Source organism: Sorex fumeus, unplaced genomic scaffold, assembly GCF_029834395.1.
Source record: "Sorex fumeus unplaced genomic scaffold, SorFum_2.1 ptg000083l, whole genome shotgun sequence".
NCBI lineage: Eukaryota > Metazoa > Chordata > Mammalia > Eulipotyphla > Soricidae > Sorex > Sorex fumeus.
This window is the reverse complement of record NW_026606140.1, coordinates 10,865,218-10,937,306: the sequence shown is the minus strand read 5'-3', so window position 1 is coordinate 10,937,306 and position 72,089 is coordinate 10,865,218. Positions and strand designations below refer to the sequence as shown.

The window sequence follows — 72,089 nt, the reverse complement described above, 5'->3', positions numbered from 1 at the left end:
GGTCTAAGCAATTAATGTCTGGCTAAGGGGTATAGGCTTAGACAAACACCATGCTACAATACAACCAGCCTAACTCCAAACAACTGCTGTACGTGACCGGAAGGAGAGAGAAAATGGAACCTGTGCTTAGTACAAGGCTGTCAGCTGTCAAGGCTGGCTTGCTATGTGGACAAGGCCACTCTATCTGTCTCGTTTTCTGTATGACCAGCCCGGCCAGACATATTCAAAGGTACCGATTCAACTGGTTTCATTGTGAGGACCACACACACACACACACACACACACACACACACACACACACACACACACACCTCAAAAAATGAAGCATGTATGCAAGGCCCTGGTTTAGGTTCCTCACAGCTCTCCCTGCAATAAAAACCTACTGAATAAATAAAAAACATGGTTTGGGAATGCCCAAGATGACTTAAGCAAAAGGTAGTTTTACTGGCTTATATAAAAATTATCAAAAATAATCCAAAGGCAGATATTTTAGGCATCCCAGGATAGTATCCAAGCGTTCAAATAATACCATCAGGAACTGGTCTTTCTCAGAAGCTTTGTTTTCCCCCCAAGTTGTGGGAGATGGCATTCAGCAATATCAGTTTCTATCTATATTGAATTGTAAGTGAAAGCCACATTAAAATCCTCTCAAGCTCACCTCACCCTCTCAGAGTTTCCAACCCATTAAGCACAGTTTCAATGGACAGAGCTCACCTCAGTGATGCCACATTCCTCTTACTCCCTTCTTAACCTCAGAGCCCACGGCATGAAGTGCTGGAGGTCTCAGGTTGAGTTCCTCCAACCTCCTGTTGGTCCTTTACATGTTTCTGAGACGTTTTACCTGCTGAATGGGAAAGGAATTGTACTATGGGTCCACATTTTCTGACCATCATTTGGACAATTGGCTGCTGGGCATCACTGCTCTTAGGGTCCTGGAGTTGGCACTTCCCAGGGTGTTAACCCCTAGAATGGTCAGCCCGTCTAATGTGTAAACTGGCTCTGGTCCCCGGTGAGATGGGAAGACAGCAGTGGTTGGGAGCAAGTGGAGAGAGTGGAGGAAGGGGGCGATGCTAATTACTATGTGAAGGAGTTTTTCGGAAAGCTTTTCAGGGGCTGGAGCAATAGCATAGCAAGCAGGGCATTTGTCTTGCACATGACTGACCCGGGTTTCATCGTCATCATCCCATATGGTCTCCTGAGCCCTGCCAGGAGTAATTCCTGAGTAGAAAATCAGTAGTTGTCCCTGAGCTTCACTTTTTGGGTGTGACCCAAAAATCTTGGGGCCCAAGAGATAGTCATTTTTTAAAGCAAAGGGGTGGCACACAACTTGCCATTAAAACTAAGAGCCGGCAAACGGGAAAATGAGAGATTGGAACGTACAGCAGGGAGGGCACAAACCTGGGTTTGATTCCCAAAAAGCCAAAGGAAAAAATTCAGAATGTTTTTCAGAGGCTGATACAGATGCTGGCAGCTGCCCAGATCCATTTTTTCTCTATGCTCATTTAAAAATTAAAAGGCCAGAGAGATGATACGGTGGTTAGGGTACTTTCTTTGCATGTACCAAGTCCAGGTTTGATCCCTGGCACCATGGATGTACTCTAAGCACCACCAAAAATATCTCAGAGCAGTCAGAAGTAAGCTCTGAGCACCACTGAGTGTGACTCTCAAATAATAAAATGTATTATTTTTTATATTTTTATTATATAAAAGACATTAATGAATCACTTAATCACTTAACTTCCCGTTAGTCATCGATTTGCTCAAGCGGGCGCCAGTAACGTCTCCATTTGTCCCTGTCGCGTGCTAGTGTAGCCCAATTGCATCTGTTCGCTCTGAGTACATGAAGAGCCTCAAACTGATCGTTCATGATCTTGATGAAGAAGTCTAACCATCTGGTAGGTGGGCGGCCACACGGTCTTTTGACATCCCATGGAATCCAGTCGGTAACAGCTCTAGTCCAGCGGTCGTCTTTAAATCTCATTACGTGACCAGCCCATCTGATTTTTGACACCTTGGCAAATGAGACAGCGTCCCTGATTCTTGATCGTCGATGGATGTCGGAACTCCGGATTCTTTCTCTCATTTGAATGAAACGTGATATTCCAAGCATAGCTCTTTCTATTCTTCTTTGGGAGACCTGAATAGCATTCTCATCTTGTTTGCGTAGGGCCCAAGTCTCTGAGGCATATGTTAATGCAGGAAGAACGGTGGAATCAAAGAGATGTGCCTGGAGCCAGAGGTTCTTCGTCCTCTTAGCTATATCTTCGACGCTCTTGAAGGCGTTCCAAGTCACTCTCTTCCTCCTGCGCAGCTCGGGTGCCAGGTCATTTGTCATGTTGACTTCTCGAGCTAGGTACACATAGGTACACATATAAAAGACAGTATATATATATATATATATTTATATATTTGAATCACCATGAGAACAGTCACAAAGCCTTTCAGTTCAAGTCTCGGTGGGTCATACAATGATCAAACACCCGTCCCTTCACCAGTGCACATTTTCCACCACCAAGAACCCCAGTATAACCCCCCACCCCCTGCCTGTGTGGCAAATTTTCACTCTCTCTCTCTCTCTCTCTCTCTCTCTCTCTCTCTCTCTCCGTTGATCACATTCAGTATTACAACAAAAGACCCAACGTTGTTATTTGGGATTTTCCCCAACATTCAGACCTGCCACAAAGACGTAATTAGAAAATTTGTTTTCTATTGCTGATTATGAAGAGCATATGATGTCGTGTGGCCAAAACAGCGGCCACGCAAATTTGGATTTCTGACATTTTAGTAATAAACATAGAGGGATTACTGTCAGAAACCCCTGGGTTCCAAGATTGGTATGTGTGCCTTTGGGATCATGGTCGGTCAGAAGCCGGATGAGGCGTTTGAGGGTGGCAACACGGTGCATTGTCATGGCCGAGAGCAGGGCCGATTCCACCCCCATCCCATGAAGCACAACATGCCTCATCAATGCAGTCTCATTAGGCTCTAAAAGATGCAGGCCACCATGCTGCCACCGCAAAAGAGGACAGGCGAGGGACAGACACCCTTTCCCTCCCAGGGTGGCATAGCATCATAGTTAAATACAAAGTCTAGATGTGTTTCGGTTGGGCATTCTCTTTTACTCAGATTTTCCTATCATCATTCAAGCCTGATTTTCAGGGGGAAATGCTATAACATTTGCTATTCATTGATCACTTTGCATATCAGGAAATGTCGCCGTTCAGGAAAAAGTCCTGGTACCCGCATGCCAAAGCCATGCTTGTAGAAGCTCATGGTCACTGGGATTTCATCTGGAGAAGGCGGGAAGACAACACCTACCCCATCTGGGACCTCCTGGCGATATCGGCTGTGGCCAGGGCCCGGAGTATTCTCCGGGAGCTGTGGGGCCCTCCAGTCGGTTTTTTTTCTTTGTGGCTGTGTGCTGTAAGATGGCGCTGGGGGTGGGCTGTGGGCATGACTTCCGGAATCAGAGGTTGCCTGGGAGCCGGGGAGGCCCCGTTACTGTTCGGGAAAAAGTCCTGGTAGTATATTATATTTTTAATAATAAAAATTAAAATTCTCAAATGTCAACAAAAATTAAGGGAAAATAGAATAATCTGCTTTACATTTACAATTTAAATTTTGTAAATTTACAATTTACAAAATGCCCTCCCTGCTGTGCTATTGCTCTGGTCCCCCCAAAATTGACATTTTAAAACCAGCTGTATTCAAATTAGAGGTATGAAGTAGTCAAATTGGATCATACTTATTCCAGAAATTAGGTGGCTTTTACTTTCATTGGTACTTATTTAATATTTGTTTAGAAGGGCAATTATTTTAGATCTTTACAGATAAATCTGCTGGAGCAATAGCACAGAGGGTAGGGCATTTGCCTTGCACGCGGCCAACCCAAGTTCGATTCCTCTGTCCCTCTATGAGAGCCCAGCAATCTACCAAGAGTATCCCGCCTGCAAGGCAGAGCCTGGCAAGCTCCCCGTGGCGTATTCAATATGCCAAAAACAATAATAACAAGTCTCACAATGGGGACGTTACTGGTGCCCACTCAAGCAAATCGATGAACAACAGGAGGACAGTGCTACAGTGCAGTGCTACATTTACAATCAGAAAGGTGTGTAGAATAATAAAATACATCTACTAGAATTTTCTTTATCTGGTTATTTAAATTCCCTAAAATGGGCTAAAAAAAAAGCAATTTAGTTTTAGTTAAATAGAAAATTGATAGACTCAGAAATTCAAAAGAAATTACCCAGAGCCATGTAGATTTATGGAGAGAGGTATGTATTTTTTGTTTTTGTTTGTTCTGGGCCCTCATCAAGTGGTGCTCAGGGCTTACTCCTCGCTCCTGACAGGGATCACTCCTGACAGGGATTGAACCTCCATCTGCTATGTGCAAAGCAAGCATCTCACCTGGTACACTAGTTCATGAAAAAAATATATGAAAGAATTATTAAGTGACATGGAATATAAAGAGGACCTGGCAGATATTTAATCCAAGTCAAAGTTAACAGAGATAAGAGGAAAACAGGTAATAAATGAAGTTATACTGACTGTAGCGTTCTAAAATTAATTTTTAAAAATGGACATGCCTCTATAGGTCTGGAAGTCCAAGAAATTCCAATCAGAATAAAGATGTACATCCTAGTATAATTACAACTAGCAAAATAAACATATGAATGGAAGCCAGAAATTTTAAAGATAGCCTTTAAAAAAAGAGATAGCCTTTTGTTTTTGTTTTGGGGCCACGCCTGGCAATGCTCAGGGGTCCTGGCTCTGCACTCAGGAATCACTCCTGGTGGTACTCAGGTTACCATATGGGATGCCGGGGATCCAACCCTGGTCAGACGTGTGCAAGGCAAATGCCTTACCTGCTGTACTATCTCTCTGGCCCAAAAGATAGTCATTTTTTTTATTTTTTATTTTTTATTAATTCATGGATCTATTTTTATTTTACAAGTAGGCAGTTTTGATTGCTGTCACTTTGTTTCTATATTTATTTATTTATTTATTTATTGAGCTTGTTTGGAGGTTCTAGCAGGGGAGCGCAGCTACTCGTATACCCTCCACCGAAGACCGGTCCGTCTCTATCAGGGAAGGCCGTCCTCTTGGACCGAGCGCGCAGCTTCAGGAGGGACGCACATGGAGCGGTGAGGGAGGAAGGGGACACCCGCCTAGCCAGCCAGATCAGCCGAATCAACCCTGGCGATCAATGGGGTGACAGATGTCGCAGCCAGATCGCCCTCACATCCTCTATCGCTGGAGCGATAGCACAGCGGGTAGGGCGTTCACCTTACAAGCGGCCAACATGGCCGACCCGAGTTCGATTCCTCCGCCCCTCTCGGAGAGCCCGGCAAGCTACCGAGGGTATTCGATATGCCAGACACAGTAACAACAAAGTCTCCAATGGAGACGTTACTGGGCCCGCTCGAGCAAATCGATGATCAACGGGAGGGCCTTTACCTTTACCTTTTTATTTATTGAATCACTGTGGGAAAAGTCACAAAGCTTTCAGGTTTAAGTCTCAGTCATGCAATGATCAAACACCTTTTCCTTCACTGGTACTCATTTTTCACCACCAAGAACCCCAATATACCCCCCTCCCACCCTTCCCAATGCCTGTGAGGCAGATGAATTCCACTTAACTCTCTATCTACTTTGATTACATTCATTATTTAGACAAACGATGCATCATTATTGTTTAGAGTTTACACCCAACAATCAGAACTGCTGAAAATGCATTGTGAAATAATTTGTTTTCTACAGTTAGTCATGAGAACCATATGATGTCGCACAGCCTCAATAGCGGCCGCGCACTTTTGGATTTACTGATATTTTACTTATTAAGCCTGGAGGTATTTCTGCCAAGAGCCAGATAATTACAAGATTGGTTTCTGTGGCTCTGGAGCCATGGCCATGCCGGAGAGCAACTCGTGGGGGGCAAACTCATGACCTCGGTAGGGCGTGAAGGACGAGCTGGGAACACCCCCCTTCCCATGCGGCCTCAGTTGCCCCATCTCTGCCGGCTCATACCCGGCCCTCCAAAAAGCTCTGAGGAGACCGCCATCCCGCTGCCCGGGGGGGGGGGGGGGGGGGGGGGGGAGAGGGGGAGGAAGGTGAAGGGGAGTGACATCCCTTCCCTCCCAGGCAGGCATGGTACTGTGGATTAACCCATGGTCCATTCACTTTTCTGCAGCAAGCTGCCGGGCTCTGCATCAAGTTCCTGTGCTTCTGGAGCCCCATAGTCACACTGGAAAGTCGTTTGTGGGGGGCCGATAGTCATTTTTTAAAGCAAAGGGGTGTCACACAACTTGCCATTAAAACTAAGAGCCAGCAAACAGGAAAATGAGGGACTGGAGTGATAGTACCGGGGAGGGAAGAAACCCGGGTTTGATTCCCCCAACATCTCATATAGTCCCCTGAGCCCCTCCAGGAGTAATTTCTGAGTGCTAAGTGAGAAGTAACCCCTGAATATGCCTTTCTATTACACAGTTAGATAACCAGCAAGCAAATTATCTTGTATTCAGAATCACCATCCTTCAGGAATATGGACTGCAAGCTGACATTTTTCCAGATATTAAACTCTGAAATCATTTATTGCCAAAACTCCTATGTTGATTTAAACATTGTCCACAATGACCAAACAATGGAGGCAACCTAAATGTTTATCAATGGATGAATGAAGAAAACATGATATACTTATAACTACATTGGGTGAGATTCGTTGGGCTATAACAGAAGGTGTACAAAGAGATTCTCTATGATCTATAGACATATGTTTCCAATGTTTCACGACAATCACAATCACGATCACGACCATCCTGTTGTTCGTTGATTGCTTCGAGCAGGCCCCAGTAACGTCTCCTTCATCCTAGCCCTGAGATTTTTTAAAAAGTGCCATATTCAAGGCTCTTTCAGGGTTAGGAGAATGAGAGCCATCATTGTTACTGGTATTTGGCATATTGGGTACACCACAGGGAGTTTGCCACACTCTGCCGTGTGGGCATGTTACATTCAGTAGCCTGCCAGTTTGTCCAAAGTAAGAATGAGATAATAAGATGTCGCGCGGGGCCAAACGCTTCCGGGAGCTGGGTTTTATAGTCTCTGGGTCTTTGCCATTGATGGGATTACATGGCACCAAGGGGCCAGTTGGTGGGTGTGACCCCTGCCTACTGGAATATGGAGGATCTGGGTGGAGGATGCTCAACCCCAATCCTAGCAGGCTTGAAGATCTCAGCCCCGGGACCTGCATGCCTTTGTTCCTCTGCTGGTGCCTTCACGACAATGAAACCATTAATTATCACCAGAATCCTAATTTCAAATATTTCACCCAAATCCAATGTCTTAATTTCTATTCTTGCATTCAATAAGTCACACTTTTCATTAACTTAGGAAACAGTGGTTAAAATATGGTTACCGTGGGCCAGAGAGAAAGTACCATGGATAGGGTGTTTGCCTGACCTGTGGCGGACCAGGATTCAATCTCTGACACTGCAGATGGTCCCCAGAGCACAGTCAGGAGTGATCTCAGAGCACAGAGCCAGAAACAGCCCCTGAGCAAAGCAGGGTGTGGCCCAAGGCGCTCTCCACCCCGATGATGTGTTTAGATTTGCATCACAGCTATTGTCCAGCATCTTCCTTCTACCCTGAAGCATCTCAACCCCAGGTCCCCTTAACAACAGAGTAACTTTGTCTGTTTTGAGCTCTGGATAATGAACTGACTCACTGATCCTGAGCACTCATTCTGAGTCAGGGAGGATCATATTAGCAGTTTGTTTTCTTTCCCAGCCCTCCACTCCCCAAACCTATGAGGACTGGCACCACTGTCTCCATTTCACAGGCACAAAAACCAAAGCTCCAAGAAACTTGTCCAAGGTACATCAAGCAAGAAGTGTGGGCCGCAGGGTGGGTTCACCTCACCCAGGAGTGTGTTCCACCACACACTATCAGTCACCATCACCTCCATGACATCAAATATCAGGGGTTCCTCCTGGTTCTGCACTCAGGAATTACTCCTGGCGGTGCTCAGGAGACCTTATGGGATGCCGGGGATTGAACCCGGGTCGGCCACATGCAAGGCAAACGTCCTCCCCGCTGTACTATCACTTCGCCCCCCCACCCCACCCCTCACCCCCGGCCCTTCAGTTCTGATGATTTACTGTTTCCAAATGTTATTTGGGGTGAGAGCCAAATTGGTTCCATCTGAGACACAGGAAAAAAATTTTTTTTCTTTTTAAGAGAGATACATCAGAATTTGAACCCATGGCCAAAAATGCATCCCACCTCTTTTGGAAAGAATTCCCAGGTGATTCTGAGGAGCCTGACTCCCTCCTGACATCCTTTGCCTCTGCTGGGAAACTTTTCAAAGGGGAGTGCTTCTATTGAAATGCCAGTTTAATTAGCTCCTTTTTTTTTTTTTTTTTTTTTTTTTGCTTTGTCACAACACCTAGTGATGCTCAGGGGTTACTCCTGGCTCTGCACTCAGGAATTACTCTCAGGTTACTCTTAGCGGTATTTATGGGACCATATAGGAGATGCTGGGGGTCGAACCCAGGTCAGCCACATGCAAAGCAAACACCCTCTCCACTGTAAACCCTGCTCTTCTCAAACTGTGTTTCCTGGGAGGATTGGAGAGATCCTGCCAATCAACACCACTGAGCACTTTAACAAGGTCATCCCCTCTCCTTCAACATGCCTCTTTGTTCTGGCTTTTGTAGGGTTTTGGGGGGAGGGACAGAAAGGAAAGCAAACAAGCAGTATCTCAGAATACACATCATCCAACAAGAGAAAATCATGCGGGGCTTATTATATTCACTTTGTAAAAAAAAATATCAAAGGGACAGAAAGAAGAGAAAGGGATGACCAGAGAGAGAGAGGAGATGAAGGAGGTGGTAGTTGATGGAGGTCGAGAAGAAAGAGAAAGAGAAAGGGGTCAGAGGGCTGTAACGGGCTCTGTCGATGGTGGTTCTGAATTTTAAATTCCCCTCCCAACGCCCAAAAAGACTTGGAGAAACAACGGAGAGATTCTTCTCTTACCACCAGCCTGTTGTACCTTCGTTGGCCCAAAGAACTGAGGAAAGTTTTTGCCTTTAATGCACATGAATTCCCTAGGTGCCCAAGAAGAGCGTTTTTGCTGGGTTATGATAGAAAGCCCACTCCTTCATGTATAATTGAAAACACGCAGGACAGCATTACAACTCTTCCTGCTTCTACACAAAACTCCCGTCAACTCCTTGCTAATGTGCCACCCTCCCAGGAAGCTCTCTTAAGCAATTAAAAATGGTAATTCTGCTGCCTCACAAGTGTCTGAGCTCATCCTGGCCTCCGCGTAGACTGCAGCAACACACTTAGTTCTCTGTTCCAAGGGCACTCCGAGAAACTTTTCCCGAGCCTCACTGGCTAAATAGGAAGGTGTGGCTCATTGGTTCTTTCCATTTTTTTTCCTCTGCAGAATAACACAAATAATGAAATGACTGCTCTAGCCCAGTCTCATCTTTGCCATTTTTCTAACGGGTCTCAAGTTTGCCAAAGTGCACGGGACCAAAAATGATCTGATGTGTGGTCCCCACCCCACCGAAACTATTTGCTTCTGAAACTTTCATGCTGGGATCTCTGTCATCTATGAACTACAGATAATACAGTGAATGCATTGGAGTTTTTCTTGGTTTTTGTTTGTTTGTTTGTTTGCATTATAATTATAACCTACATGATCTCTAAAACCAGAAGAAGGGAAAACCGTTATCTAGTAGGCTGTTGTAGGCTAGAGTAGTGTGACTCGAGGTGCGGTTCATAGCCCAGCAGTATCTGAGCTAGTACAAATAGAAATACACTGAGAATGATGATGCCCAACTGCAGTGATCCAGTTTCCAAGGAGGCATTGGACAATGTCCGGACACAGTCTGGGTAGTCATTAACTAAGGAGAGACTCTAGGTACGCTGTCAGATCCTACAAAGCACAGTCTCCCGGTCCCCAGGAATACAATGCTAATTAATGATAAACCGACAGTATTTCCAACTTGGCACACTAATGAAAACTTTAGAATACAACCTAATTTAAAAGTAGCTAACCAAAACACGGAAGCAACTGATTAGAAAACATCATTCTGTGCTATCACCGTTAGTTGATATTTATTCTAGTCAAATGTAGATGATATACATGCACAGTTATACTTTGAAGTAATAAGAAGATATCATTTTTATTAAAAGAAACTGAACTATCTTTTTCTTATAAAAAATCAAGCACAACTAAGGGGGCAGGTTGAGAATGAGGGGCGGGGGGTGGGGAAATGGGAACATTGGTAGACAGAAGGTCACACTGGTGGTGTTGGAACACTAAATGCCTGAAACGACTGTATAATGAACAACTTTGTAAATCACAGTGTTTTAATAAAAATAAATATAAATTATTTAGGCCACCCTAAAAGTCTCTATCACTCTCGGAGAGCCTGACAAGCTACCAAGAATATCCCACCCACACAGCAGAGCCTGGCATGCTATCCATGGCGTATAAGATATGCCAAAACCAGTAAATACAATGGGTCTCATTCCCCTGACCCTGAAAGAGCCACCAATACGGCAGTGTTAAGAAGGACGAGGAAGGAGAGTCTGATAAAATCTCAAGACCAAACTAGTTGCCAAAATGAAGAAGGACAAAAATGACTGTCTGTACTTCCAATGCATGTACGCTGGCATCGGATCCACAGATGTATCCATCGAGGACCTGATGGTACAAGCACAAAAAATCAGGTACGACATTACTGGTCTGATGGAGACAAGAAGGCATCAATCACATCATGCCATTTTCGACACCAGAGAAAACTGTTCCTCGGAACATGCAACAAAAGAGGTGTCGGTGGTGTTGGTGTCCTTGTCAACACAAACTTGGCCATGAGCATCGATTCATTCGAATGCCTAACAACCCAAATCGGATGATTACACTTTAATAGATGTGGCTTACTGCCGGCAGTTTCTGTCTTCGTCGTCTACACACCAACATCCAGTTATGATGAAGGAGAAATTGAGAAGTTCTACATGGAGCTGGAGAAGTTCTATAAAGAAGACCACACCTTCTACAAGATCATTGTGAGTGATTTTAATGCCAAGATAAGACCGAGAAGATCAGCCGAAGAACTCCACATCAGGACCCATGGCCTAGAATGGAACGAACAGGGTGACAGACTGTACTCACAATTCCAGAAGGCCGAATTTAAACGTTGGACATGGGAGTCTCCCGGTGGACGGTTCCACAAGAAAACTGACCACATCATATTCAATCAATGGTTTTGCCTGACCGATGTCACTGTTGTCCCAAAATTCCTAACGGGATTGGACCACCATCTCCTTCGTGCAAAATTCTACTTCACAGAGTGGAGAGAAAGGGCTGCAAAGTTTAAGAACGACCACCAACTGGGAACTCTTTGGCACTATTGCGGCAACATGGGAAGATGCTGTCATTGACAACATTGACGAGGAATATGATCAAATGGTTCAGCACCTCCATAATTGTACAAGGAACGCCAAGATAGAGAGATAACCACAAAAAGACGCCTGTCTTCGAAAACTCTCAAGCTCATTCGCCAACGTGGCTTGGTGCAAGCCCCAGGCAACCGCAAGCGAATGTCCGGGCTCACAAAGCAGTGCAGGGAAGTGATAAAGGAAGACCTCAAAGAGAGAAGAGTGGCAGTGCTGGCAGATGTTGCAGAAGCCGGGAAAAGCATTTGCAATGCCCTCCTGTCCTTCACCAACTACAAGACCAAGATGACTGCCCTCTGACATCCTGATGGATCTATCACATCTTCCAGAAGAACAATGCAGAAGATTATCCATGACTTCTACTCGGATCTCTTCGATAGCCACGTCCACCTGCCCACATACCAAGTTCTGCAGGATGGATATGTCGTTCCCAACGTTCTCCCTTCCGAAATCTGACACACCATTTTATTGGTAAAGGAATGAACAGCACCCGGCCCAGACAAGGTCAGACCCAAACACCTGAAGAACCTGCCGTCAGTACTCATCAATACACTGGCTCAGCTCTTCACACGCTACTTGTCTGAATGCAAGGTTCTGTCCCAGTGGAAAACCAGCAGGACTGTTCTACTGTACAAGAAGGGAGACATCCATGACATTGGCTACTATTGCCTGATCTGCCTGTTGTCTATCATCTACAAGATGTTCACTCAAGTCATCCTGAATAGGACTGGCAGAACACTAGATGAAGGACAACCATGCAAGCAAGCCGGGTCCGAAAAGGATTGATCAACCATATCCATGCAATAACCAAGCTCATTGATGTTTCTCGGGAGTTCAAGATGCTGCTCTGTTTAATGTTCAATGATTTAAAGAAGGCCTTTGATTCTCTTGAGATGGAAGCGGTCATCAAAGCCCTAACCAAACAGGGCATTCAAACTCAATACATCAGGATCCTCTGTGAGCTGTATTACAGATTCACTACCAGGATCTCACCATTCTACAAAGAAGTGATGATCAATGTCAAGAGACGGGTTCAGCAGGGTGATACTATTTCACCAAAACTCTTCAGTGCCACCCTCGAGAACGTCATGCGACGACTGGAATGGGAAGGAATGGGAGTGAAAATAGACGTTCAGCAACTACACCACCTCTGCTTTGCTGCTGACATCTTTCTCATAACACCAAACATCAGCCACACGGCACAAATGCTGGCCGACTTTGACCGTGAGTGTGGAAAGGTTGGACTACAGCTGTATCTCATGAAAACAATGTTTATGAGAAACAGTCTCGTTCCTGATGTTCCATTCACTCTCAATGGAACAAACATCTCCAAATGCAATAGTTATGTGTACCTAGATCGAGAAGTCAACATGATGAATGACCTGGCACCTGAATTGTGCAAGAGGAATAAAGCGACTTGGAATGCCTTCAAGAGCACCGAAGAAATAGCTAAGAGGACCAAGAACCTCTGACTCCAGGCACATCTCTTCAATTTCACTGTTCTTCCTGCATTAACATATGCCTCAGAGACCTGGGCCCTACGAAAACAGGATGAGAACGCTATTTGGGTCTCCCAAAGAGGAATCGAAAGAGCTGTGCTTGGAGTATCACGCTTCACTCAAATGAGAGAAAGAATCTGGAGTTCTAACCTACATTGATGATTGAGAATCAGAGACGCTGTCCATTTGCCAAGGCGTCGAAAATCAGATGGGCTGGACACGTAATGAGATGTGGAGACAACCGCTGGAGTAGAGCCGTTACCAACTGGATTCCAAGGGACGTCAAAAGATCGCGTGGCTGCCCACCTACAAGAAGGTCAGACTTCTTCATCAAGACCCTGAACGAATGGTTTGAGACTCTTCGTATTCCTAGAACGAGCAGACGCCATTGGGCTACACTAACACGTGACAGGGACGAATGGAGACATTACTGGCACCCGCTCGAGCAAATCAATGAGTAACGAGATGTCAAGTGATCAAGAGATCAAGTGAAATTCTTCAAATAATAATTAAGCACAGGGATTTCAGAGTGATAGTTACAGTGGGTAAGGTGTTTGCCTTGCACATGTCCAACCCAGGTTGGATCCCCGGCATCCCATATGGTCCCCCAAGCAATGCGAGGAGTAATTCCTGAGTGCAGAGCCAGGAATAACCCATTAGCATCATCAGGTGTGACCCCAAAAGACAAAAAAATCAAACACAGTTTCAGTGAGATAGTACAGTGGGTAGGGCACTTACCTTACACGTGGCTAACCTGGGTTCAGTCCCCGGCACCCCATGTAGTCATTTCAAGCCCCACCAGGAGTGATTCCTGAATGTATGGCCAGGAGTAGGCCCTGAGAACTATCATGAGTGGCCCAACACACCCACTCCCCACCAAAAAAATGGTGAGCAGTCTTTTTTTTTTTTTTTAAGGAGGGCAGGGTTGAGCCACCCTCAGGGTTCCTTAGAGGACATACCTGGTGGCTCGGAACCATTTGCAGTGACAGGATTTGAACAGGTGGCAGCTAGTAGGGGAGCACCCCAACCTTTATACACTCTGGCTCACTCAAGCACAGTTTTATGAGTGAAACCTAGGAGCATTATTATAATATCACTGTAGCACTATCCTAAGGTTGTTCATGGATTTGCTTGAGTGGGCCCAGAAACGTCTCCAATGTGAGACTTTGTTGTTACTGTGTTTGGCATATCGAATACATCACGGGGAGCTTGTCAGGCTTTGCCGTGCGGGCGAGATACTCTCGGTAGCTTGCTGGGCTCTCGGAGCAGCGGAGGAATCGAACCACAGTCGGGTTGGCTGAGCCCAAGGCAAACGCCCTACCACTGTGCTATCACTCCAGCCCTATTATCAGAAATAAAAAAATACTATTTGCTAGTAACAATTAAAATAGTACTTAAAACCAAATGCTCATTCATATGTAGAAACCCCCAATTCCACCCCTAGTACCTCAACAATTCCCTAAGCATCATCAAATATGCCCCCCAATTTTTTAAAACATAATAATTTGGGGGAGTCAGAGAGATAGGTCAGAGGATAAGATGCTTTGCTTTGCATGCAGCCTACCACTGTTTGATCCCCAGTACTGCACATGGTGCCCTTGAGCACTGCAGGGAGGAGTCCATCAGCACAGAGCCAGGACTAAGCCCTGAGCACTGCTGGGTGTGGCCCCCAAACCCAAAGGAACAAAATTAAAAATTGAAAAGAGGTAAAATGAGAGAGAGAGAGAGAGAGAGAGAGAGAGAGAGAGAGAAGTGCCTGTCATAAAGACAGACTGGAGGTGGAGGTGGAGGGTGGAAGGAGGGAAACCGGGGACATTGGTGATGGAAAATGTACACTGGTGAAGGGACAGGCATTGGAACACCGTATGATCAAACTCAATCATGAACAGCTTTGTTAACATGTATCTCACGATAGTGTTCTATTAAAAATAAATAATTTGGGCTGGAGTGATAGCACAGCGGGTAGGGCATTTGCCTTGCATGCAGCCAACCCAGGTTCGATTCCCAGCATCCCCTATGGTCCCCCAAGCACCGCCAGGGGGAATTCCTGAGTGCAGAGCCAGGAGTAACCCCTGAGCATCACCGGGTGTGACCCAAAAACCAAAAATAAATCACTGTCACTGTCCTCCCGTTGTTCTTCGATTTGCTCGAGCGGGCCCAGTAACGTCTCCATTGGAGACTTTTGTTGTTACTGTGTTTGGCATATTGAATACATCACAGGTGGCTTGCCAGGCTCTGCCGTATGGGCGAGATACTCTCGGTAGCTTGCCGGGCTCTCCGAGAGGGGCGGAGGAATCGAACTCGGGTCGGCCATGTTGGCTGCGTGCAAGGCAAACGCCCTACCGCTGTGCTATCGCTCCAGCCCCAAAAATAAATAAGTAAATAAAAATAATTTTTCAAGTGGTCACTGTCACTGTCACTGTCATTCCATTGTTCATCAATTTGCTTGAGCAGGCACCAGTAATGTCTCCATTCGTTCCCAGCCCTGAGATTATAGCAGCTTCTCCTTACTCGTCCTTCCCAATGGTGCCATGTTGGAGTCTCTTTCAGTTTTATAAAACAAAGTTTCCGAGAGCTTTGTTTTATAGTCTCTGGATCTTGGCCGTTGATGGGATTACATTGCGCCAGGGGCATTTTGTGGGTGTGACTGCCAAGCTACTGGAAAATGGGGGATCTGGGTAGAGGAGGCCCAGTCCCGATCCAAGTAGGCTTGGGGACCTCAGCCCCGGGTCCCACATACCTGGGTTCCTCTGCCGGTTCCTTCATGCGTGAGGCTTGTCCGAGCGTGTGAAAAGTGGCCTTGAGCATGGCGGTGGCTAGGTTCTGGAGGTTTTCAGGGGTTCTGTTTGGGGCAGGGAGGGAAACTCAACTCGCCCCCTCGAGGGGCCCCGGTGAAGACAGCCTGATGTGGGGGCAGGAGATTCTGCATTGCTCTCTTCCAGGAGCTTTGTTTTATAGTAGTTTTCAAGTGGTAGTTGATATTTTACCATTTTGCAAGGAAGGGGGAAAAAAAGAAAAGAAGTTTTATAAGTAGCTCAAAAATTTTGTGTTTTTAAACTTAAAAAATGACAGAGCTCTCAATAATTCAAAAAGAGAAAACCGCTAAATTATCATAAAAGTTGGAAGTCCCAAACGTTATTCAGAAGAGGCACACAATGTGGGAAATGTTTTGTAGGTGTCAAATTCTTACGACCAAGATACAAAATCCTGCATCCACGTTGATTCCCTGAGGAAGCAGCTCTGGATAGAGAAAGAATATGGAATACATCACGGCTCAAAGATGGGGCCCTCAGGAACTTCTTCTCATATGGACTGACACTACAAATTATTACGGGTAGTTTACCGATGAGTTTCAGAGTATAGTTCAAGTCAAAGGCTTAGCATGATACGTTATCATGCATCATCGCTCATATTATCCAATGAGAAGTGTGCTGGGATGGGTGATAGCCCTGTCTATACAATAGAGGACAAATGGAATAAGGTGTCATATGTCTTCTGTCCTGAAAATGATCTTGTTAAAAGGCCCAGGTTTGAAAACTGAACAGTATAGAATCTGCTTCCTTCTCACACCCTCTCCCTTGTTTTGCATTTTTGCCTTTTGTGAGAAGATCAAAGTTGTTGGAAGCTGTAAAGGTAAATGGTATTCTAATAATACTAGCCAAAAAGTCACTGTTCTTTTGAAGCAAACCCCTGAGACCACAGCAGTTACTTTATGACTGCTAAAGGCTGGTACTTGAGGCTAATGTGAAATTGGCAGCAAATACATTCGACCTCTTAGCATTCCTAAAACTCTGGAATCTTTCTCTTGCAGATCAGCAAAATTCTGTCTATCTGTCTCTTTCCCCTCTCTCCTTTCTCTTGTCTCCCTCTTCCTTCCTCTCTCCCTCTCCTCCTCCCCTCTCTCTCTCCCTCTCTCTCTGTATCTCTCTCTCCCTTGCTCTCTCTCCATCCCCCTCTTCCTACATCTCTCCCTCCCTCTCATTTTGGAGCCCTAGTCTAGACCTAGTTAAGAGGGAAAGTACAAAATCCCAGCACAAACTTAGAATCACGATCGCCATCACCCCCATGGAATATCACGTATTCAGTGATAAGATGAATCCATTTGACACTGAGAAGTAGTTCTAAATCTATGTCATTTCATCTTATTTAAGTAACCTCATTCCTGAAGAGACCAGTATGACAATAATAGCTGGAAATTATCATGCTGGACAAGAACCGAATGTTAAAAGTAGATGAAGGGATATGCCTTTCAGTATCTGTATTGCAGAACCATAAAAGGAGAGAGAGAGAGAGAGAGAGAGAGAGAGAGAGAGAGAGAGAGAGAGACAGAGACAGAGACAGAGAGAGAGAGACAGACAGACAGACAGACAGACAGAGAGACAGAGACAGAGACAGAAACAGAGAGAAGAAAAGTGCCTGCCATAGAGGCAGGCTGGGGGCGGGGGGGGGGGATGGTGATGAGAGAAAAACTGGGGACACTAGTGCTGGAAAATGTACACTGGCAGAGGGGTGTGTATTGGAATATTGCATGACTGAAACCTAATCATGAATAGCTGTGTAATATTCTATCTCACAGTGATTAAAAAAAATTACTTGTATCACTTGTCGTCCCGTTGTTCGTCAATTTGCTCGAGCGGGAGCCAGTGACATCTCCATTTGTCCCTGTCAAGTGCTAGTGTAGTCCAATGGCGTATTGGAGGCTCTTTCAGGGTCAGGGGAATGAGACCCATTATTGTTAATGTTTTTGGCATATCGAATATGTCACGGGTAGCTTGCCAGGCTCTGCTATGCAGGCAGAATACTCTCGGTATCTTGCCGTGCTCTCCTAGTGGGAGAAACTGCATCACTCTCTTCGGGAGCTTTGTTTTATAGTCTCTGGATCTTGGACATTGATGAGATTACATGGTGCTGGAGCAGTTTGTGGGTGTGACTGCCAAGCTGGTGGAAAATGGGGGATCTGGGTGGAAGAGGCCCAGTCCTGATCAGAGCAGGCTTGGAGATCTCAGCCACAGATCCCACATAACTCATGCATGAAGGAACTGGCAGAGAAACCCAGGTATGCAGATTAAAAAAAAGTTATAAAAAATAAAATAAATAAATAACCTAATTTCTGCACTTCACTGATTCTTTTTCTTTACCTAAATTTAAATGTTTCCTTTAACACGTATTTTATAATACAACTTTAAACCAGGCAATCTTAGTTTTCTCTGCTCTTTCAAAGGCAATTTAGTCTGCCTGTCACAAGCTACAAAGAAAGAATAAACAAATATTGACAACTGTGTGCAAAAGATGTTTACACAGGACTGGAAAGATGGTTCAGTGGGTAAGGCATATACCTCGCACATAGCCAACCCAGGATCAATCCCCAGCATCCCCGATGGTCCCTTGAGCAATGCCAGAAATGATTCCTGAGAGCCAGGAGTTACCTCTGAGCATCACTGGGTGTGGCCCAAAAACAAAACCAAAAAAATATGTTTTCATGGCATTTTCCATAAATGCAAAAAAATCCCACCAAAAGAACTTGAGCCTACTGCTCAAAGAGTAACTCAATAGTGATAATCTATTCAGTTGATGAAAAGTTATGCAAACTACAAAAATACTTGCAAAGAAAGTTAATTGTCAGGGCTAGAGCTATAGTACAGTGGGGAAGGTGTTTGCCTTGCACGTGGATGGCCCGGGTTTGATCCTCAGCATCCTATATGGTCCCCCAGTAACTCAGGAGTAATTCCTGAGTGCAGAGTCAGGAATAACTTCTGAGCATCGCTGGGTGTGATCCAATAACGCCAAAACAAACAAATAGAAATTTAGGGGGGAGGGGACAGAAAAAAAAGTTAATTGTCAAAAAACAGATTGAAAAAAAACAAAACTATGCAAACCTATTTTATTGGAGAATACTATAGACATTTAGAAATAGTACTGGGAGAAAATAACCCCTCACTTTTCCAGGAGTTGCTATTGAATGATTAGATATAAGTAACATATCATCTTATTTATGCTTTTCCTCATCTTCCAACTCCTCTAGGATGAACTGATAAGCCGTTTATCAGAAATAAAACATTTTTAAAGGTCAAAAAACAATAAGTTGTTACATCGAGATTCAGAAACCTACAGTAAGCCTTTCCCTGTCCTAGATTGGCTATTAGGAAGTCGCTTGCTTTTCTTATTCTAAACTGGGAAGGTATTGCCGTATTACCAAGCAATCAGCCACTAGGGTTCATTCTAGAGCAATAATCAGACCACTTAAGAGAAAATCAGTGATGCTCAGGAAATTAGGGCTAGAGACCTACACTGAGTGATCTAATGCATCCCTCAAGAATCCACATCATATACATTACACTTTCTGGTGTGGGCACTTTCTTTTCAATACTTGTAATATCAATCGTTTGTAAATATTTCAAATGATTGCAATTTCACTGCCTCATTTTTGACCAGTCCACGAGCTATTAATTCATTTACCCTGAGCAAGATAGAAAAACTCCAACAAATTTCAGAGATGGGCACCTGGTGGGCTTGCTTTTGATGAATAAGTTTTTTGATGAATAATTAAACCTGGTTTAAATCCCAGCACTCTGCTTAGTAGTATAACCTTACACAGGGCCTTTTTTCTAATACTGGTTTTCTAAAAACCATGAGAAGGAAACCTCTCCACCAACCTTGCATAAGGCATTGTAGGATTTAAATCAGATGATGTGTCATGGAATGCACTGAACATACTTAGCAAATGTTTGATGATTCCGGAATGCTGGACCAAAGTTGAACATTGATTTTCCTGGCAGAGATGATGCCCTATGTCAACTCAATAAACCCTTCTTTTGTAGTTCTCTGGAAGCCACCCGAGGGTTGTGAATATCACAGTTTGTGACCCTGAAATAGAAAAATCCCATTCGGCACTCAAATCTTGAACTGAGTCACCCTCCAAAAAATGAATCAGACTCACAGCACGAGTCAGACCCAGGTAACACCCACTGGGTCTTCACTGTTAATAAGAGATGTGATGAGGGGCTGGAGCAATAGTACAGTGGGTGAGGCGTTTGCCTTGCACGTGGCCAACCCGACTTCGATTTCCAGCATCCCATATGGTTCCCCAAACACTTCCAGGTGTAATTCCTGAGTGCAAAGCCAGGAATAACCCCTGAGAATGGCCAGGTGTGACCCCCACAAAAAAAACCAAAACAAAAAAAGAGAGATGTGATGAGAGCACTGGTCGTGAGAATGAGGTAAGGAGTGATGAGTCACATTGGAGATGAAACCAATAGGGATTAATGGTTAAAGGGAAGAGAAAAATAATCTTCCTGAGCTCCCAACTCAGAAACTTAAACGCAGGATAAAGTTAAACTCACAGTTTATTGATTGAACAAATATCTATTGAGAGTTGACTAAGAGTTAGAACTATTCTGGATACTGGGATCCCATAGTGAACCAGAGAAAAAATATATGTGTCTTTATAAACTTCCTTTCCAGTGGAGAATTAGACAATGAGAGAGGGGAGGGTTGTGAGGACAGAGTGAGTTGGTGACCAGGCAGGGCAAATGAGAACCCAAGGAGAAACCCTGGGGAAGCTGCTTCTTTCTTGGGGAAAACACTTTCGTCTTTGACAGAGAGTTCTTGAGGAGTCTGGAACAATTGCCAGTGATCGAAAACTATGTTCTAAATAAAAACTAGAGATACTCTTGGCATTTGAGGAAATGTTCAATTGCATCAAAGTCGCTGAAAAGTATTTTTTAATATAGGTTTATCAGGCATTAAAAATACCTATTTCTAGCCAGGGAGATAATACAGGGGGTGGTTCGGACAGAGTTTATGAGATGCTTGCCTTGCATGCAGCTAACACTAGTTTAATTCCCAGCACCACATTGTCCCCTGAACACCAATAAAAGCGACTCCCAAACAGGACCAAGAATAGCCTGAGTATTACTGGGTGTGGTCCAAATTCCATATCCTCCTCCCAAACATTTTCCTGCATTCAATCTCCAGCAACAGAGAGAGAGAGAGAGAGAGAGAGAGAGAGAGAGAGAGAGAGAAAGAAAGAAAGAGACACAGAGAGAGAGAGACAGAGAGAGACAGAGAGAGACAGAGATAGATTCTCAGGATATGCCAGACACAGTAACAACAAAGTCTCCAATGGAGACGTTACTGGGCCCGCTCGAGCAAATCTTTTTAAATATTTTTTAAAAATATTTCTGAGGCCAGAGAGATAGTACAGTAAGTAGGGAGCTTGTCTTACACATGGCTGACACAGGTTCAATCTCCAGCACCCCATACAGCGCCCCCCAAATCTTGAGCGTAGAACCAGAAGTCCTGAGCACTGGACCAAAAACAAACAAACAAACAAAAACATATTTTTGTGGGCTTCCTCTGGGCAATTTCCATTAAAATAGGTCTTGGTCAAGATATGGAACTATTTTTTTAATGTTTCCAAGAAATTCTTATCCCTTCATTTAAGAAATGTTGCTTATATTCCTAAATATTAGAGATACAACTCTGAACAAGTTATAGAGCTTACAGTCTAGAGAAAAAACAGACCATGGAAAAGTAAACATATTTACTCTTACTGCTGCACCCCTCAAAAAAACTGGTAGAATATATAATAGTTATGGGGACCTACACTAGATAAATCTAAAGAGAAGAACTCTGTGCAGAAGTGACATTTGAGTTGACAGTTGGGAATTAGGAGAAGCCAAGTCATTAGGATGGGTGGGGGATGGGGGTGAGGGAACCACATTTAAGGCAGGGGAAAAGAGCCATTGTAAAGGCTTAATTGTGAGCTCAGAAGATGAATCTAATCACGATGAATCTGATTCCTTGGTTTATTCCTACTTGATCTACTGACCTTAGGGTAAGTGAAGGCCTGGTGGAAAAGGTGCTGATCAATCCTTTTGTACCCGTCCAGCAAGTTACACTAAGTCCTGTGATATCAGGCACTTTGCTGACACAAAGGTGAGCAAGAAGTTTCCCTCTAGCTGCGATTTCGCGTACTTCAAGTGGCCTCCTGAGAACATCCCCATCTCATGTTCGAGAAAACTGAGTCGATGATTCATTCTTGGCGATGTGATGATGCGACCAACTGTTTTGGAGACCGTTCTTAATAAAATGAGTAACTGTTTTAGAGATGATGCTTACTAAAATGATTTGCATTTCTCTGGGGCTCAGACTGCTGAGGATTCTGGATTTGGGGTGAAGACTAATAAGTCTGAGATGCAGTCTCAAGGCTGCATGGGGGGAAACAGCTGCCATGCGTGTGTGCTCAGAGTCTGCAGGCTTTTTAGGCAATCCAGTCTTCACTAAGTTTCTATGAGGCAGGAACTCAGATGATCAGCAGAGTGAAGGGCGCCCTCTGGTCAGGTGTGACAATTTCCCTCCCCTGTCTGGGTTGGGGGTCCCACAGTTCAAGTCTGTAGGGTTTTGTGCGGATTGCTTGGATACTGATCAAGAGCTTGTTGGTCTCTGTCCCAAGTGTCCATCTGGATTGTCTATGCCACTCTATCTACCTGCATCTCTCTGGATTGTCTATGCCACTCTATCTACCTGCATCTCTCTGGATTGTCTATGCCACCCTATCTACCTCTATCTGTCTCCCAACCCACCCTATCTACCTCCATCTGTCTCCCAGCCCTGTAGGTGGAAATGTGGCAAGGCAAAGTTTCTGCTCCCATGCCTAGGAAACAGTGGGGGGCTCTGGGTTGCTCCTGTGTGGACCCCAGGATCTTCCTGCATATACTCCTTTGTGAAAGGTTTGTCCCCAGGCTGAACACTGTCCTACCAGCCCACCTGTGGGGGATAAAGAGGGAAGGGGGTTGCCCAGTGTTCGAGGTCTGAGTACCAGGGACTGTGGCTGGAGGAGCAATTTGTTCAACAGCTAGTAAACCTGAGGTCAGAGGATGGGGTAAGGCACCTTCTGGGTGTACAGAAATGCAGCTTCCGGGCGAGACGCGTGCTCTACATGCAGGAAGCCCAGAGTCTGATCTCCAATATGTAGTGGGCCTTCACACTCTTCACCAACCTCCCCAAAACACTGGGAGAGAGTTCCCAGGCCCTGAATGCCACCTAGATCCGCAAATTCAAATTTAGTGGAAAAGAAGAAGAAGAAGAAGAAGAAGAAGGAGGAGGAGGAGGAGGAGGAGGAGGAGGAGGAGGAGGAGGAGGAGGAGGAGGAGGAGGAGGAGGAGGAGGAGGAGGAGGAGGAGGAGGAGGAGGAGGAGGAGGAGGAGGAGGAGGAGGAGGAGAAGAAGATTGTCTTCAGCCAGGGGCCCCATTTGCGACTTAAAGGGCCTTGGGCTTCGATTTGCCCTCTGCGTGGGTGTCACTCTCTCTGTCCTGAGAGCCCCTCTCCCTCCTTCCCAGGCGGGCTGGCGCCCTCTCTCCTCCCCTCCCTCCCTCCCTCCCTCCAGTGCCCGGCTCCTGGCGGGGATCCGGAGCTCGCCCGGCCCGCGGAGGACGCGGAAGGGGTGAGGTCACGTCTCCCTGGAGCCCCGCGCCGCCGGCTTTTCCCAGGCTCGCCTCCCGCGGGCCGCCAGAGTTCCGCAGGCGCCGACCGCGCTCGCCCGCCGCGCCCCTGCGCCGCCAGCCTCGCCCATGTCTCAGTACGCCCCCGGCCCCGACTGCAAGAGCGCTTTGGACAGCAGCCTCGAGGCCAACATCGACGATGGCCAGGCCGAGGAGGACCTGCCCAGGCCCCAGAACTACCTGTGGCTCTCCATCCTCTCCTGCTTCTGCCCCTCGTACCCCGTCAACATCGTGGCCTTCGTCTTCTCCATCATGGTGAGTGGCCTCGGCTCGGAGAGGGGACAGCCCCCGCCGGCCACCCGCAGCGTGCGCCCCTCTCGGGACCGGGACCCCCCAAGCCTCGCGCCTGCTCCGCGCCCCGGCGGCGCTCGGCTTCAGCCGCCCCTCCCCGCCAGCCCTCCAGCCCGCGGGGCGCGCGCTCCCCAAACCCCGGGGAGTCCCGGGGCTGCTTCTCCCCTGCCTCCTCCGACGTTCCGAGGCCCCGTCCGGGCCTTCTCAGCCCGTTTCTCTAGCGCCCCCGAAGTCAGGTGCCCAGGCCTGGACCCTCGGGGCTCGCGCTTGGGCACGCACTCCGCCCGGGTAACGTTTCTTCTCTCGCTTCTTCGCACCCCAGCTGCCCGTCCCTGGCTTTCCCCGCTGCACCCTCTTGCTGGACCCCTCTTTGTAGCTACCCCCAGCCCACCCCCGGCGTCCTTCTCACCCGGGGTCTTTCTGGGACGCACCCCGTGCAAGGTGAGCCGCGCGCCCGCAGTTTCTCCAGGGTTTGCAGTGCTCAGACGCACTCCCTGCTTCTCTTGGAGCACACCACACACACACACACACACACACACACACACACACACACACACACACACACATCCCGGCCGCTCCCGCTCCTTCTGTCCCGCGCCTGGGGAGCTCTGGGGAATGTACCCCCGGGCTCCCCGCGCCTGGAGCTCCGGGGCGCGCGGGCGCACTTGGCACAGGGGTCTGGGAACTCTGCGCCCCTCTCCAGGAGAGGCTGCCTGAGGCTGCCAGTCTGTCCCTCTGGGAGGAGTTCGCCTCCCAGGCCGACCTGCTAGAAACTCCAGTGGTGAATCCCACCAGGAGGGCGAGAAGCGCCAAAAGGTCCTTCCTGATTGACTGGCACAGCTGGCGGGAAGGGGAGGTGGAGGCGGGCTCTGCCCCGCACCAGCCGGACCACCCCTGCAGTGAGCGCCCTTCTCCAAACGCCTCCTCCTCCTCGCAGCTTCGCAGCTTCGTGATGCGACTCCCCAGCACCGGCCCCCGTCTGGATTCATTGTCGTGGCATCCTAGTACGCCCCCCAACCTGCTGGCTCACAGCTGCCCTTGGATGGCACCAAATCCACCTGCGTGTTACCTGCAGAGATCTTACCCATGAGCGCATAGCATGGCGTCTCCTTTCCCCGAGCTTGAGGTTTTCCAGTTTGAAGTTTTCTGGCTCACCATTGGCCTTTCGCTTACCTGGGTTGGAGTCCTGGTTTCGCCATGTACCGGCAGTCTGATCTCTGGAAATCACTGCCTGTCTCAACCTCAGTGATGGGAATAATCTTAACCACCACATTCCTTAGAGGGGTTGTGTTGGGATAATAATTGCAAAACGCTTGGCCTCCTGATCAGCAAGATGTATTATTTTTATTTATTAGTAGTAGTAGTAGTAGTATTCCCAAGGTTTGTTATTACTATTCTCAAGGTCTATTATTATTATTATTAATTATTCCCAAAGCCTGAGGTCATCTCTACTCTTTATTTAAAGTCGCATACCCAATCGAGCAATTGTGGGGTGCCAGGTTAGACCCCCAGTTCCACACAGTCACCCCACGCAAGGCTCGGTTCCCCTTTCCCTGTTGCTTTTTCCCCACAGTACTTCTTTCATCTTACCGTTCTTTCACTTACTGATGTACTTTTTTGCAGCAGGGATGGTTGGGGGAGGGGGTGGGGTGTCTCCCAAAAGAGAATCTGGCAGAGGCAGCTGCTCAGAGTTGACCGAGGCCCATGTGAGTGAGTGATCACGGTGTTGGCGTTACTGCTGCTGTGCTGTGCCCATTGCAGTTCCCCGGAAGCTGAGCATCGAGTTCCTTAGTACCAATGGGACAGCTTCCACCCTCCCTCCCTTCCTCTCCGGAGATGCCCAGTCTTTGCTTTTTCGCAATGAGGCTGGAAAGGATGTAGCTGCCACACTCTCCTGGCAGCACCAGGGTATCTGGCTGGCTCTGGGCCCCGCTCGCCATCCTGTGATAATTCACCCCTTCCAAGAGCTGCTGAGAAACCTGCCTGCAAAGAAACTCCCATGGGTCCGAGATGAGCTAACGTGGAAGCTGGTATGACACTAGCGATGCCACTTAGAGTAGGCTGGAAGGTCAGATTCATGCCTGTTAGTGGGCTTGGAGCGAGGACATAGACTAGGCATGTGGCAGACCGAGGTTCTATTCCCAGCACCAAATGATCCTCGAGTAGACCCTACACTGTCTGGTGCAACCCAAGAAGACCCCCGCAGGGCCAGAGCCTTACAATGGGTAAGGTGCTTGCCTGGCACTCAGCCAATATGGATGAAATCCCCAGCATTCCATATTGTCCCCCAAGCACTGCCAGGAGTAATTCCTAAGTTCAGAGCCAGAAGTTACCCTTGAACATCACTGGGTGTGGGCCCCCCAAAATAAGAAGCTTCCCCACCCAAACTACTACTGTATGACAATGATATTGGAAAAAAACACTGAACAAAAACTGAGTTCTGAAAGGAGGTAAAGGGACCTGCATGAGACCCTTTCAGTAACAGTACTGCAGACCACAGAGTCTAAGAAGAAAATGAGAGAGGGAGGGAGAGAAGAAGGGAGAAGAAAATTGCCTGCATAGAGACAGGCTGCGAGGGTGGGATGGGGGGGCAGGCTGAAGAGAAACTGGAGACATTGGTGGTAGGAAATGTGCACTGGTGAAGGGATGGCTGTTGGACATTATATGATTGAAGCTCAATCATAAACAACTTTGTAACTGTATATCTCATGGTGATTAAATTTTAAAAAAAAGAAAAAGAAGAGAGAGAAGGCTTCCAACCCTGTATCACCTGAGGCATAGCCCTGGTCCCCAGCACCTCCTGAGATTCCCAGGGAGCTGCAGCATCGTAGAACCTGAGCAGCCTCCTAGTCCTGGGTCCCAGTTGGCTTAGAATTGCCAGTGGAGCCCCTGCGTCTTCTGGTGCCATCTGGGAGTCCCCGCCCCAACAACAAAAAAAGTCAATCTGTTTAGATTGGAGACCAATATCTTACCTCCTCTTCCTCATCTTCACCCACCCAAGCGTTTTTCTGATAGTTTTGTAGCAAGAGACCATTCTATTCCCCCTTACTGGGCTTAGGTTTCCTACATTATCTGGGGAGAGAGAGGGTTGGGTCACACCCATCAGTGCTCAGAGGTTGCTCTCAGCTCTGTGCTCAGGAGTTGTAATGCTCAGGGCGTCACGTAGGGATCAAACTGGGGTGAGCAACCTACAAGGCAAGTGCTGAAATCCCTGTGCTAATTGTCTCACCCCAAGTTGCATATCTTTAAAAGCCTTTTACAAAGTTTCTCCACCTATGAAATGGGAAACTGAAATGTTGGGCAAAGTTGTAGTGAGACAGAAACAGCGAATCATGCCAAGCCCCAGCCCTGTGCTCAACCCACGCAGCAATTATTCGATGAGTTGATAGAGGCTGAGCTGGGAAACATCCTATGCCACACAAAAATAAACAATATCGACAAAGTGAAATTCCAGATTCTAAAAAGAACCTCCCAGCCCTGCCCATGGCACTCCCTCTAAAGTACTGGAAGAGAGGCTAGAGCAATAGCACAGCGGGTAGGGCGTTTGCCTTGCACGCAGCTGACCTGGTCCGATTCTCAGCATCCCATATGGTTCCCCAAGCATCGCCAGGAGTAACCCCTACGCATTGCCAGGTGTGACCCAAAAAGAAAAAATATAATAATAAAGTACTGGACGTGTCTCCCATTGAAATGGTGCGGATCTTTCCTGCATGAAAACTTCAAACTCCAAAGAACATGGTCAGAGATATGACCAGAGGTGAAGGCACTTGCCTTGCACACAACTGACCCGAGTTCAGTCACCTGCACCATATATAGTTCCCCGAGCTGTGCCAGATGTGATCCCGAAGCACAGAGCTAGGTGTAAGTAAGCCCTGAGCACCTTCAACTGCGGGAAGCAAAGGAGAAAGGAAAATAGGAAGGAATGGAGGGAGGGAGGGAGGAAGGAAGGAAGGAAGGAAGGAAGGAAGGAAGGAAGGAAGGTTAAATGCAAACGTGCATTTAACCTAGATTCAGTTTCACAAACAGCTAAGAGTACCAGTGGCTCTCCTATGAAGGGGGGAGGGAAGGAAGGAGGAAGGAAGGAAGGAAGGAAGGAAGGAAGGAAGGAAGGAAGGAAGGGAGGGAGGGAGGGAGGGAGGGAGGGAGGGAGGGAGGGAGAAGAGAAGGAAGGGAAGAAGGGAAGGAGGAAGGAAGGAAGAAAGGGAGGGAAGAGAGAAGGAAGGGAGGAAGGAAGAAGAAGGAATAAGGGAAGGAAGGAAGGAAGGAAGGAAGGAAGGAAGGAAGGAAGGGAGGGAGGGAGGGAGGGAGGGAGGGAGGGAGGAAGGAAAGGAGGGAGGGAGAAAAAGAGAAAAAGACTGACCAAGTCTGCTTGGGTGTCTCATGATTTCCATCTTAGCTCCTTTCAAATTTCAGTCATTTGTGATTCGTTCAGCACATCATTTCTGGGCATGGAATGATGCCCAGAAATGATGCTCAAATAGAGACATTTGAAGTGTTGGGGAGCATTTATGGTATCTCTGTAACTTGGGGCCACTATAAGCAATTGTTAGAAACAGCTAAGATTACCAGTGGCTCTCCTATGAAGGCCTGACCTACCTCAAATATCAGGATGAGCCTGACAGAGAAACGCTATAAGAAAAGTGGAAGTTGGCATAAATGTGGACATTCGGAAAATATTGAAAGCACTCAAAATAACTCATTCCCAGACTATGAAAAAGAGCCAACAACTAATGTATTTATTTATTAAACTAAGCCTTAGAACCCTATGAAATTGCAAAGTTGGAGTAGGCACTGACGAATGATAAAACTACTTCAGAAAACATGGACATTTGTGGAAATAGTCTTCTGAGAAAAGCTTTGCTGGATCTTTCCACCAACCTCATTCCAAGCCGGAAGAACCCTGGGGCTAGTACCCACATATGAGCATCACTACAACTTCCAAGTCCCCTGTTCCTGAAAAGAGTTGACTCATCAGTGTTATCAGGAGCAGGGGGTTTAGAAGTTTTCACTTCTCCAGCTATCAAAAGTCCGTCTGCAAAAGTGCATTTAACCTAGATTCAGTTTCACAGACCCTTATCTGGAGAATTTCCCCCTGGCCCAGGTCATGATTAGTACATGATCAGTACTAATGATGAACTTGAAACTTAAAACTTGGAAATGACACCTCACCCCAATTCCCAACGCAGCATAGAAAATGAATCATGGATTTCCACCTATCCCTGGTCATTTCTGATTATTTTTTTGGAAAGGAGCCCCATCATTTCCTTATGACCTTTGGTCTTGAGAAAGAATATTTGTTCCTTCAACCAATAGTATTATTAACAATATTATCAACAGTGCTGAACCCACATCATGTTGCGGGTTCTATCCCAGGCCTTGATATGTGCCTTTAACACTATCAAGTAGTAATAAGATTGGCAAAGCATCTCACTTCCTGCATCCAAAAGAAGAAAGGTTCCAGGCACACTTAGGTTGAGTTCACTGACTATTAGGTTTGTTTGGTGGGGTGGGGGGGTGCTTTTACTGTTGTTGTTTGGCTTTTGAGCCACACCCATTGGTGCTCAGGGCTTACTCCTGGCTCTGGGCTCAGAGATCACTCCTAGAAGTCTTTGGGAACCATATGTGGTGCCCAGGATCTAACCAGAATTGGCAGCAACTGAGGGCTACACTCTGGGTGCTAGAGCAATAGTACAGCAGGTAGGGTGTTTGCCTTGCAAGCAGCCAACCTGGATTCGATTCCTAGCATCCCATAAGTCCCCCAAGCACCACTAGGAGTAATTTCTGAGTGCAGAGCCAGGAGTATGCCCTGAGCATTATTGGGTGTGGCCCGAAAAACCAAACAAAAAAAATGTTTTTGAAGAGCTACACTCTGAAACCTTGGCCCCTGATGCTGGTTTTGTAGCTGGCACTTGCTCCCTGGCTCAGGAGATAGTTCAGTTCATGAGGAGGCTCCATGCTAGTCCCACCACCAGAGGGACCTTCTCTCCACCAGTGTTCTCAGGCTCAGACCCAAGCCCCAGCCTGCCTCCTCCGCAAGCACATTTTTTTTAATTTCTTTTAGTTTTATAAAGTTGTTCACAATAATTCATTGCATTTGATATTCAAATGCCAATCCTACTACCATGTACCTTCCCACCACCATAAGAGCAAAGTGTGTGAAGATTGTTGTATTTCATCCTGAAGCCATTTGAGCCCTTGTATTACAAGATTACAAACATGTGTGTTAAACCCCCCCAAAAAATGTACTACTTTTGGTACATCAGTGGGCTAGAGTATGAATGGTTGTGTGGCCGCATTTGTGGCCACACACTCTAGGAGTTCTGAAATTTAGAATACAATTATAGAGCAGATTCACTCATAGGTAAGGCCTGTCTTACTCTCTTATGAGAGCTTTATTTCTGAATCTCTGGATTTTGGCCGCTGATGAGATTACATGGTGCCTGGAGCATTTTGTGGGTGTGACTGCCAAACTACTGGAAAACTAGGGAGCTGAGGGGAGGAGGCCAGTCCTTCTCTAAGCCTCAGAAAGATTGAGAAAATTGAGCTTGGAGATCTCAGTCATGGGTCCCATATACCTGTTGTTTTCTTCAGGTCCCCTCGTGGGTGAGGCTGGTCCAAGTCTGTGGACAGCACAGGCACATTGTTGAGTTGAGTTATTGAAGTTTGGGTCTTCTGCTTGCAGTGTTCTTGGCTCTGTGGTTTAGACTTATACATATACCTCTACAACACTGATGGTCTAGGAGCCCTTGACTTCTGCACCTGTTACCTCCCATCTACCTCTTCTTACTCCCCCATCTATTTTTTTCCTTCCCTGTTCTTCTCAGTTCTACAATATAAGGTCCGGGACCATCTTGGTATCCCCACTTGATACCCTGCATTCCCTTGTCCTGTTTTTCTATATACCACAGAGAGGTGAGATCATGCTGTATTTGTCCTTCTGACTCACTATTTCACTTACCATGATCTCTCCCAGGTCCATAAAAATTGCAGAGAATTGCATGATTTCATCGTTCCTTGTAGCTTCAAAGTATTCCATCATATACATATATATATATATAACCTTATATTATTATATAATTCACTCACCTGTTGTTGGACCCTAGTTGCTTCCATATCCTAGCTGGTTGGTTAGACACTTCCATATCCTTGCTATGAAGCTAAGTGCTACAATGAATAATGGTCCATATGTGTCCTTTTGTATGAATGTTTTTGTCTTGGGGGATTCAGCTTCCATTCTTTTTTTGTTTTGTTTTTATTTATTTATTTATTAAAAATTTTTATTAGTGAGACACCATGAGGTACAGTTGTAGACTTATAAATTTTTGTGCTTGGGTTTCAATTATACAATGATCAAATACCCATCCCTCCACCAGCCTCCATTCTTAATAATGTCATAAAACCATCATTTGTATAACTGAATCAACATTTTTATTCTAAATATGGATACAAAATAGTCAATGAATAGTTATTGGGTGATTGATACACCTTCTTCCATCAAAATGTCTCTCACGCCTACAGAGCCTGTCTAGATATCAGCCATTGAGATTCAAATCCTTTCAACCATTTTCAACTTTCGTGATTTCATGTAATTTCCTCAATTTTTCTGCTGCTTGATTTTTCAGTTGTGATAGTACTATCTTTGTGTGCTGTTACGAAAATTAAATGGCAAAAAGTCATTGTTTCTATCTCATTGGAATAAGGAGGAGAAAAAATACTACTGAAAAATGATGAAAATAGTCAATAAAATATAATACAATTTGAGAAACATAACCAGAACTTTACTATTTAATCAGAAAGTTCTGGGGGGGAGAAGAAAAAATGGGAAGAGGAAATGAGTAAATAAATGAGAAAAAAAATCACCAAAATTGTATGCATGAGTTTCCAGATGAAAAGGGTCTGCCAATAGTAGTACAAACAAAATAGGATGGCATATATAAAAATATGTATTCTATATACCAAAGCATGTATTGCTGTGAAATTTCATAGGTTGGAGGATAAATTTTACTATAACCCTACAAGCTCTCAGAGAGAAGACTCATCCCTGAGATTCACAGTTCCAGAGCCTCATCAGTGATGTTGGGAGCTCAGCAACAGTGAAACGAGGGTTGCAAAATCCTGAAGGAAGATTAGGACCAACCTCAAGTCAGAAACAATCCCAAAGAGCTTTCCAGAGAGAGAGAAAAATAGATATTTTTAGACATTCAAAAATCGTTTTAAATAATAATAATAGTAATTAGTTCCCTACCAGGATATGCTCCTAAAAACAGGAGTAAATTAAGCAAGAGAGGCCAGAGAAAGGGAACCAGCACAGAACAGAGGCAAAAAGAAACCATCTGAATGCCAGAGTGATAGTTCAGTGGGTAGGGCACTTGAATTGCACGTAGCCAACCAGGTTTGATCTCTGGCACTCCACCAGGAGTGATCCCTGAGCACAGAGCCTGGAGTAAGCCCTAAGCACCATCCAGTGTGCCCCCCCCCAAAAAAAAAGATAAAAGGGGGGGAGAAGCCCTCCAAACTAAGGCACAGGCTCACTGATCCACAGGAAATGCAAATGATAAGGGTGAACTGGTCGGAAGCCATTTACAAAAATCTATCCCCTTGGGGTGAGCAAGCACAGGAAACCTCAACCCTGGCCTCTCCAGCTCCAGAAGACAAGATCTGTGATCCCAAAGAAAGTCACTACCAATGCCCATGGGGGGAATGCAAGTGACACCTAAACAGGACGTTCTTCCCAGCTCACCCAGTCTCCTCGGCCATCAGGTCTTAAGTAAAACCTCAGGAAGAAAGGATGATGCTCAATATTGCAAAACACAGTGCCCAAAAGGAGAGAGAGAGAGAGAGAGAGAGAGAGAGAGAGAGAGAGAGAGAGAGAGAAGAAAAGCGCCTGCCATAGAGGCAGGCAGGGGGTGTGGGGTGAGGGGGGATGGGAGGGAACCTGGGGACACTGGTGCTGAAAAATGTACACTGGTGGAGGGATGGGTGTTGGAATACTGTATGACTGAAATCTGATCACGAACGGCTTTGTGAGGGTCTTTCTCACAGTAATTCAATAAAAAGGTTTTTTTTTAAAAAAAAAGATCATGCTTTGAAGCAGTAGATCGGTGTGACCACGTATGAGAATTTTGTTGCATTTCATAAACTTTATTGAAGGAAAGAAAACACAGTAAACCAGACTTTCCAAAACCGTATTTCTCAGACAGCTGATTCTGCTCGATATGAATAACTTTTGCCCCAAAGGGGGCAAAGAGTAGGAGGGGGGGATGAAGTTTAGAAGTCACATGCTAGGGTAAGCAGGACTGAACTGCTTCTTTCCCTAGAGTGTTTCTTAAAACCTTCAGCCAACTGTGATGTCTCATGGCTCATCAATGGGATAATATTATCTAACATGGGCATTTATTAAGTGGCCATGATCTTTGAATTCTTTTTTTTTTTATTAGTGAAACGCCATGAGGTACAGTTGTAGACTTACAAACTTTCGTGCTTGGGTTTCAGTTATACAATGATCGAGTACCCATCCCTCCGCCAGTGCCCATTCTCCACCACCAGTGATCCCAGAGCCCTCCCCACACCCCGCCTCACCTCTGTGGCAGGGCATTCCCTTTTGATCTTTGAATTCTTAGCACTCTATGCCATAAAAACAGGCTTTGGGAAATACTGAAAGACTAACCTTTTCATGCTTTAATACATGATTGAGCCACTTTGACCTTCTTTCAGACTGTTCCGTCCACATCTACTACATTCCTCTAAGTTCTTTGCTGTAAGTCTTTCTATCAGCCAGACTGTGTGACAGGTTTTCCATGAAAGACCGAGTAACTCATTGACGGTTAGTTTCAAAAGATGCTTACTCATCTAGAAAATAACCTATTAGGGGACAAAGGGCAGTTAGGACAGAGAAGGGACCAGTATGATGATAATAGAAATGATCACTCTGGACAAGAACTGAGTGGTGAAAGTAGGTAAAGGAGATACATGAGATGACCTTTCAGTATCTGTATTTTAAACTATAGTAGAGAGAGAGAGAGAGAGAGAGAGAAGGTGCTGGAAGGTGCTGGAAGGAAACTGGGGACATTAGTGATGGGGAATATACAATGCACACTGGTGAAGGGACAGGTGCTGGAACATTGTATGACTGAGGCTCAATCATGAACAACTTTGTAACTTTGTATCCTCTGTAATTCAATTTTAATTTTTTAATTTGAGTTTTAAAAATAAAGGAAATAACCTTCAGTGAAAAAGACATCTTTCTACCTATCAAAATCATAATACTCCCAAGCTATGAGAACTCTAAAAGAGGTGGCTGGTAATTTAAAATAGTAATTGTACATGAATTATCAGTCTTCAGTCCATTAGCTGATTTAGGTACACAGCTGATTCTCTGACCTTACCCAGTGATTCAAACTATAGAAGTGGGAGGCAAAGGAAGCCCCAAGCGCCTCCCATCTCCCCAGAAGAAACAGCTTTGTGGTCCCTGATAAGCAAACATTTCTTAAACAGAGTGGGAAGCAGGGGTCAGAGCGATAGCACAGCAGGGAGGGTGTTTGACTTGCACGCAGCTGACCCAGGATCGATTCCCATCATCCCATATGGTCCCCCGAGCACCACCAGGAATAATTTTTGGGTGCAGATCCAAGAGGAACCCCTGAGCATTGCTGAGTGTGACCCAAAAAGAAAAAAAAAAGATAGTGGGAATCTATACCATTTGATCATTGAGAATATGCTGTAGATAGAATTTCCAGTACTTGGAACAGACTCTGGCTTCAATGCTTTGGTGAAATGTTCAGGACTGCAAGTCTAATGGAGCATTTCAACATAGGCCAGATGTGTGTTAACAGTTACGGGCAATATAGAGTGGCAGGAAAATGCACTAGCGTCCCTCATCTGCTCATTTTAATTCCAGGGATAGCTGAAGAGACTTAAACAGCAGATATTTTTTTCTGTCATAAAGAGTTATGTCCAACATTACATCGTGAATTCTAAATGATTGCCTCTTATATTTATATAGTTTCATCTTCTTTTTTTTACAGCAAAATTGCCACATGGAAAATTGTTACGTGGCCAAAATGCAGCAAAGAATTTACTATCATGGCCGGAGCAATAGCACAATGGGTAGGGCATTTATTTGCCTTGCACGCGGCCGGCCTGGGTTCAATCCGCAGGGCCCCATATGGTCCCCCAAGCATCGCCAGGAGTAATTCCTGAGTGCAGAGCCAGGAGGAACCCCTGAGCATCGCTGGGTGGGACCCAAAAAGAAGGAAAAAAAATTTACTATGAATTCACCCAGAACGAGTCCATCCCTAAAATTCTTACCCTAAAGACCCACCCCTCCCATTTCTTCCATTATAGATTTTTTTCTTTTTCTATTGCAAGGGACGGGGCGGGTCAGGGGTTTTCCTTCCAAGCAGGTCTCCCGTGTCCCATGAAGTCCCCCCTGCGACGACACTTGACTGACCGGCCCTCAGGGGTGAGGTATTGCTCAGGCTCAACACTGCTTGGAGCCACCAAGGGCTTCACCTGGGGCTGGAGTGACAGTCCAGCAGAGGGCGTTTGCCTTGCGCATGGCAGACCCGGGTTCAATCCTTGGCATCCCGTATGGTCCCCCATGCACCACCAGGAGTAATTCCTGAGTGCAGAGCTAAGAGTAACCCCTGATCGTCATCAGGAATGACTCCCCCCCAAAAAGAATTCCCAGCAATCTATACAAGAAAACAGCTTTCCCCATTTACCCATGAGACAGGAAGCTCGGAAAGGGACAAATGGACACAATCAAACAGGACAGTCCTTCTCCCAGGGAGTTTCCTCAGCCCCTGGGAATATCCCAAAGCTCTGCCTTGCCTTTGGAGAAGGCACAGCCTGGTGCTTTCTCTTCTCCTAGACAACTTCCGTCCATATAATGAGCATGAAACCCTACTCTCAATCAAGCCTGGCAGAAACCCTTTATAATCTCTTTAGTTTTAATGATAGACAAAAGGACAGTCCTTCCTTGTCCTTGAAGGTATTTATGGAGAGAAAGAGCTCCAAAGCCCCAGAAGGAGATTGAGAAGCCTGGCTGAGTGGATGCCAGAGCAAGGAAATGTACCACGTGACCACATGTTCAGCCTGAAAATTCCCAGCACAGACTTCCAGCCAGAAACTCAGGAACAAACAAGAATCTAAACAAGGAAGCATCTCCAAGTCAACAGGAAAACTCAGACCTGCACCAAAATATTTTGTTGGAGCAGCTGTCTGGGAGTTTGGGATCTAAGATGGTCCTGACATGTTGAGATCTTTTACACTCAGACAAAGTACCTCAGACTGTGTTCAGGATTGATGAATGAGTGCAGAGGTAGGGGTGTGTGTGCGTGTGTGTGTGTGTGTGTGTGTAAAGAAGAGACAGCAGCAGCAAGAAAGAAGCAGAGGTTAGGAAGAAAGGGGTAAAGAAGATGAGGTTGGGGGCTGGAGCGACAGCACAGCGGATAGGGTATTTGCCTTGCACGCAGCAGACCCGGGTTCGATTCCCAGCATCCCATATGGTCCCCCAAGCACCACCAGGAGTAATTCCTGAGTGCAGGGCCAGGAGGAACCCCTGTGCATCACCGGGTGTGACCCAAAAAAGAAAAAAAAAGAGAGAGAGAAGAAGATGAGGTTGGCTTTCAAAGGAAGAAGAGTTATTTTGGAGAAAATGAAACATGTTCTAAAATAAGAATTTCGGTGTTAGCAATTGGAGAAATCAAGATACTGACATATTAACAGTAACCAATAGGCAAATTTAAATACCAGAAATCAGCTGGACAGATGGCACCAGCGTCAAGGCACTTGCTTTGCATGTAGCTGACGCTGATTCATTACCGGGAGTGACCCCTGATCACAGAGCCAGGAATAAGCCCTGAGCACAGCCAAGTATGACCCAAACCCCAAAATACATAAGTAAATACTCAGAAATAAACTTAGGAAACATGTGGGAACTATACAAAGAGAACTTTACTAGGAGATTTTTTTAAGTTGTAACTAACCAAACGTAAAAGATATTAAATTCCTTACTAGATAATCATTCCAGCATTAATTATGAATTCAACTATCAAATTAGTTAATAAATATTAAGCATGGTGCCTAACAGGGTAACTTTTGCTAATATTGGTCATTCTCTCTCTCTCTCTCTCTCTCTCTCTCTCTCTCTCTCTCTCTCTCTCTCTCCCCTTCCCATTCCTAAAAAACTCCAAATAAAAGGTTTTTAGTTTTTAAAAAAATTCTGTGTGCTCTGTGATCCCATATTGTTGATCCACTCAGGGCCCCTGCATGCTCACATGCACCCCCATGCTTGAGTATGAGCAGGGGGACTGGAAAATGTCCCCAATGATCGTAGTGACTTTTTTTCTAGTGACTTCTCCAGAGTTTGAAATCTAGTCCTACTATTTTCTGTCATACAACATTGATCAAGAAACTGAGCCTCAGTTTTCTCATCACTTAACTTCAAGGGATTGTGGTGATAATTAAGTATATATGCTACCTTCTTGATAAATCCTTTTGTTTGTTTTTTATTTGTTTGGGGCCATCCCCAGTAGTACTCAGGGCTTACTCCTGGCTCTGTTCTCAGGAATCACCCCTGGCAGGGGACCACATGGGATGCTGGTTTCAAACCTGGCTTGGCCGTGTGCGAGGCAAGTGCCCTGCCCATTGTCCTGTCTCTCTAGAGCCAGGTTCTTGACCAATAGTGATTACTATCATTTTAGACTGGCCTATGGTAGTTACCATCTTCCAAATCTTTATCATAAGTGTTTAAATCTCATTTCTAGTGAGAAATTAAGGGATTCTAACAATTATTTTCTTTAATTCAGAAAAATAAGGAAGATGGGATTGGTAAACTGGTGAATTCTTCATTTAGAAAGGTAGTTTTTGGGGCCAGAGTGATAGTACAGCAAGTAGGTCATTTGCCTTGCACTTGGCTGACCTGAGTTCTATCCCTGGCATTCCATATGATTCCTTCGAGCACCACCAGGAGTAATTCCTGAGTGCAGAGCCAGAGTAAGCTCTGAGCATTGCAAGGTATGACCCAAAAAGCAAAGAAAGAAAGAAAGAAAGAAAGAAAGAAAGAAAGAAAGAAAGGAAAGAAGGAAGGAAGAAAGAGAGAGAGAAAAAGAAAGGTGATTCTTGTTCTAAATCATATGTTTTTATAGATCTGAAGGTCAATTCTGCAGTTTATTCAAAACCAATGCATTTCATGCTAATGTTTTGTTCTAGTCTTGAAAATTTCTAAGATCAGCTTATCACAGTTCCTGCCACAAAGGAAATGCTAGTAAAACATCAGCATTTTGATGTTTGACTTCAATTTCAAGGATTTTTTTAACCTAAGAAAAAAGTTACATCCTCTATTATAAGTCCACATTTTAAAAAGTGATATAGAATCATCCCTAGTAGTGTAAAAATTTGAGGTGTCAAGTTTTGATTCGCTGTGTCCATACATTGCAACGGACAATGTTGGAGCATCAGCCAAGGCCAACACTTCAATCCAGTCATATAACCGTCACTTGGTGTTGATGGTGGGAGTCATTGAGATTTAGCAACTTAGCAGCTCTGAAGTTTAGAATATTCTATCATTGCCTCTAATCACTCTACTGTGCATTAGATCCTAGGATTTATTTATCTGGTAGTTGTATATTTGGTTTTCGGTGTTTTTATTCTTGGGAGTGGAGGGCAGGGGGAGGCGTTGCTGTTGCCATACCTGATAGTGCTCAGTGCTTATTTCTGACTCTCTGCTCAGGGGTCACTCATGGCAGGGCATAGGGGACCACATGGGGTGCCAGGGATTGAACCTGGGGCTGCCTTCTGCAAGGCAAATACACTATCTGCTAGACTATCTCTCCAGACCCTACTTGCAAATTTGTAAGTCAGAAGGAAAAGAGCAAATGCCAGATTAGCTCACTCGTAGGGGGCATATTATTTTTTTTTAAACAAGGGAAGAAACAGTGTACAGTGAAAACAAACCCTTAGACTCAGAGTTAGTGAAAGAGGGGAAAGGTTTATGGGAAGGACCGAGGGACAGTTTGGGGGTGGATTTTGGCATTAGGGTAGTGGGCATGACATGGAAACAATTTCCCCCTTCAACTTACCAACATTTATACTCTGGTAAAGTTGCTACCTCAATCAAAATAATCTTAGAATCTGAAGCAATAGTACAGTGGATAAGGTACTCACCTTTCTTGTTCAGGTTTGATCCCCGGCATCCCATATGGTCCCCCAAGCACTTCAGGAGTAACCCCTGAGCACTGCAAGGTGTGGCCTAAAAACAAATAAATAAAAATAGTTTTAAAGTTTCAAGATGTACTCATACACACACACACACACACACACACACACACACACACACACAAATGAGCTTCTGGTTTTTGGATGCATTTGTTTTTATTTTTTGTAGAAGCCGCCATACTGTATTCCATAGAGACCGGGGGAGTTTCCATTTGTACCAACAGTGTGAGATTCCTTTACCTTCATCCCCGCCCAACTAGTTTCTGACCTTCTGAATAGTGGTCATTCTTGCCATCCTGCTGTCATTTGGATTTGCATCTCTCTGATAATCAGGGATAAGAGGCAGTTTTTCATGTACCCTCAGCCCAGATGAGCTTTTTGGAAAGTATGATTTCAGATCCATAGCCAAAGGTATCCACTTCTGCTCTCAAATCAACCCTCCCTGGGCATCTCCAAGTCAGTCTTCTGCTCATTCTGAAATGAAACTCAGGTCACAGCCTTCCCCAGGTTTGCACAGAAAGACAAGATCTTTTCAGACAGGCACTTCAGAAGGAAGGAAGAGAGAAACATGAGGGGGAAAGGGTAAGTGGGAGAAGGTGGTAGGAATCGATTCTATTTCAGAAAGGATGGCAGGCAAAGGCCGAAGAATGAGACTAAGACAGCCAAATCTGGGCAGAGGCGGAAGTGCAAAGGCCCTAGGGTAGAACGAAACTGGTGTGCTCCAGGATATGTGCTATAATCTGTCTGTCTTCTGCTTAAAATGGACTTAACATCCCCAGGAAGGAATCCTAAAACAGGTAACAAGATGGAGAGTAAGAAATCTGGGATCCAGGCAGATAGCATGTAAGGCTCTGAGCACCCATCCCTGTGCCCCCATCTCAACCCAATCTGTTCTCACATTCAGTACCAATTCTTGGTTACTTCTTATTGTACCCCTCATTCAAACCTAAAATTATTCCGTTCAGCTATTCTGGTTACTGAAGAAGGATTTATTTTTATCTGGATCCCAGTTTTGGTAGGTATTAGTGTACATGACTTTAAATGAATCTTTAATTCATAAGCAATAGTCCAAATTCTTGGCCCTCCTGAGGGCTGGAGAGATAGTACAGTGGGTAAGGCCCTTGCCTTGTACAGTGGCTGACCTGGATTCGATCCCCAACACCCCACGTGGTCTTCTGACCACGCCAGGAGTGAACCCTGAGTGCAGAGTCAGGAGTGAGCCCTGCGTCCTGCTGGATGTGGACCCAAAACCAGGAAGAAAAAGAAAACCAAGCAAGCAAACAAATGTTTTTAAAATCTGAGCACATGGGGCTGGAGCGATAGCACAGCAGGTAAGGCATTTGCCTTGCATGCGGCCGACCCGGGTTCAATTCCCAGCATCCCATATGGTTCCCTGAGCACCGCCAGGAGTGGTTCCTGAGTGCAGAGCCAGGAGTAACCCCTGTGCACTGCCAGGTGTGACCCAGAAAGTAAAAAACAGAAAACAACAACAATAACAACAAAACTGAGCACAGGGGCTGAAGAGATAGCACAGCGGGTAGTGCCTTTACCTTGCACCTGGCCGACCCAGGTTTGATTCCCAGCATCCCACATGGTCCCCCAAGCACTGCTGGGAGTGATTCCTGAGTGCAGAGCCAGGAGTAACCCCTGTGCATTGCCAGGTGTGACCCAAAAAGCAAAAAAATAAAAATAAATAAATAAAAATAAAAGCTGAGCACATGTTTTGCATGTAGGAAATGCAGGTTTGATCCCCAGCACCTACATGGTCCCCAAGCACTGCCTGGAGTGATCTCCAAGCACAAGCCAGGAGTAACCCCTAAGCACTGCTACATGTGGCCCAAATCCAAGTTCTGAATCCACTAGACTCACTGGTGTTCAACTCAGCTGTCTTAATGAATGGGGTTATCCTGGGGGCTCTCATTGGAACTGTGGGTGCCAGGCATTACCTGGACCCTCTTCTAGGTAGACTAGGTAGACTCTTCTAGGTAGGTAGGTAGGTAGGTAGGTAGGTAGGTAGGTAGGTAGGTAGACTCTTCTAGGTAGGTAGATCCTGGCTGCATGGCGGCCTCACACGTGGCTGAGGAACTTCCTGGAGGTGTCCACTTAGTTCTGACTGGCAAACTACTTTCCTTCCCGGCAACTGAGTAGCTAGCTTGAAGCTACTAGAAGCTACTAGAAGCCAGGGGAGCAAGGTCCACAGAAGCCTGAAATAAGGGGATGCAGTGACTATGTCATTGTTAGCACTTAGTGCAGGAGAAGGGGACTCGCCTTGGGGTCTGTCCAAGTGTGAGCTTTGCAGGTGGCAGCTGACCGGGAGGCCCTGGCTAGGGTTTTGTAATGCTGATCCTATTGTGCCAAGGCAAGGCCAGGCTCAGAGAACAAGGGAAAGGCAGCTCGCCTCCTCCGAGACTCGAGAGCCTCGTCAAATGTGCAGTGAGGGCGCATCTGGTCTCCCCTCCCAGAGGCAGAGAGCCACGGCTCACCAGCCTCCTGGGGAAGAGCTGGAGAGAAGCAAGAGGTCCTTCTCTGGTGACCATCAAGAGTGAGCAGCACGCTCTTGTGTTTGAATGGAGAGGGTGGGGCTGGGCCAAGGACCACGACAGCACAGCAAGGAGGGCGTTTGCCTTGCACGGAGCTGACCCAGGTTCGATTCCCAGCATCCCATAGGGTCCCCCAAGCACCACCAGGAGTAATTCCTGAGTGCAGGGCCAGGATTAACCCCTGTGCATCGCCGGGTGTGACTCAAAAAGAAAAAAAATTAAAAATGTATAAAATGGTGAAATCCAAATAAGGCCATAGTCCAGAGTATCAGACCCAAGACAGTTTCCTGGTTTTGACAAAATGACCAGATTATTCTGGTTTTGGTTTTGGGGAGTGAGGGAGGGATTTTTTTGATCATGGACCATGGCCATTGGTGATCAGATGTCACTCTTAGTGATGCTCAGGGAACAGACGTGGTTCTGGGGATCAAATGAGAGAGGGCCGTGTTTGAGGGAAGCTCCCCCCTCTGCACTCTCTCTTCCATGAGATGCCATCATCAGGGGAAGCTTGGTGAGGGCATCATGGCAGCTTCCCGGACTGAAGCCATGTGTTACTTAACCTAAGAAATGTTGGGACTGGAGGGATAGTATAGCAGGTAGGGTGTTTGTCTTGCACACGGCCGACCCAGATTCGATTCCCAGCATCCCATATGGTCTCCTGAGCACCGCCAGGAGTAATTCCTGAGTGCATGAGCCAGGAGTAACCCCTGTGCATGCCCAAGTGTAACCCAAAAAGCACTTGATCACTTGATCACTTGATCCCCCGTTATTCATCGATTTATTCGAGCGGGTGCCAGTAACGTCTCCATTCATCCCTGTTGCATGCTAGCATAGCCCAATGGCATCTGTTTGTTCTAGGAACATGCAGAGCCTCAAACCGATCATTCAGGGTCTTGATGAAGAAGTCTGACCATCTTGTAGGTGGGCGTTCACGCAATCTTTTGATTTCCCGTGGAATCCAGTCAGTAATGGCTCTAGTCCAGCGATTGTCTGTAAACCTCGTTACGTGTCCAGCCCATCTGATTTTTGATGCCTTGGCAAATGAGACAGCATCCCTGATTCTTGAGCGTTGACGGAGATCAGAACTCCGGATTCTATCTCTCATTTGAGTGGAGCATGATATTCCAAGCATAGCTCTTTCGATTCCTCTTTGAGAGACCCGAATAGCGTTCTCATCCTGTTTTCGTAGAGCCCAGGTCTCTGAGGCATATGTTAATGCAGGAAGAACAGTGGAATCGAAGAGATGTGCCCGTAGCTGGAGGTTCTTTGTCCTCTTAGTTATTTCTTCAACGCTCTTGAAGGCATTCCAAGCCACTCTCTTCCTCCCGCGTAACTCAGGTGCCAGGTCATTCATCATGTTGATTTCTCGACCTAGATATATATAACTGTTGCATTCGGAGATGGTGGTTCCGTTGAGAGAGAATGGAGCGTCAGGAATGAGGCTGTTTCTCATAAACATTGTCTTCGTAAGATTCAGCTGTAGTCCAACCTTTCCACACTCACGGTCGAAATCAGTCAGCATTTGTGCCTTGACTGATGTTTGGTGTTATTAGAACGATGTCATCAGCAAAACAGAGGTGGTGTAGTTGCCGACCATCTATCTTCACTCCCATTTCTTCCCATTCTAGTCGTCGCATGATGTTCTCAAGAGTGCCAGTAACCCAAAAAGAAAAAAAAATGTGTATCCTTTGGTGATTCGGTGATCCTGTCATTGTGTAAATGTCATGGTGTAATTAATGACACAGGCCTCGAAGGTAGGGTGGTCAAGCCTTATTTATTCAGTGTAATCAGTCAGACCACCCCGACATTTGCAGGTCTTCACTGATGGAGACATCATGAAGCAATACGGGACTTGCCTTTGCAGCTTCTCATGAATCCTAAGCTAGCCCCAAAATAAAGGCTTTAATTTAGAAAATAAATAAATAAAAAGGAAAATAGAGCAGGAGAAACTGAGAGAAAGCTTTGATAACATGCTGTGTTAGTCCACAGTCACCCCCAAGCCACATGTGACTTTTTCTTGAGGGGGGGTACTGGGTTTTCAGGCCAAACCTGGTGATGTTCAGAATCTTCCTCAAAAAGTTCTCAGTCCAGGAACCATATAGGGTGCCAGGTTCAAACCCAGGTAGGTTGTGTGTATGGCTAACACCCTGCCTGCTGTACTATCCCGTCAGCCGCACATGTGACTATGAAAAACTTGAAACAGGCCAGTGCCAGAGGTTTTAATGAAAATGTTTGGATGTGATTGGTTAAATAAAGCATGTATAATTAAAATTGATTTCAACTACATAATTCGACCTTTTAAAAATATTTTAAATTTATTTTTATTTTATCTATATAATGTTTTAATTATAAAGTGTAGGTAATATAGACACAATAGTATTAAAATTTGTGGTGATGGTACAAATGTATTAGATAATTGTAGTAAGGAAAAGTGACAGAATCATAAAAATATTTTAAATTCATTCATTGAAAACTGCTTTATATATAATTTAAAAATTTATATATATACATATATATGATTGTTCATTTTTTGTTTGGGGGCCATGTGCTTGAGAGCTACTCCTGACTCAGTGTTTGGGGGACCACATGGTGCTGGGTACTCAAATTAATTTCAGCTACATATTTCGACCTGAACTCCTGCATGCACAACATGCAACAAGCCCATTAAGCTATCTCTCCAGCCCAAGTATCTGTGTCTGGAAAGAGAGCAACAAAGCTTAACGGCCTTGTTTACAGACAGTCTCAGTTCAGTCCCAGGACCTCTTAGTCCCACAAACATTGCTGGGAATAGCCCCTGAGCACCACAAAGTGTGTCCCAAATTCAAAAAAATAAAATATTTTATAAATAATGTTTTCTACGGGTTGGAGCGATAGCACAGTGGGTAGGGCATTTGCCTTGCACATGGCCGACCTGGTTGACCCAGGTTCAATTCCTCCACCCCTCTCAGAGAGCCCAGCAAGCTACCGAGAGTATCTCACCCACACGGCAAAACCTGGCAAGCTACCTGTGTTGTATTCGATATGCCAAACACAGTAACAAGTGTCACAATGGAGACGATACCGGGCCCGCTCCAGCAAATCGATGAACAATGGGAGGACAGTGACAGTTAAATAACTATATTTAATAAAGTGAAATACACATATTTATAGCTTTTTTTGTTTTGGGGCCACACTAGTGATATTCAGTGGTTACTTCTGGCTCTAAAGCCAGGAATTGCTCCTAGCAGTGCTTGGGAGACCATCTGGGATGCCAGGAATCAAACCCAGGTTGGCTGTGTGCAAGACAAATACTCTACCTGCTGCACTATCGCTCAGGCCCCTATAGCTCCTATTATAGCCCAGTTGAAAGTACTGATCTATTTGTGTCAAAAGTGCCCACAAATCAATAAGAAAAAGAAAAACCAATAGAAAAATTCACACAAGTATATGTACATTCACCCAGAAGAAATAAATTTGACCAATAAATATCCGCCCATAGGAAGGGGGGCGTTTCGGTCCGCCCTTCACGCCCTACCGAGGCCACCAGTTGCCCCCCACTAGCGGCTCTCCAGCACGGCCACGACTCCAGAGCACAGAAACCAATTTCTTAACTATCTGACTTTCAGTAGAAATACTTCCAGGGTCAATAAGTAAAATAGCAGAAATCCAAAACCAACATTTAATTCTTGAACCCAGCTGTAGAAAGCAAATCACTTCACAATGCTTTTTCAGCATGTCTGATTTGGGGGGGGGGGGGGTAAACTCTAAATAATAGTGGTGAATCTTTTATTGAAACAATGAATCTAATCAAAGCAGATAGAGTGTTAACTAGAATTCATCTGCCCCACAGGGATTGGGAGGGGTGGGGGGTGGGGTTTTATTGGGGTTCTTCATGGTAAAAAATAAGTATTGGTAAAGGGAAATGTGTTTGATATTTGCATGACTGAGACCTAAACCTGAAAGCTTTGTAACCTTTCCCACGGTGATTCAATAAATAAATAAATAATTATCCACCCATATATGAATGTATTGATTCAACAAGTATTTATTGATAGCCAGGCTCTGGGTCATCACAGGAAGAATTTTAAGTGATGTGATTTGACCTGGGTCTCTAAGGAGAGGAGAAAAGGGTAGAGTCAGAGATGACTCAACCTCACTATTATTCAAAGAAATGGAATTTTGAGATTGTTTTTCACCTGTCAGAATGGCAAAAAATAGAATGATACTATAGAATGCAGATAAGGCTGCACGGAGAAAACACTAAAGCACTATTAGTGAGTGTGCAAATTGATGTTCCTTTTTTGGCCGGGCCACCTGACTCTGTTCCCAAATGTGAATACAGCTACCCTTTGACTTAGTAATTACGTGTCTGGGACTTCATCCCACAGCAATGCCTAGCTGTACACCAAAAGTATGTGACTATGGATGTCCACTTCAACCCGTGGTAGAAACTTCCTATCACTGGACAAGCAAGCGACTGCTACAAAACCATTTTGTAGAGATAGAATGATGGCTTAAGGCACTTGCCTGTGCTTGAAGTGTACAACACACAACTCTGATTCAATTTCAGCATCTCCAGGAGTGATCCCTAAGCACAGAGACAAAGAAATCCCTGAGCACTACAGGGTGTGCCCCCTCTGAAAACAAAAACAAAAATAAAGAACAACCATGCTTGTGGCTTTTCTGTAAACTAGAAGCTATTGAAAATTAAAAGTTGCCCCCAAAGTGTGCCACGACAAATTAGGATTGCAAAGATGATGAAATATTAGGGATGTCTATCAACATTAGAATGCTATTCAGGTCTCCCAAAGAAGAATAGAAAGAGCTATGCTTGGAATATCATGTTTCACTCAAATGAGAGAACGAATCCGGAGTTCTGACATCCGTCGACGATCAAGGATCAGGGATGCTGTCTCATTTGCCAAGGTGTCGAAAATCAGATGGGCTGGTCACGTAATGAGATTTAAAGACGACCGTTGGACTAGAGCTGTTACTGATTGGATTCCACGGGATGTCAAAAGACCGCGTGGCCGCCCACCTACCAGATGGTCAGACTTCTTCGTCAAGATCATGAACGATCGGTTTGAGGCCCTTCATGTTCCTGGAGCGAACAGATGCCATTGGGCTACACTAGCACGCGACAGGGACAAATGGAGACGTTACTGGCGCCCGCTCGAGCAAATCGACGACTAACGGGAAGTTAAGTGATTAAGTGATTAAGGGATCAACATAATTTACCTCTTTGTTCCATTTTATGGTATTTTATTGTGGTGCCAGAGATCAAACCAAGGGCTTCAAGCCTGTGGGGCTTACCACTGAGCCACATCTCTGGCCCTTCACTCATTATATATCAGTCATGAATGAATGGGACTGGAGAGATAGTAAAGTGGTAGGGCACTTGCCTTGCATGCAGCAACCCATGTTCAAACATTCTTTTTGGTCCCCAGAGCAGCACCATAAATGATTCCTGAGTAAAGAGCCAGGAGTAACCCCTGAGCATTGCCAGGTGTGGCCCCAAGTCCCCCCAAAAAATACGTTAATAATGAATGAATGGAGAATGAAAGGAGGACTAAAGCTGATCTAGAAGCACTATCTTGGAAAGTTGCCCATGTAAAAAAAGCAAGTTGCAGAACAAGTGTAGTATGATGGTATTCATAGTTTTGAAATAGAGAGAAAGCAAACAGCAACCAAAAACATCTCTGCGTGTGAATTTATATTTAGCCACACAGTTATCCAGACTAAGTAGGTGATGTTGGACAAACCAATTCAAGATCTGAGCTTCAGTTTACCCAGGGAAACAATAAGGCATCTATCCTGTTAGGTTGGTAGGAGGATGAATATGATAAACATTCCAAAAAAAAAAAAAAAGAAAAATGCTACTTAAAAAAGAATGCATGTTGGCGCTAAGTGAAATGAGTCAGAAAGAGCGTGACAGACGTAGAATGACTGCACCCATTTGTGAACTATAAAGTAACAGAGTAGGAGAATAACACCTACGGATAGTCGAGATAAAGGCCAGGAAAGTGGTCCCACAGCTTGGAAGTCGATATCATGTGCTGGGGGAGAAGGCAGGTGGGAGGGGGAAGAGAGAGACCACTAAGCAAATGATGGTTGGAGGGATCACTCGGGATGGAAGATGCGTGCTGAAAGTAGACTATGGACCAAACATGGTGACTGTTTAGTGGCTATATTGCCAATATAGGGGTGGGAAGGAGGTGGGAAAGCGTAGGTGGAGAATGGGTACTGGTGGAGGGATGGGTACTCGAACATTGTTTGATTGAAACATAATCACGAAAATTTGTAAGTCTGTAACTGTATCTCAAGATGATTCATTTAAATAAATAAATAAAATATGCATGCTGGGGCCAAGTGATAGTACATCAGATAGGGAATTTGCCTTGCACACAGCCAATCTGGGTTCAATCCCCGGCATCCCTTATGGTCCCCCAAGAAATACCAGTCATTCCTGAGTGCAGAGGCAGGAGTAACCCCTGAGACTTGCTGGGTGTGAAAGAAGGAAGAGGAGGAGAGGGAGGAAGAAGAAGAAGAAGAGGAAGAGGAAGAGGAAGCAGAAGAAACAGAAGTGGCAGAAGCAGAAGCAGCAGAAGGAGAAGGAGAGAAGGAGAAGGAGAAGGAGAAGGAGACATACAATTCCATCTTCCAAAGGTTCCACAGGATAACCAAAAAAGCACAGCACTGATATTTAAGGGAAACAAGTGCAAAATAGCCAAGTTTACCACCACTGACATTAGCCTCTTCAAGCTTAAAAAAGAAAGCAAAAACATTATCTAACTCAAGAGATTGCAATGTTCACAAAGCCAAAGGAAGTGACCTCTCTTCAGAAATGACCATCACAGAAGACAGGAATGAAGTTGTCTTTGCTGTGATCTATGGGAATACTCCAGTCTTCATAGTGAAGGGTGTCAGGCTACATGGGCTCATCCTATTCATCTTGGTCAGCCTCAAGATGCTAATTGCTTCTTCTTTCTGACTTTGGTACATGAGGGGTGCTTTGGCACCATGGAAATAGGAGAAAGTGTTCGTTTTCTTTCATCTCTTCACGGAAGGTGTAAATGCACCAAACTATTAACAGTGGTTATCTCTGGGCAATCAGATTAGGAGAAAACTTACTATTTATCATATTTGCTTCTATAGCATTTGAATGCTTTACATATTCAAAAACTATATTTAAGGAGTCAGAGAGATAGTACAGGGATTACGGAGCACACAGCTGACCCAGATTCTGTCCTTGATACCCCATATGGTTGGTCCACAAAGACCACCAGGAGTGACCCCTGAGTACAGAACCAGGAGTAAGCTCTGAGTACCACTAGGCCCTCAACCCCCACTAAAATAATTTGTTATTTAAGTAAAAGAGTATTACTTGATCACTTGATATCCCGTTACTCATCGATTTGCTCAAGCGGGCACCGGTAACGTCTCCATTCATCCTATCACGTACTAGTGTAGCTCAATGGCATCTGCTCGTTCTAGGAACACGAAGAGCCTCAGACCGATCATTCAGGGTCTTGACGAAGAAGTCTGACCATCTCATAGGTGGGCGGCCATGCGATCTTTTGACGTCCCGTGGAATCCAGTCGGTAATGGCTCTAGTCCAGCGGTCATCTCTAAATCTCATTACGTGTCCAGCCCATCTGATTTTTGATGCCTTGGCAAACGAGACAGCGTCTCTGATTCTTGAGCATTGATGGGGGTCGAGACTCCGGATTCTTTCTCTCATTTGAGTGAAGCGTGATACTCCAAGCATAGCTCTTTCGATTCTTCTTTGAGAGACCCGAATAGCGTTCTCATCCTGTTTGCGTAGGGCCCAGGTCTCTGAGGCATATGTTAATGTAGGAAGAACAGTGGAATCTAAGAGATGTGCCCAGAGCTGGGGGTTCTTCATCTTCTTAGGTACTTCTTCAACACTCTTGAAGGCGTTCCAAGCCGCTCTCTTCCTCCTGCGCAACTCAGGTACCAGGTCATTCGTCATGTTGACTTCTCGACCTAGGTACACATAACTGTTGCATTCGGAGATGGTCATTCCTTTGAGAGCGAATGGAACGTCAGGAACAAGACTGTTTCTCATAAACATTGTCTTTCTGAGATTCAGCTGTAATCTGAACTTTCCACACTCATGGTCGAAGTCGGCCAGCATTTGTGCCGCTTGGCTGATGTTTGGTGTTATGAGAATGATGTCATCAGCAAAGCGAAGGTGGTGTAGTTGCCGACCTTCTATCTTCACTCCCATTCCTTCCCATTCCAGTCATCGCATGACGTTCTCGAGGGTGGCACTGAAGAGTTTCGGTGAAATAGTATCACCCTGCCGAACTCCTCTCTTGACATCAATGATCACTTCTTTGTAGAATGGTGAGATCCTGGTAGTGAATCCATAATACAGCTCATGGAGGATCCTGATGTGTTGAGTTTGAACGCCCTGATTGACTAGGGCTTCGATAACCGTTTCTGTCTCAACAGAATCAAAGGTCTTCTTTAAATCAATGAACGTTAGACAGAGAGGCATCTTGAACTCTCGAGAAACCTCAATGAGTTGGTTATCGTGTGGATATGGTCGATGGTGCTGATTCCTTTTCGGAACCTGGCTTGCTTGCATGGTTGTCCTTCATCTAGTGTTCTGCAATCCTATTCAGGATGACTCGAGTGAATAGCTTGTAGATGACAGACAATAGGCAGATTGGACAATAGTTGCCAATGTCGTGGATGTCTCCCTTCTTGTACAGTCCTGCTGGTTTTCCATTGGGACGGAACCTTGCATTCAGACAGGTAGCGTGTGAAGAGCTGAGCCAGTGTATTGATGAGTACTGGTGGTAGGTTCTTCAGGTGTTCAGGTCTGACCTTGTCTGGGCCAGGTGCTCTTTGTTTCTTTACCAATGAGATGGCGTGTCAGATTTTGGAAGGGAGAACGTTAGGAACGACATATCCATCTTGCGGAATTTGGTATGTGGGCAGGTGGACGTGACTATTGAAGAGATCTGAGTAGAAGTCATGAGTAATCTTCTCCATTGCCCTTCTGGAAGATGTGATAGATCCATCAGGATGTCAGAGGGCAGTCATCTTGGTCTTGTAGTTGGTGAAGGACAGGCAGGCGTTATGAATGCTTTTCCTGGCTTCTGCCGCATCTACCAGCACTGCTGCTCTTCTCTCTTTGAGGTCTTCTTTGTTCGCTCCTCTGCACTGCTTTGTGAGCTCAGAGTATATTTAAATAAAGTGTATATTTATTTAAAATATGTAAGCCAGAGGCTGGAGAGATAGTACAGTGGTAGGACTCTTGTCTTGCACATGGATGACCAGGGTTCAATCCCTGCATTTCATATGGTTCCCTGTTTACCACTAGTAGAGATCCCTGAGTGCAGAGGCAGGAGAAATCCCTGAGCACTGCCAGGTGTGGCCCCAAAACAAAAAATAATCAAAAAATAAAATACGTAAGCCAGGGCCAGAGAGGGCCGAGGACTGCTATATGTATTTTGCCTCTGGGCATAGCAGGTTCAATCCCTGGCCCCACATGATCCCCCAAGCACTGCACTAGGAGTAGCCCTCAAGCATCACCAGGTATAGCCCAACACCCCACCAATGCCACCAAACACTGTTGATGTCCCCTATTTCTTCCTAGCTCTTCTACAACAGATGTGATCATTTGCTTTCTGTTCTTCATAGAAAAATTTGCAAACAGTGCATTCATCAAAAGAAAACAAGCAAACATTTCTGCCATTTCAGTCTGTAGCATCGTCCAGGGAGCCCTCAGAATGTGATTCCATTGAGAACTGGAAATAAACGAACTATAATAATAACAAACAGAATCATCCCTCGCAAGGAGCAAGGGTGTGACTTCATGGGACAGCGTACGCCTCACACCTGTGCCGTCCTGGGTTGGACCCACTAATAAAGTAATGACCTTACTATCATGAGCATAGTAGCATGGCAAGAGAATTATAAATTACTATAGCCACACATTGGGGAGAGGAGAAATTCGTTCCTTCCTGCTCCTTACAGATCTTCACCCTGAAGTCCAAAACTCCAACCAGTGAAGTTCTTCAGAGAGAAGTCCAAATGTTCTCTGAGTTCTAAAGCACTCCACTCCCATCTCTCCCCCCATCACGTACTCATACTGACCTGGGGACTCACCCACAGGCAGCTCCAGGAACCAAAGGCGGAAAGAGACTCATGAAAAGAGTCACAGAGGGGTCGGAGCGATAGTACAGCTGGGAGGGCGTTTGCCGTGCACGTGACCAACCCAGGTTCGATCCTCGGCATCCCATGGGGTCGCCCAAGCACTGCCAGGAGTAACCCCTGAGCTGGGTGTGACCCAAAAAGCAAAAAAAAAAGAGTCACAGAGAAGATGGCATTGCAAGGTAGGACACTGTTGACGTGACCCACCTTCTCATCAAACTGACCACTGATCGAGCTCAAGTTGTCTTCTGAGAAGCCTGCAGAGAGGAGCACCTCACCCAAGATGACCAGCAACAAGGGAAGATGGTTGAACAGCTTCCCCAGGTTTTCCACCTAACTCCCTCAGCCGGCTCACGAGCTTGGCTCTGCTGACCTAGAACAAATAACTTAAGTGACCCTGATACATGCCCCCATCCCACAGTGCCCAGGGGCGATGCACCAATATAGACCCGCCCTTCTGTAGGGCTCAGAGCATCTCTTCCCACCTCTGCCACTAAGAATGTGAAACAGGTTTTCATCAGGACGGCTGGAAGTTGACAATGTTTAGGGGAAAGTTTCGTTTTTTCCCCTTTTCCCCGCACTACGAGCCCATTGTTATGACACATCTCAGAACCGGGTTGAGGAAACAGAACAGTAGAATAATGATCTGCGTGGGAGGGCCTGAATCGCCATCATTTTCAACTAGAGTATGAGCTTACGATTTGGAGTTCTGAGAGTCTGTGTACCGACTTTGTGAAGTTTCTCAAAACTGAATATGGAGGGCTAGGGAGGTGGTATAGGGGCTAACTTTGATCCCCAGCACCACACTGGGTTCCCTGAACACCTCCAGGGGTAACCCCTGAGCACAGAATCAGGAGTGAGTCCTGAGCACTGCTGGGGGTGGAAAGGGGAGGAACACTTTCTATGGGAAGCATTCATTCCAGTGCTAGCAAAGCCAAGTTTCTCAGGCGTGGGTTCTTTAGTGCTCTGCTCCCGGTAGGGACAGAATCTGATAGACTGCAGTTCCAAGAAAGGAGCCCAGAAGATGCTGCTTTACCCTGAGGGTCGCGGCTTTAGGGGATGAACAAGACAGAACAAGCTGCGAATCACAGCAAACACTAACACTGATGGAGCGTGGACTGTGCACCAGCCCGGCACTGGCTGCTTTTCACAAATGAACTCAATGATTCCTTCAGTGTGGAGACAGACGGTCCTGCAATGAAGTACATGCTTTGCCCCACAGGTTCAGTCCCCTGCCCTGCATGGCCCTCCATGCCCTCACCGATTCGAAGATGAGTTCATGGAAGCTTAGAACACGTGGAACTTGCTCTGACTCTCACAGCTGATAACACCTGGAATCTGGACTCTGCTCTCTGTGCTCACTCATGCTCTCCTGCACGTCCTTCAGATGAAGCTTCAGGGGCTGAGATGTGCAGAGCATCCAGGAGAGTTGCCTGAATTAAAACTGCTCAAACCCGAGAAGCTTTGGGAAAACACTGTGGCAACAACCCCGAAACTCTCTTGACAGAGAAATGGGGGGGCAAATGCGATCACCACAGAAAATGTACCAGTATGCAGGCTCCCTAAGAAGGAAAGTTCTGGAGCCCCTGAGCACCACTGGGCGGGGTCCCCAGGCACCCTGGACACAGCTTGGAAGACCAAAAACAATCAATTACTTTTTGAAAAAAAATATATTGGGCCTGTGGTAGGAGTGATAGTATAGCAGGTTAGGCACTTGCCTTGCACACAACCCATCTGGGTTCCATCGCCAGCACCCCATACGGTGCTCTGGGCACTTCTCGGTGTGGTCTCCAAACCAAAACATACTAAATAAATCATAAATACAATTAAAAATTATGGCTTAGGAGCTAGCTCAAAGGGTTAATATACAAACTTTGTACCCCATAGGGTCCCCCAAGAATGATTCCCAAACACAGAGCCAGGAAAACATCCCCTGAAAATAGCTGGGGGTGGTGGAAAGAAGAAAGGGAGGGAGGGAGGAAAAGGAGGAGGGAGGAAGGGAAGGGAAAGGAGGAAGGAAGGGAAAGAGAAAGGGAGGAAGGAGGGAGGGAGGTGAAATCCACCTGGGAGGTCAGGGAATGCTTCCAGGAGGAGGTGATAACCATGTTGCCTCCTCAGAGCTGAGAAGTGTCTGTCTTTGCGCGTGAGTTTCCTGTCATCACCAGCTCTTCCCTTGTGCCCTCCAGTCTCTGAACAGCTACAACAATGGTGACGTGGAGGGCTCCAGGCAGCTGGGGAGGAACGCCAAGTGGATCGCCATCGCCTCCATCATTATTGGCCTCTTCATCATCGGTGTTTCCTGTGTAGTTCACTTCGCACGGAAGTAAGTCGACTTTTTAATCCCTCCTGAATGTAAACACATTTTTTAAAATGTGCTTATCTTGGGGCCAGAGTGACAGTACAGCGGGTAGGGGTGTTTGCTTGCGCGCAGCCGACCTGGGTTCAATCCCCGGCATCCCATAGGGTCCCCCAAGCACCACCAGGCGTAATTCCCGAATGCAGAGCCAGGAATCACCCCTGAGCATCGCTGGGTGTGACCCCGAAAAAACAAAGGGTTCATCTTTGGCAATATCCAAAGACTTCTTTGCCACTGAGCTACACTCTGGCCCCAAGAATCTGTTTTTTTGTTATTGGTTTTGTTTTGTTTTGTTGGGTTTAGGGCCATACCCAGCAATGCTGAGGGATTACTCCTGGCTCTGGGCCTACACTCAGGGATCATTCCTGGCCGGCTCCAGGGACCAACCATATGAGATTCCAGGGATCGAACGTGGGTGGCCATGTGCCGTGCAAATGCCCCATCCACTGTGCTATCACTTCAGCCCCCAAGATTCTGTTTAATTTTATAGTCACACTCTGGCAACAAACAACCCCCCCAAGAAAGAGTTTGGGGGTTTTTCTTAGCTATTTAGCATGGGCTTTGCAGCGTCTCTGGAGATCTGAAACTTTCCATCCTGTCGTTCTCTGTAGAACAGCATAAACTTTCTGATAAATGACCTGCGTGTGAATATTTGAGGCCTCGGACATCTTTCCAATACAAATATTTAACTCTGCCTCTGTAGCAGAGAAGCAACTATCGACATTATGGAAGTGGAAGGGCAAAAAATGTGATTTACACAAACAGGTATTTGGTCCCGACCGCATAGGCCATAATCTTCCGACATCTAGAACATAATGCTTCCTCAGGCTAAGGCAAAGAGAGAGGAAGATCAGAGCATCCCCGGTGGGTTCTCGCTAGTTTGGTCCAGGAGAGACAAATGCCACATACAGTCATAATTACTGGCTAAAATTGGTCACGTGGCTGCCCTAAATGTAAGAAATTACAAACAATGGGATCAAAAACAGGATATGTAGGGCTCTTGCTTCCTCTGCCTTGCCATCTGATCTGATCGATGATTCTGTATACAAAGTAGCATCCTAATAACACAGTTGTTCTCAGAGGAAGAGGCATGCATCTTTGTTATTTCCCGTGAGTTCTCCTCTCACCAAGAGGTGTTTGATGTTGGTGTTTCCTCCTGGGTTTGGGCACATTTCTTCTGATTCCTCAACCAGCTAAGATGGTCATCAGTGGAATCAATGGCCATCCTCAGGCACCAATGATGTGTTCTGTCAGAGGTTTGTTTTGTTTGGGGCCACACCCGGCAGTGCTTAAGGCTTACTCCTGATTCTGTGCTCAGGAATCACGCCTCGTGGGCTTGGGGGACCATATGTGGTGCTGGGGACCAAATTGAGGTTGGCCGCATGCAGGGTGAGCACCTAACTGATGTACCATCACTAATTTTCCATCCCCCTGAGGTTTGCAAGGAGCAAGGTGAAATGATGGGCAAACAGGATCCAGAAATAACACTCCTGGGTCTGCGTCTGGCTCGCTGTGAACCTCCTGACAGGACCAAGAAGGACTCTGCAAAACCCTTTAGCTGTGTGGCTTCTCCACCTCCCTCCACCTGAGTTCCATCTCTGCTCCATTTCATGAGGTCATCACCAGGTGCGGGAGGGTGGAAGGGGTGACCTTTCAGCCCGCCCGCCACATCAGCCCGCAGCCTTGGCAACCAAGAGAGTAGTGGCTGTCATCACGGTCACCTTCCCATTAGATAGGCCGGGTCCAGGGGCCCTGGCTGGCAGGTGGATGGAGGAGGGAGAGGCCAAGCCAGGAAGCATCCCCAAAGGAAAACAAGATGGCTTTAGCCAAAGGGAGAAGAAAGGGAGTCAGCATCCATGGACCTGAAAGTTTCCTTTCTGATAGTGTGGGGCTGCACTGGAAGAGCCCGTTGGAGCCCAGACGCGAGTTTGCAAGTCTTCTAAGGAGGGCTCCATATGCCACGTGCATGGAATCACGGCAGGGTGCAGGATGGATGGCAGGGTTTACACCCAGTGTCCTGGACTCCTTTTCAATCTCATCCTCACAGAGGCCTCAGCCACTTGCCAACCCCCCTCCCACACACACACACACACCACCACCACCACCACCTCTGTTTCTTCCACTGGAAAGGGGAGTTTGAATAGCACCTCTTGATAATGCTCTCCTGGAGGGAAAAGTGAAGACCTGCAGGGGCAGGAGCAATAGCACAGCGGGTAGGGCGTTTGCCTTACACACAGCCGACCCGGGTTCAATTCCCAGCATCCCATACGGTCCCCCCGAGCACTGCCAGGGGTAATTCCTGAGTGAATGAGCCAGGAGTAAGCCCTGTGCATTGCCAGGTGTGACCCAAAAAGAAGAAAGAAAAAAAAAGAAAGAAAGAAAGAAAGAAAGAAAAGTGAAGACCTACAGCTATAGACCTACTGGTAGCCTGGGCCTATTCTTCATGTAGCACCCCTCCCCCCCCCAAATGCCTCCCATTCGCCAGTCCTGCTATTTCCGGTGTTGTCTACATGAGAGGGCAGAGGCTCAGAATTTCAGACGCTGCTGGATTGAATATGAGGCTTGGGAGTCATGAGCCCTGCCCAGAGGAGCGAGCCAGGGGGAGGAGGCCAAGGCTTGGCAGAGCGCCCAGGGGCTCAAGAACAGACACAGTGCCCAGCTCAGTATTGCAGCTGAGTGGGCTGGATGAACAGCTGACGAGGGGGCACCAGCATGCGCCTATCCGGGAGCTGAAGCTCACGGCATCCTCACCAATAACCCCTGGGGTTGCCATGATCATCCCCATACTGCAGACGAGGAAACTGAGGCTCAGAGACTTACCTAACAACTAGTTTGTACTATGGGCAGGCCTGAAACCTGGGATAATCTGGCTCTGGAGACTGGGAAACTGGCGTTTGGGCCACCCCCGGCAATGCTCAGGGATGATTCCTGACTCTGCACTCGGGGATCACTCCTGGTGGGCCCAGGGACCCTATAGGGTATTGGGGATTGAATGGGGTCAGTCACAGGCAAGGTAGGCACCCTACCTGCTGGACTATCTCTCCAGCCCCAGCCCTGGGAAAGTTTTGAAGAAGTGGACACTCAATTTTCACCTCAAATGATTCTCACTGGGGCTAAGTCAAAAGTGGGGCCCAGGAATCTGCATTTTTCCAGTTTCCTTCACCCAGCGCAGGGTTTGAATGCAGAGTATGCTTGGCCAAGTCCTGGCCCCTGACCTCCCGACCAAACCCAAGAGGAAGAAAGTGGGACTAGAGGCCACTTGTGAACAGAGTGGCCCATTTCCATTGATATCTGCAAACTCATCGCCTTCATGTTATGTCTAAGGCATTGCCAAGAAGTGGGGTCAGGTTACCCACGAGGAGAGAAGACGCGCAAGGACGCTCCTTTACAACAACCCCAAAGGCAGCTGCCCTTCATGGCGGGTCAAAGGAAATCTGCCTTTACAAGCCCCCAGACCTGGAGAGCTCACCCAAACTCCTTGCAGATGTGAGTGTTCTGGATTAAAAAAAAAAAATCCAAAGTAAATAAGTGCCTATAAAAGAATGTAAAGTCCTACCTGTAGAAGAAATGATTTCTTGTCCTTATCCAGAAAACTTTAGCCAGTCTCCTCTCCCCAGCAAAAGTCTGGAATCCCAGGGAGTTTTCTTTCTCATATCCTGGTCATCTCCCTGGAATTCACAGGAATGGCTCATTCATCCGAATTTCACAGGATATCTAAGCCAAGGGGGCAGTACCTCGGCAATGGTACTACAGTGGGTAGGGTGCTTATCTTATAGGCAGCTTTCTGGGGTTCAACCCCTGGCACCACATATAGTCCCCCAGCACCATCAGGAGTGACCTCTGAGCACAGAGCCAGGAGTAACCCTGGATGCAGCCCAAAACCAAACTAGAAAAAAATAGATGGGGTAGGGGCTGGAGCAACATTACAGGGGGTAGGGCTTTTGACTTGCATACAGCCAACCCTAATTCAATCCCCAGCATCCCGTGGGCATCCCGTGGGCATCCCATGGGCATCCCATGGACTTTCAATGAGCTGACGTGCATACTTTGCGGGAAGGATGGGTCAGGTTCTGCCCTTGACAATATGACCACATATGCACTGGAAAAAAATACACACACACACACACACACACACACACACACACACACATTTTTATGATCTTTTTCCCTCTACTGGAATGAAACCAATCTAACTAATCTTCAGTTCTCTTATCTACGAAGATCAAAATGAAGATCAAAGTATTTCTACCTTGGCACCAGAGAATCAGTAGAGGAGTTAAGACACTTGCCTTGCAGGCAGCTGACTCCGATTTAATCCACAGCACTGTTCAATCCCACCAGGCACCACCATGAACATTCCGGGGCACAGAAATAGCCTCTGAGTCCCATCAGGTGTGATCTAATCCCCTCCCCACACAAACACAAAAAGAGTTTCTAACGATCTTGCTGCTACACAGAGGAACTGGAGAGTGTCGTGCAGAGTGAAGTTATTCAAAGGGAGAGAGACGGACACAGATTGATCTCTCTCTACACGGGATATAAGGAGATCAAACGGCGGGATAACAAATGCCCAATTTGCAGTGTCTACGGTGGAGGGATTCATAACATTCAAGATTCATAAACATTCCTGAGGCATTTGGCTGCACCTAAATTATTTGGACTTTTGGGCATGTGCCACGGGTAAATGAAATTTGTGGGGGTCTGGGGTACAGTAGATAGTGTATTTCCCTTACACGCCACTTCCCACATTCAGCTGGGAGAAGACGGTGGCGCTGAATGTGGGAAAGGGGCATGTATGAAACCCTAGTGGCAACAGTGTGAAATGAGCCACGGTAAGTGAAAACTTACAAAAAAGAAAAAGTTCCTCCACAGAAGCAGACTGGTGGGTGAAGACAAATTGGAGGCTTGGGGGAAAATTGGTGGAGAAAAGTGGGCACTGGTGAAGGGATTGGTGCTGAAACATTGCATGCCTGAAAAACAATCATGAATAACTTTGTGATTTCGCGGTGACTACACAAAAAAAATATTTTTTTTTAACTTTCTACCTTGTAAGAATAAAATTGTATGAAGCAGGGTGATCAGTACAGAAACTGATGCGGAAACATCATCCGCAGCATGTACACCTAGCATTGAAACATTTACTGAATGGGGCTGGAGCGATAGTATAGCAGGTAGGGTGTTTGCCTTGCATGCAGCAGACCTGGGTTCGATCCCTGGCATCCCATATGGTCTCCCACCGCCAGGAGTAATTCCTGAGTGCAGAGCCAGGAGTGATCCCTGAACATCGCCGGGTGTGACCTGAAAAAAAAGAAACATTTACTGATAAGTTCCAGACACATACATGAACACACATGCAAAATTCTAAGTGCATGTGCATAGATTTAAAAGCAGAAAAGGTGTGTCAGATGCTCACAATGCCACAGACTCTGTGGAGGAGGAAATGAGATTCATAAACATTCTTGAGGCATTTGGCTGCACCTAAATCATTTGGACTTTGGGCATGTGCCACAGGTAAATAAAATATGTGCGGGTCTGGGATACAGTAGGTAGTGTATTGGCCTTGCAAGACTGGGGTTCAATCCCCAGCATCACATAAGATGTCCCGAGCCCCACCGGGTGTGATCTCTGAGTGCAGAGCCAGGAGTAAGCTCTGAAGACCACTGGGTATGGTCCCCAAAACAAAACAAAACAAAAAACTTTTTCAGGGATGGGGAAACAGCTCCAAGGGCTAGTGCTTATATCTGCAACACACAGGGCCCAGATTTGATCCCCAGCACTGCATGGTGTCCAGAATATTTCTGGGAGGGGCTGGAGCAGTAGTACATTGGGGGGGGGGCGTTGCCTTGCATGTGGCCAACCTAGGTTTGATCCCCGGTATCCCATATGGTCCCCTGAGCAATGCCAGAAGTAATTCCTGAGTGCAGAGCCAGAAGTAACCCCTGAATGTTGCCTGGCGTGACCCAAAAAGCCAAAAAAAAAAAAAGAGAACAATATATATCTCTGGGAATAATCCTGGAAGACCCAGCCCCACTGGGGAACTCACACACACACACACACACACACACACACACATACACACACATTCACACACACATTCACAACTATATCCCTAAACCGATGACCTTCTGTCACACTCTTGCTCCCAACCATAACCAAAGGAAAAGTTTCTGAAAAAGGAGCCAAAGTGGAGAGACACACAAATGAATCTCAGAACCCGGTGGCTTTTGGCAGAAATGCATCCAGACTTTGCATTAGGCCACTGGTGCCGGGCCACCCCAGGTGGAAAAAGGTGTTGTCCCTCCACCGATTCACCCTGGCAGCTTGGTGGCTGCCATCCAGAGTCCACTGGACATTCAGGAACGGGCCAGCAATGACGAGACACGTGGAGTCTCACAGGATAAAGGTAGAGCCGGTTCTTCTCCTCCCCCACCCCGATGAGACCCCAAGATGCTGCCCAAGAATGGCCCCTCTGGCTATTTATTAAGCTCCTTAATGGTCATGATCCCAGAGACACACAAATGAATCTTGGAACCCAGCGGCTTTTGGCAGAAGTCTCTCCAGACTTAATTATCAAAATTTCAGAATTCCAAAATCATGTGGCCACAATAGTGGCCACAGACACCATATGCTATTCATAATCAACAATAGAAAACAAATTGTCTAATATTGCCTTTTTGGCAGGTCCGAGTGTTGGGGGAAAACTCCAAATAATAATGATGGGTCTGGTGTCGAAATATTGAATGTAATCAAAGTAGAGAGAGAGTAATGTGGAAATCATCTGCCACACAGGTAGGGGAAGGGGTGGGATAGGGGGTATACTGGGGTTTTTGGTGGTGGAAAATATGCACTGGTGAAGGGATGGGTGTTTGATCATTGTATGACCGAGACTTAAAGCTAAAAGCTTTGTAACTGTTCTCACGGTGATTCAATAAATAAATTTATTTAAAAAAATAAAAGAAGAAGAAGACAAAGCACCTGGCTACTTGTTCACCAGAAAGCAGGCCATGGGAAAAGGGAGCCCTGTGGTGGGGTGCAGAGGCAGGGGCAGCTGTCCAGTAGCTTCTCACTGTCTGTCTGTCTCCCCCAGGTCCTGAGAGCCAGCAGCAGCCAAGCACAGAGGACGGCAGCGTCCACAGCACCTGCCAGGAGATGCTGAGGGGCCCATACTGACTGCGAAAGGCGAGACTGTTTCCTCCAGGACTCGTCAGAGGCAGGGCCTGGCAATGAACTCAAAATGCAAAAGTCCAAGATTTCAGAAAGCCCAACAGCCCAGCCCATCAGCCAGTCATTGTTTTGTGTGTGTGTGTGTGTGTGCCTTGTTTTTTAAGAAGAGAAAAAAAATCTCCATCGCTATTGAAAGTCCACACCCGCGTTTCACAGATGACCCTCACACCAGTGCAGTTCCTTTACCACAGATCACCGTGCCAGAGTCCACGGGTCAACTAAAGCTTTGTAGCTTTTCTTCTCCAGAAGAAAATCCCACATGTTTCATGTTGAGGGTGTTCCAGATTGAGGGGGAGGAGGGTGAAGGGGGGGGATGGGGCCGGGACAAGAAGGCTTTAGGAAGAACCAGAAACTCTGGTATTCACAAAACGGGCACAGATTTCTGCAGCATGTTTGAAGTTGGCTACTAGGGCATTTGCCTGCCATGTGTATATAGCCACGGATGCTTCAACCCAGAGTCCACTGACCCGTTCCAGGCCCGAAGGAAGGAGCTCTCAGACTTTTCTTTTCCCTCATGCCTAGGCCCCTCGCTGGAGTGGCACTCACATTGCATTCAGACTCTGAGAAGGGCCAAGTGGTCAAGTCTAGGTACCTAGTCACCTCCTACCCATCCCAGTTCTAGGAGTAAACTGTGTTCATGAAATTTGTCTTCCTCCAACTCTCTCCTTTTCCTTTTTATACATTTTTAAAAGCAAGTCTCAGATAAGATCCTTGATTTTCCTTGGTGCCGCCTGGAAAGACCACCCACTGTAGTTTTCTGCTCAAGGTAAACCCATGAGATGGAAATGTGCCGGTCTGCTGAGGCTGTTATTCTGCCTGCCGGAACATGTCAGCCCAGGGTTTGCAGAATGCAGAGCACGCCAAGCCAGGCCGTTTTCTGGTGGTTTCTAGACACACCCTGAAAGATTCCGAATCACAAGATATGTTGTTTCCTTTTCCCCCCTTGCAGTGTCAGGGTTCAAACCCTCTGCCTCACACATGCAAGGCAAGCATTCTCCTGTTTGAGCTACCTCCCTGGCCAATGCTTCCTGCTTCCTTTCCATTTCCAGTCCTGGTTGCAGCCAGGAGACAAGTCTGTTTAGTGCTTGTGGATCCTTGTGGTAGCACTGATGTCCGCCTTCAACAAAGAAAGAGCAGGCCTCGAGTTTAAAGTCTTCTCTACAGATAGAAGTGAATGACTTAGTTGTGCTCTCCTTGTGTTCATTGATTACCTTCCCTTCCTGGCTTTTGTCATGCCATAATATTATTTTCTGTTCAAATAAACTTGAGAACAGCTAACTGGATTCAGAAATAACTTTCGAGTGATTCCTGCCACAGGTGATAAGTATCGACAAAAGAATAACTTCAAAAATATTCTTAAAGAACATACTGATAACACACTTTCCTAAGCAGAAATCCTAAGTGAATGGACAAAGAAGTAATATTCAGACAGAACCTTTAGTGCTAATGTCTTCCTTTCTGTTCTTTTTCTCTTTAAGTTCTTTTATTTCTTCCTTTTTTATTTTTATTTATTTATTTATTTATTTATTGCCACCAACTGATTAGGTAAGCTGATTTTAAGCAAATTTCTTAACCTCTCTGGGTCTCAAATTTCTTTATGGAGAAACACTGGGAATAAGAGTCCGGCCTTCCAGCTCAGATAGAGAAGGGAGCACCAAATAAAGGGTGTTGGGAGGATCCTCCCAGGAGGGGGAGAAGCATGCTGAAAGTAGACTATAGACCGAACATGATTGCCACTTTTGCAAACCACAACACCCAAAAGGAGAAAGAGAACAAAAGGGAATTCCCTGCCACAGAGGCAGGGTGGGATGGGGGAATGGGGGGTGGAAGGGATACTGGGATCCGTGGTGGTGGGAAATGGGTACTGGTGGAGGGATGGGTACTCGATCATTGTATAACTGAAATCCAAGCACAAAATTTGTCAGTCTACAACTGTACCTCATGGTGTCTCACTAATAAAAATTAAAAAAAAAAAAAACAAGAGTCCTGCCTTCTTAGGAGCATGATGGCTCCATAACAACATAAAGGTTCCTGGAGGAAAATTCGACATTCTACACCACTACCGTGTATATTCTAGGTTATTATGAATTTCAAGCTTTTGTTAAAAAATTGGACACTAACAAAAATATTAAAATCGCTGGAGGTGGGAAAGATAGTAGAGGAGTAAGGCTCTTGTCTTGCATGGTCAACCCTGCTTGAATCACTGGTGCCCGATGGTTCCCTGAGCACTGATTTCTGAGCAGACTCAGGACTGACCCCTGAGCACCGCCCAGTGTGACCTAAACTCCTGTTCCAGTCCTCCCACTGACACTGTCACTGTCCTCCCGTTGTTCATCGATTTGCTCGAGCGGGCCCAGTAACGTCTCCATTGTGACAATTGTTACTGTGTTTGGCATATCGAATACATCACGGGGAGCTTGCCAGGCTTTGCCGGGAGGCGAGATCCTCTCAGTAGCTTGCTGGGCTCTCCGAAAGGGGCGAGGAATCGAACTCGGGTCGGCCATGTTGGCTGCTTGCAAGGCAAATGCCCTACCCACTGTGCTATCGCTCCAGCACGTCCCAGTCTCCCCATGTTTGTTGTTTTTATTTGGGGGCCACACCCAGCCATGCTCAGGGCTTACTCCTGGTCCTGCACTCAGGAATCATTCCTAGCATAAGGCTGGGAACCTTATGGGGCGCCAGGGATGGAACCCGGGTCGGCCATGTGCAAGGCAAGCACCTTCCCCACTTTGCTATCACTCTAGCCCCACCCCAGAGGTGTTTTTTTTTCTTTTTGCGGAATTCAAAACTCTATTATTAAAAAATAAAACCCCAGCCTCAGGGGAGGGTCTGGGACACTCAGTGAAGAATAGAAATGACTGGGCTGAGGCCTCGTGGGAGGGGAGGGGGAACCAGAGCAGGGACAGGGACAGGGGCCCAGGCTGCCTTAGGAGGCCAGTACCCCTACATGGACCATTTCCTCAGCTGCCTCCTGGGAGTCCCACAGCACCCCGCCGTCCTCAGCCTCCCCCCCCCCCCCCGAGTCGCTCATCTCCCTCTCCAAGAAGTCTTGGTGTCCAAGTGCGGCTGACCTTTGGTCTCTAGGCCACAGCAGAAGGTGGTCCCGCCCCGCTGTCAGGCCTGGCCCCCAGCGATCTCCGGGTTCCCTTGCTCTCACTAGCAGCCAGAAGCGGCCTGAGGGCTTGGGGCTTGAGGTCGGGCCAGGCACTTGGACATTCGAGTCAGGGGCCACTGGGGCTAGCCACCCCAGAGTTTAAAAAAAAAAATTTAAAAAGAGACATCACTTCCCAGTAGATTCTGCTTGTCCTCTCACTCCTGTGTCCATCCTGAACCCACACGGGTCTGAGAATCGAGGACAAGAAGTCTCTGCCCAGTGCCCCTGTCATCATCGTTCTGTTTTCTCAGATCCCCGTCTCTCACATCTTGGTTTTCGTTTGTCTGTGCTCCGAGTTCTACCAACCAGATCAAATGAAACACGTCACTGAGAGGCAGGATAAAAATAGTTGTAAGTGCACGGGGTGTTTGCATTGCCTCTTAGACAGCAACCCCTCCCCCCTCCCCACGGGCCCAGCCCACAGGAAGGACCTATGAGAGGACCAAGTGGGCAGGAGAGCCCCAGGCAGAACCCACCCTAACGCCCCTCTAGAAAGCACTGGAAACAGGGGGCCCAGGAGAGTCACAGGGGGGTGTCCCTGGAGGGGAGCAGGAGGCTGGCAGAGGGTCTGACAAGAATCGCCACGAGACACTGCTAGAGAAAGGGCTGCCACCCTTGCAAAAGTGCAGAGAGCAAAAGGGCTGCCCACGTGTGTCGGCTGGTGACGAACAGCTGGCTAGGGGGAAGGAGGAGCGTTCATTGGCTCCGAAAACGGATAGTTCGGGCTAGAGAGATAGGACAGCAGGTAAGGTGTGTCCCTGGCATGTGACCGACGAGGGTAGGATCCCCGGCATCATACAGTCCCCAGAGCACTGCCAGGAGTAGTTCCGGAATATAGAGCCAGGAGTATCCCGAGAATCATCAGCTGTGACCACCCCCCTCAAACAGACAAACAAACGGGCACTGGGTGGGATCAGAGTGATAGTAGAGTGGGTACCACCAACCTGGTTCGATCCTATGAACCCTATATGGTCCCCCAAGCCCACGAGGAGTAACCCCTGAGCGTCGCTGGCTGTGGCCCCAAAACTAACAAAAAAGGGGCGGGGTCAGAGTGATGGTACCGTGGGAAAGACAAGTTGGCCGTGCACACCGCCAACCTGGGTTCGATCCTACAATCCCATGTGGTCCCCCAAGCCCACCAGGAGTAACCCCTGAGCCACACTGATGTGGTCCAAAAAGAAAATGAAAACTGGTGGTTCTAGCACTGGCTTGAGTGAGGCTGGATGTTGTCACGCCATCAGGACACAGGGCCTTGTCCCGCCTTGAGTGGATCACCCACACTCTCCTTTGGTTCTCTGGTCACTTTGATGGCTGTGGCTTCCGGCTTCTGCCCAGCTGCGGGCCAGAGATCGTGTGTCTCCCATCAGCTACAAAGACAGGGAAGCCAAGACAAAACTCAACCCAAATCAGGCACATTTGATTCAAAGCCTCACCAACAAACAGATCTGGCGACACACGATGCCCTCTCCAGCTGGGACACGGGTCTCGATTCAGCCAGGGGAGTTGAGGGGGAGGTAGACCCCTCTCAGAAGCGACTGGCTTAAGGGTCTCTGGACGTGGTTTCCCAAAGGAAAGAAGATGGGCCTGAAGAGTAAAGATCAATGAAAGGCCCCTGGTCTCCAGTGCCTTCTAGAAGGGCACTAGGGTGGGTTCCGCCTGGGGCTCTCTACCCACTTGCTCCTCTCAGAGGTCTTTCCTGCAGATTGGGCCTGTGGAGTTGAGGGTGGGTTTTGCTTCCAGAAGAGCAATGCAAGAGTGAAGAGCAAGAGGGGCTGGAGCGATAGCACAGCAGGGAGGGCATTTGCCTCGCACGTGGCCAACCCGGGTTCGATTCCCAGCATCCCATGTGGTCCCCTGAGCACCACCAGGAGTAATTCCTGAGTGCAGAGCCAGGAATAACCGCTGTGCATCGCCGGGTGTGACCCAAAAAGGAAGAAAAAAGAGTGAAAAGCAAGAAAAAAACCACTTTGCAGGGGAGCGGGCACTGGCTGCCCCCCCAGGGACCACACCCAAAGCAGTCAAAGTTCCTTTCCCACCCAAGGCTTACGTGGGTGCTGCTCTTGGAGTCGGCCTGTCTTTCCCCACAAGTTATAGGCAGAAGCAGATGCAGACACAAAATCGCTGGCCTCAGCTCCTGGATCAGCAAACTATCTCTGGCCTATTTCAGGACAGCTGCCTTCAGCAAAACAGTATTATGCATGTATCTTGATACGTAACCCTAGATCAGAGTTTCTAAATATAAGAGACAGTTTGGGGTCACCTCTTTTTTTTCTTAATTCTAAGATATGTTCACACTCATTAGTTACTACCTAATTTTCTAATTGACTGCCTTAAAAAAAAAAAACTTACAGGATTTAGAGAGGTAGTACAGCAGGTAAAATATTTGCCTTGCATGCAGCTGGCCTGGGTTCGATCCCCGGCATCTCATATGGTCCGAGCACCACCAAGAGTGATTCCTGAGTGCAGAGCCAGGAGTTAGCCCTGAGCATCACCGGGTGTGACCCAAAAAGCAAAATACATAAATAAATACTTACAGATGTACAATAGTTGAGCCTAGGGTGTTCCCCTATAAAAATAGGTGAAATACAGTTTTAACAAATACAAAGAGAGGTAAAAAGATGACTGAACCCTGCGGTTGCCACCACTGTCCTTCAAGAAACCACAGAAAGAAAGCAGTCTCTTTTCAATAGATACCGATGATTAGTTGTGCCAACGGACATGTATTTGTTGGGTCGTGAGTGGCATTTTGTCTCTCAAGCCCCTGCATTTCATCTGTGTAGCTGTGCCAAACCTTGGCTAAGTGCCAGGTCAAATACATCATGGGCCACTCACCACTGCCATCCTACTTCTGGTCCAGTGAACCCGGGGTTCACTGGCTCCATGGTACCCTCAAACACCAGTTCTCTGAGGTGTGTTTCATGTCCAAAGCTCTCTGCTCTTGGCAGCACCACCAAGTGTTAGATTTCCCCCCATGACATGGAATCCCTTGTATGGGAACGGGTTGTGCTTTGGAGGAAGTCCACTTGGGAGGAACTCGTAAAAGGCCAAACCCTGTTTCTGGAGAGGGAAGGAACAGCTGAGGACCAACACCAAAGAGTGATTTAACACAGATCCCAACACCCAGCAGGGAAGGAGAATAAAAGAGCTCAAGCCTTGCAGGTAGAAGGCCCAGGCCCGATCCCCAGCACTGCATGGCCCCCTAAGCACCACCCAAAGGGGTACCGGACAACGGCCTCTGAGTACTGCTGGTGTGACCCCAAAACTAAAAATAAGTAACTAAATAAAGTTCGCGGAACCGCCTCCTCCTCCTCCTCCTCAAAATGCCTTGAGCCATTTCCAAAGCTCATCGGCAGGGCGCTGTGTGTCTTTGTTTGCTTCTGACAGATGTCATCCCAAATACAGAGAGGGCCTTAAAAGCAATCCAATTTTATTATCTCACAGTTTGAGAGTCAGGACCTAAAGCCAGATTGCTGGAACACAATCACGAGGTCTCTGGTGTTGCGTTCCCTCCAAGTGGCTCTACCGGAAATGCCTATTTTTTGTTTCAATCCCAAGCAGTGCTCCAGGGGCCCAGGGACCCCTCCCCAAGATACTCAGACAACCAGACCAGGAAGTTGAAGGCTCAAGCTGGTTGGTGTGCTGTTGCTTGGGCCCAGGGGTGCGAGTGATCACCAGGGCCACCTCTGGTACTGCTCGGCAGGGGCTTGGGATGCCAGAGAGCAAAGCAGGAACCTTGTGCACGCAAGTCCCACAGTCCAGTCCTCTGAGCCATCTACCCAGACTTGGGGACCAGGGGGGTGTCTACTTTTTTGGACCCCTGACCTGCTCCCATAATTTTTTAATTGAATCACCTTAAGATACAGTTACAACGCCTTCATGTTTGAGTCTCGGTCGTACAATGATCAAACACCCATCCTTTCACCAGTGTACATTCTCCACCACCAAAAACCCCAGTATACCCCCCCATCCCAACCCTCTTTCTGTCTGTGTGGCAAATAATTTTCACATGACTCTCTCTCTACTTTGATTACATTCAATATTTTGACACCAGTGCCACCATTATTATTTGGAAATTTCTCCCAACGCTCAGACCTGCCGAAAAGGCAACGCTAAACAATTTGTTTTGTATTGCTGGTTATGAATAGCATATGTCTCTCGCGGCCACACAGTCTTGGAATTCTAAATTTTAATAATTAGGGTCTGGAGAGATTTCTACCAAGAGTGGCTCAATTCCGAGATTTGTTTGTGTGTCTCTGGGATCATGGCTGTTAAGGAGTTTAATAAGAAGCCGGGGCCGTTCACGGGCATCATGGCAGGGTCCCACTGGGGTGAGGGAGGAGAAGGGCCAGTTCCTCCCCCATCCCATGAGGCCTAGCATTTGCCATCACTGCTGCCCAGTACTGCATTTTCCAATGAGTTCCAAAAGATTGCGGTCGCCAGGATTCCTGGGGAACAGGCAGAGGGACGGCACCTGCTCCCATCTGGCCTACTCCCATCTTTGACTCGGTCCGGCTAATGCGCTCTTGCTCATTCCTGGCCTTCCACTTGATATATATGGTAGAACCCTAATTATTTCTTTTTTAAAAATTTTCAGGATAATTTTTTTACATTCAATATTCCAATACCAATCCCACCCCCATTTATTTCAAATTTTCCCACCACAACCCAAGTCTGCCTCAAAAGCAAGACAAAATCATTTATGAAGTATCATTTATAAATAGGGCTAGAGTGATAGCACAGCTGTAGGGCATTTACCTTGCTCACGGCCAACCTGGCCGAGCCGGTTCGATTCCTCTGCCCCTCTCAGAGAGCCTGGCAAGCTATCAAGAGTGTCTCACCCACACGGCAAAGCCTGGCAAGTTCCCCGTGATGTATTCGATATGCCAAACACAGTAACAACAGGTCTCACAATGGAGACGTTACTGGGCCCGCTCGAGCAAATTGATGAACAACGGGAGGACAGTGCAGTGCAGTGCATTTATAAATACAACATAAATTATTTTGTATTACTTGTTAGGAATAATCCACTAAAAAATGATCCAAAGAGGGCTAGAGGGACAGCACAGCAGGTAGGGTGTTTGCACGTGGCTGACCCGGGTTCGGTTCAAAAAAAGAAAGAAAAAAACAAAGACATTTCCTTAGAGGAAAATGTGTGAAGAGTATTGTATCTCACTCTGGAGACATTAAGCTCTTGTGTAAGACATTGCTGTCATGTTGTTAGAGGGTAAGTCTTGTGTGTGCTTATATATATACATTTTTTTTTCCGAGATTGGTTGCCTTCTACTTTACACCCCATCAAATATGGTGTGTTACTCTTGGCACGTCAGTGGCTTAGAGAATGAGATGGGCGCACTCAGATCATCTAGAAAAATGTCCTTAGGGGGTGGAAGTCAATGTGAAAAACTGCTCCTGGAAACAAATAAGTTTGGGGGTTGGCGATCAAAGAAAGACCTTGATGTGGCTATTCAACTTCCGGGTAGAGAAGATTCTGAAAAATCTTCTTAGGCATTTATTGGAGCATTTATAGAGCACAGAGCCCTGACTCTAATTTATGTTCTCCTTCATTCATCACAAAACACGTATTAACTTCCATGCCCAGCTAAGTGCATAAGGAGATGCTAATGATACTTGCAAAGTCTGAGCAAGCCTGTCACTCTTAAAAGCTTGCACAGCTAATTTAGCGTTATCCCAATCACGCTACTCATACCCAAACCTCATGTTTATTCAGCCCCTCTCACCTCGCTCACTCTTTGCAAACCCTTACCCCAAGACCCAAGCCAGCGCGACTCTGCCCCGACCAGCCCCCAAAACCCACTGGTGAGGTGTCTACTTCTCTGGAACAATTCCTTCTGCTGTCACCTCTGCTTGTTCTACTCCTGGAATTCTTTTTGGCCCCGAAGAAAAGACCCTGAACTCCAGTTGCAGTCAGACTAACATCTTTGCTTTCCTCCCTCCGCAAAGAGCAAGAACTCAGCCCTGTGTGCCATCCGTGACTCCCCAGGCAAGAACTCTGAGGGGCAGGGACTCACAGGTCATGCAGATAAAACACAAATCAACGTGATGGTGGCCTCACTCGAGTGACAGGGTTCGTCCCTGGCGGTGGGAGAGCCCAGGCCCAGGGTCTAAATATCCTCCCCGTTGCTCTGGACCCCGGGAATTACACACACAGCATCCATTTAGGTTAAGGCCACTCTCCTTTCCCTGTCTGGACCCGAGACAGTTCAATCTCATCCCAGACTGGGTTGGTCTCTGAGGATCAGGGTGGCCAGGGTCAAGTGGACCTACGTGTGGCCTGACAGTCATTTGTTGAGCGGGCAGGGAAGCTGCTCAGGCCCGGCGTAAACTCACCTGAGCCCTCCCTCCCTTATCCCTTCATCTTCCAAGTCTGGTTTCCAGCAACGCTTACTTTGCGGGCAGACCATCAGTACAGTTTCATCTGCTCCCCTTGTTGTGTAATTTAACACATTCACAGGATCCAGAGACCAACCCATGGATATTTAGTGGGATGGGGGCTGGTCATCATTCTGCCCTCCGTGCCCTGCTTTTACATTCCTCCCCTTACCAGGAGGCTGGCTGATCTCAACACTTTCATTGAAGCACATCAGTTCTTGGGCTGAAACCTGACCCACCTGCCCAATAGCCTCCTGGGCGATTAAACCCAAACTTGACCTATCTTCCATGAAGTCCTGAAGTATCACAGACACCAGCCTCCTCACACATCATGTCTTCTACCCACCCCACCCCACACTCTAACAGGCAGGTTCTCTGTACCCAAATATGTTGAAACCATTCCTGCCTCAGGACCTTTGCTTGTGCTATCTCCTCTGCCCAAACAACATTGTTCTCCATATATCTACATATGGATCCTAGCTCAAGTGCTCAGGGGACCATATGGGATGCCAGGAATCAAAGGCCAGGTAGGCCACATGCAAGACAAACACCCCTCCCCGCTGTACTATCACTCTGGCCCTGTAAATACTCTCTGAGTAAGTCAAAGTTCTCCCCACGTGCCCTTCCCTTAGCTTATGTCTGCACCTGCGTCCAAGTAAATACATCTTCTAATGGTACCGGATACAGGCACTGATCGCCTGTTTGTAATTTGCTATCTGTCGCTCCCAGAAAAGTTCCACTAGAGCAAAATCTAGGTTTATCTCTTCTACCTCTGCCTCCTCAGAGCCTGACACCTGGGAGACTTTCAGTAATTCCGGATTGTATTAAGAATTAATTCATAGAGCCAGAGAGAACTCTCGGGGGGCCCCCATCTGATGGCTGGCAGCCCCAGACCCTGGGGTAGTCCCCAGCATCACCAAGCAGGGCTCAGAACTTACAAACAAAAGGACGAATGGGGTTCTGGATATGGCTTACGTGCATATGTGAGGCTCTGGGTTGGATCCTCAGCATTGCATGGCTCTCTCCCCACCCCAACACAGAGAGAGAGAGAGAGAGAGAGAGAGAGAGAGAGAGAGAGAGAGAGAGCACGATTGGGCACAATCCTCTCAACTATAGCAAAACATACAAAGCAGAATAAATTGTGAATAAATGTATAAAAGCAATGACACACAGGAAAACAGAACAGAGCCAAAACTGCCCCATCACTGTGGTTTCATTTTCACATTGTTATCTGGCAAGTTTAAACCTGATTTTCGAAGAGAAATGAGATAAACCAGAAA

General features: G+C 46.6%; 1 protein-coding gene across 1 annotated transcript; it reads left to right on the top strand.

The window, feature by feature from the left end:
• Window positions 1-23,423: 23,423 nt before the first annotated feature.
• On the top strand, window positions 23,424-54,012 carry TMEM233 (transmembrane protein 233). Its single transcript, XM_056131038.1, has 2 exons — window positions 23,424-23,723; window positions 53,872-54,012. Exons 1-2 carry the CDS (start codon window positions 23,538-23,540, stop codon window positions 54,010-54,012), a joined length of 327 nt encoding a protein of 108 aa, XP_055987013.1. The 5' UTR covers window positions 23,424-23,537.
• Window positions 54,013-72,089: the final 18,077 nt, after the last annotated feature.

Excerpts from the sequence above, each read along its gene's own strand:
- TMEM233 (XM_056131038.1), top strand. The coding sequence starts at position 23,538 with ATGTCTCAGTACGCCCCCGGCCCCGACTGCAAGAGCGCTTTGGACAGC. Across the intron at positions 23,724-53,871 it reads CCTTCGTCTTCTCCATCATG|TCTCTGAACAGCTACAACAA; the intron begins GTGAGTGGCCTC and ends TGTGCCCTCCAG.